Raw genomic sequence first — 69,470 nt, forward strand, 5'->3', positions numbered from 1 at the left:
AGAGGGACAGAGAATCCCCTTGTGGTCCAGTGGTTTAGGACTTTCACTATCGTGGCTCGGGTTCAATCTGTGGTCAGGGAGCTAAAATCCTGTAAATCCCACAGCCATGTGGCCAAAAAAAAAAACAAAAAACAAAAGAAGAGGGACAAATAAGGCAGGGTGAGGGGACAGATTCAGAAATTGAAGAAAGTAGGGAAAACCACTAGACCATTCAGGTATGACTGAAATCAAATCCCTTCGATTATACAGTGGATGAGAAATAGATTTAAGAGACTAAATCTGTTAGACAGAGCACCTGATGAACTATGGACGGAAGTTCATGACAATATACAGGAGACAGGGATGAAGACCATCCCCAAGAAAAAGAAATGCAAAAAAAGCAGAATGGCCGTCTGGGGAGGCCTTACAAACAGCTGTGAAAGGAAGAGAAGCAAAAAGCAAAGGAGAAAAGGAAAGATATAAGCATCTGAATGCAGAGTTCCAAAGAATAGCAAGAAGAGATAAGAAAGGCTTCCTCAGTGATTAGTGCAAAGAAATAAGAAAAACAACAGAATGGGAAAGACTAGAGATCTCTTCAAGAACATTAGAGATACCAAGGCAACATTTCATGCAGAGATGGTCTCAATAAAGGACAGAAATGGTCTGGACCTAACAGAGGCAGAAGATATTAAGAAGAGGTGGCAAGAATACACAGAAGAACTGTACAAAAATGATCTTCATGACCCAGATAATCACGATGGTGTGATCACTCACCTAGAGCCAGACATCCTGGAATGTGAAGTCAAGTGGGCCTTAGGAACCATCACTACGAACAAAGCTAGTGGAGGTGATGAAATTCCAGTTGAGCTATTTCAAATCCTGAAAGATGATGCTGTGAAAGGGCTGTACTCAATATGCCAGCAAATTTGTAAAACTCAGCTGTGGCCACTGCACTGGAAAAGCTCAGTTTTCATTCCAAACCCAAAGAAAGGCAATGCCAAAGAATGCTCAAACTACCGCACAATTGCACTCATCTCACATGCTAGTAAAGTAATGCTCAAAATTCTCCAACCCAGGCTTCAGCAATATGTGAACTTTCAGATGTTCAAGCTGATTTTAGAAAAGGCAGAGGAACCAAAGATCAAATTGCCAACATCCGCTGGATCATCGAAAAAGCAAGAGAGTTCCAGAAAAACATCTATTTCTGCTTTATTGACTATGCCAAAGCCTTTGACTGTGTGGATCACCATGAACTGTGGAAAATTCTGAAAGAGATGGGAATACCAGACCACCTGACCTGCCTCTTGAGAAACCTGTATGCAGGTCAGGAAGCAACAGTTAGAACTGGACATGGAACAACAGACTGGTTCCAAATAGGAAAAGGAATACGTCAAGGTTGTATATTGTCACCCTGCTTATTTAACTTATATGCAGAGTACATCATGAGAAACGCTGGGCTGGAAGAAGCACAAGCTGGAATCAAGATTGCCAGGAGAAATATCAATAACCTCAGATATGCAGATGACACCACCTTTATGGCAGAAAGTGAAGAAAAACTAAAGAGCCTCTTGATGAAAGTGAAAGAGGAGAGTGAAAAAGTTGGCTTAAAACTCAACATTCAGAAAACGAAGATCATGGCATCCGGTCCCATCATTTCATGGCAAATAGATGGGGAAACAGTGGAAACAGTGTCAGACTTTATTTTGGGGGGCTCCAAAATCACTGCAGATGGAGACTGCAGCCATGAAATTAAAAGACGGTTGCTCCTTGGAAGGAAAGTTATGACCAACCTAGACAGCGATGGCATCCCACTCCAGTACTCTTGCCTGGAAAATCCCATGGACGGAAAAGCCTGGTAGGCTACAGTCCATGGGGTCGCGAAGAGTCAGACACGACTGAGCCACCTCACTTTCACTTTTCACTTTCATGCACTGGAGAAGGAAATGGCAACCCACTCCAGTGTTCTTGTCTGGAGAATCCCAGGGACGGGGAGCCCGGTGGGCTGCCGTCTATGGGGTTGCACAGAGTCGGACACGACTGAAGCGACTTAGCAGCAGCTGCAGCAGCAGACAGCATATTAAAAAGCAGAGACATTACTTTGCCAACAAAGGTCCATCTAGTCAAGGCTACGGTTTTTCCAGTGGTCATGTACAGATGTGAGAGTTGGACTATAAATAAAGAAAGCTGAGCACCTAAGAATTGATGCTTTTGAACTGTAGAGTTGGAGAAGACTCTTGAGAGTCCTTTGGACTTCAAGGAGATCCAACCAGTCCATCCTAAAAGAGCTCAGCCCTGGGTGTTCTTTGGAAGGACTGATGTTGAAGCTCAAACTCCAATACTTTGGCCACCTGATGCAAAGAGCTGACTCATTTGAAAAGACCCTGATCCTGGGAAAGATTGAGGGCAGGAGGAGAAGGGGACGACAGAGGATGAGATGGCTGGATGGCATCACTGACTCGATGCACGTGAATCTGAGTGAACTCCAGGAGTTGGTGATGGACAGGGAGGCCTGGTGTGCTGCGGTTCATGGGGTCGCGAAGAGTCAGACATGACTGAGCGACTGAACTGAACTGAGAGTCTCTTCCTTCTCTTCTTTGGTTTCACTTCCTCATATCCTGAAAACCAGAAAGTGTCTCCGTGATCTGCCCCACCCCCCACCCTGCTCCCTGTGCTCAGCTTCTCATATCACCTGCTCCCACCTTGGGGCCCTGCTATTGCTCTTTTCTCAAACTGGACCCTGTAGGGCTCACTCCCTCTATCTCTGGAGACTTTCAGACACCAACTCTCCAGATCTTCCCCAGTCACCATGTGGTCACTCTGTCCCCTCAGTTCAGTTCAGTCAGTTCAGTCGTTCAGTCATGTCTGACTCTTTGCAACCCCGTGCACGCCAGGCCTCCCTGTCCATCACCAACTCCCGGAGTTTGCTCAGACTCATGTCCATTGAGTTGGTGATGCCATTCAACCATCTCATCCTCTGTCGTCCCCTTCTCTTCCTGCCCTCAATCTTTCCCAGCATGAGCGTCTTTTCAAATGAGTCACTTCTTTGCATCAGGTGGCCAAAGTATTGGAGTTTGAGCTTCAACATCAGTCCCTCCAATGAACACCCAGGACTGATCTCCTTTAGGATGGACTGGTTGGAGCTCCTTGCAGTCCAAGGGACTCTCAAGAGTCTTCTCCAACTCTACAGTTCAAAAGGATCAATTCTTAGGCACTCAGCTTTCCTTATAGTCCAACTCTCACATCCATACACGACCACTGGAAAAACCATAGCCTTGACTAGATGGACCTTTGTTGGCAAAGTAATGTCTCTGCTTTTTAACATGCTGTCTAGGTTGGTTATAACTTTCCTTCCAAGAAGCAACCATCTTTTAATTTCATGGCTGCAGTCTCCATCTGCAGTGATTTTGGAGCCCAAAAAAATAAAGTTTGCCACTGTTTCCCCAAATATTTGCCATGAAATGATGGGACCGGATGCCATGATCTTAGTTTTCTAAATGTTGAGTTATAAGCCAAATTTTTCACTCTCTTCTTTCACGTTCATCAAGAGGCTCTTTAGTTCTTCTTCACTTTCTGCCATAAGGGTGGTGTCATCTGCATATCTGAGGTTATTGATATTTCTCCTGGCAATCTTGATTCCAGCTTGTGCTTCTTCCAGCCCAGCGTTTCTCATGATGTACTCTGCATATAAGTTAAATAAGCAGGGTGACAATACACAGCCTTGACGTATTCCTTTTCCTATTTGGAACCAGTCTGTTGTTCCATGTCCAGTTCTAACTGTTGCTTCCTGACCTGCATACAGGTTTCTCAAGAGGCAGGTCAGGTGGTCTGGTATTCCCATCTCTTTCAGAATTTTCCACAGTTCATGGTGATCCACACAGTCAAAGGCTTTGGCATAGTCAATAAAGCAGAAATAGATGTTTTTCTGGAACTCTCTTGCTTTTTCGATGATCCAGCGGATGTTGGCAATTTGATCTTTGGTTCCTCTGCCTTTTCTAAAATCAGCTTGAACATCTGAAAGTTCACATATTGCTGAAGCCTGGGTTGGAGAATTTTGAGCATTACTTTACTAGCGTGTGAGATGAGTGCAATTGTGTGGTAGTTTGAGCATTCTTTGGCATTGCCTTTCTTTGGGTTTGGAATGAAAACTGACCTTTTCCAGTGCTGTGGCCACAGCTGAATTTTACAAATTTGCTGGCATATTGAGTACAGCCCTTTCACAGCATCATCTTTCAGGATTTGAAATAGCTCAACTGGAATCTCATCACCTCCACTAGCTTTGTTCGTAGTGATGGTTCCTAAGGCCCACTTGACTTCACATTCCAGGATGTCTGGCTCTAGGTGAGAAACCCTCACACCTGAGCAATGGGGAGGGGTGTGTGCGGAGGAAGGTGGAGGGTGGGAGAGAAAACAGGAGTAGAGTCAGCCGGGGGCCAGGCATGCTCTGTCTGGGTGAGGGCCTCTGGGCAGAGGCGAGAAGATGGGGCCTGGCCTATGCCCCCAGTTACAGCCTCAGGAGCCCACACAAGGAGCTGACGCTGGAGCTATCTACCCCTCATACTTGCAGTGTGCACGTGCCAACAAGCACACATGGAAAACCAGCACAGTGCATGTAAATAGAAATGAATGTGCATGAACACACACGTGCATGCAAACTCCTCATGCGAAGGTAGACGTTCATTAGAAATTCTAGAACGTCAAGGCTGAAGGACATCAGACAGTCTCATCTGACTCCCACATGAAAAAGAGAAACTGTATTTTCAATGGCCCAGGACAGACTTTCCTTCTGGGGAGATCCACAGGCTTACCCAAGTCCCTCCAGGAGCAGCTGAGCTCCCTACCAGTTATTCCCACAAGCTGTGTGGAGAGAGAGTGAGGTTGGGATCAAGACCCACCTGCCCTCTTGGCATGATGGCAAAGCCCTAGCACCACCGCCGCCCATGCTTCTGAGTGCCTGCTGTCTCCTTTCTCTCAAAGCTGATTTCCGGGCCCACCAGACCTTCTCTCTCCGTCTCCTTTGCTGTGTCTGCCTTTCTCTACCTTCACTCTAACCCTGGCTCTTAGTGATTCTGCATTGTTTTTTTTCTTTCTTTCTCCCCCATCTCTCTGTCTCTCTTTCCTTGGTCTCTCAGCTTCTCTCTGGTTCCCTCTCTGCTGGGCTCTATCCCTCTCACTCTATTTTCTCTCTCTCTCTCTCCAGGATCTCTCTTTGTCTTCCAGGAAAAGCTGACGTGGCTCTGGTCACTCAGTGGGAGTGAGGCCTCTTTGGGGTGGGGGCTTCAGGAGGGCTGAGCCGCTGCAGCTGGGGAGGGATTGGCAGCCCGTGGGAAGGAGAGGCTGGAGGGATGGGAGGAGAAAGGGCTGGGCTTCCGAGGAGGGCTGGAGAAGGGGGAGCCAGAAGAAAAACTCTGGGAAGAGTCGAGCACCACCTCCCCTGTTAGGGCAATCAGCTGTTCCAGCTGGCCCGGGACTGTCTGGATTTTAACACCGAAAGCCCCGCATCCCAGGACTGCCGGGCACTCTACCCTGAGGCCCACAGGAGCCAGGATGGGGCAGGCAGGAAGGGCTTCCAGACCTGACTCCTTCCCTCCCACTCCACACCTTCCAATTCTCCCTTCCATTGTTGAAGGGCTGCCGAGTATCCAGGGATGGTGCAGAGGTTTGGGGTCTGAGGGATGCTCTCTAGTCCTGGGCCTTTATGCCTGCATCTGTGATCTAGGGATAGTCAGGGTGTCCACACACTCACCAAGGACCCCCACCTCCAGGCCCCCAGGGAGCTCCTGGCCTGGGAAGAGAAAGGGGAGCTGACTCCCAGCTGTGTCCTTACCTGCTCGCATCATCTCCTGTGGGACAGGCTTTGCAGGAAGAACTTGATAAGTTGATGGCACCCGGAGAGCTGAGGGGCTGCCTAGGAGGTGATAAGCCCCAGCCTTGGAGGCGCGCCACCGCTTCTCAGGCTCTGTGGTGTGTGGCCCCACATGGCCCACTGTGAAGCGCCTTGGAGGACATGAGACGCTTCTTAGTAGAGGCCCGCTGCGTCCCGGTGGCCCTTGTCCTGTTGTCCTTCCTGGGAGAGGTGGCTCATGCTGCCCCCTTTTTACCCTCAGGAGGTGATGGGATCTGGGCAGATGGGGGAGGGTTGTCAGTGACTGATGGGTGCAGACTTGGTGGGCAGGTTACTCTTGCTTCTCCTGCCATAGCTCCCGTTCCCCCCACACCCCCAACCCCCAGCTGTTCTGCACGGGATTCTGAGGGTGGCCTAGCGCTGGGTTACCATCAAGGTCTTTGACAACGTGGAATGAGGTGCAAGGACCCTCAGGAAGGCCGGTAACATGCTCCCATGCCCGACAGAGTGCAGATCCTCCACGCACGCTCATGCTCATGTGAAGTCGCTCAGTCGTGTCCAACTCTGTGCGACCCTGTGGGCTGTAGCCTGCCAGGCTCCTCCATCCATGGGATTCTCCACGCAAGGGTACTGGAGTGGGCGGTCATTCCCTCCCAACCCGGGGATTGAACCCACATATCTTATGTCTCCTGCATTGGCAGGCAGCTTCTTTACCACTAGTGCCACCTGGGAAGTGGGTCCCCTACATTGTGTGAGATAGCCTTAAAACGTCCTGAGGAACCTGGTCTGGACCCAGAGTCCCTATTTGTAAAAGAGGGTGTGGAAAGGGAACCTCCAAAGTGCTTTCATTTCTGGCATCTGATGCTCACCCAACTCACCCACTCATTGAGTCAAGAGGTATTTATTGAGCATCTTCTCTTGTGCCAGGGATCAGCAACAACTGGGAGGACAAGTTGTCTGCCTTCAACAGGCTTCCTCCCTAGTCGAGGGGTCTCCCTTTAAACACGTGGGAATACGTTTATGTTGAGTGAATTAACTGAGAGAACCTCTAAAAAGAAAGACAGTTCTAAACAAGTAAACTAACAGGGGAAAATTAAAAGGCAACTTAAAGAAACAGAAAATGCAGATAGAAGGACACTTTTTTAAAAAGGCTATTATTAGCTTCAGGGAAATAAAAAATATATATACATAAAACAAGAACTGGATGTAAGTCTCCTCCCCGGAGGCAGTTAGAGTTGGGACGGTGAAGTTCAGAGAGTGATGCTGCTCTCCAGACAAGCAGCACCAACGGTGGGGTCTCAGGCCCTTTGGGAGACCCCAGAGAGAATATTACAGAAGGAGCAAGGTCCCCAACCTCACCTGGCTGCCAGGTGGACAGTGCTGGGTGATAGAGCCGTCTCTGTGCCTGAGTGCCTCAGAATCCCCATCAGAAAGCTGAAGCCTGGCTGATTCCTGTCCGGAGCTTCCTTTTACCCGACTGGAGTGCAGTCACACCCCTGCCTGCCTCCGCCCTCCTCTCCGGAGACCTCCTGGGACTTCAAGTGTTTAGGGCAGCCCAGCCTTGGAGCCGGCAGGCAGCCGTGACTTGGGGCGGAGGGCTGGTGAGGAGGATGTGTTTTCTTACAAAAACAGGTCTGAAGTTTTGGCTTCTCCCTGAGACTCTGCATCATGGTGGGTGTTTTATACGCTTTGGCCTCAGCTTTTCACTGGAACACACCCACCACCCACACAGACACAGGGTCACAGAGATGCACATTCATTTCTACACATAAACACACACACACACGCCCAAATATACGAATTAGACTCACGCACATCCACACAAACACACAAAGACTTAACCTCACAACCCGCACAAATACACACACTCAAACATTCCCAAACTCACAAATTCACACCTAACATGATCTCACACCCACATCCACACACACACACACACATACAAACTCATCCACACACAGAGATGTCACACCCACACTCAGACATGCAGACACAGTCCCTCTCATGGTCCCAACTTGGAGAATGCCCTCTCCTTTTTCTCCTGTTCAAAGTGAGGTTAAAAGTCCCCCACCTTCCATGGGATTCAATTTCTCACCCCTCCCTCCCATAAAATCCTTCTGGCCCCATCTTTTCTTGGGTCCTGTCCAGCTAGTGCTGTGGCTTTAAGGAAGTTGAAGCTGCTAAAAGTGAGTGTGAGAGAGAGAGAAGCAAAAAACAAAAAAAATTGGCATCTTTTCCCCCTCAAGTTTCTGGTGTCACTTATGAAACACGGGTCCTTGTTGCTGCAGAGAGGCAGTTGTTTTGCTGGAAGGAGGGAGTATACAGACTGCCTGGGTTCCCTTCCTGCAGCCTCCTGTCAACAGATGGTCTCAGGCACCCTGTCTGGATAAGGGCAGGCCCGGGGTGCAGACTGAAGGTGGGACAGGGACCAGGCTGTCCCTTCCTCCAGCATCGTCATCTTCTCTTGGCCCTGCAGACTGTCCAGGACTAACTCTTTCTTTGTTGCTTATTGGTTCCATTTTAGAAGAAGCTCTGCTTGACTAAGAAAGAGTAGTTTGAAGGTAAGTCAGCGGCAAAAGGGCTCTAAGGGCCAGTGGGAGGAGAAAGCAGTCTACTGGGCACGGGGACTGGACACTTTCCTCTTGGTTCGGGGTGCTCAAACAATCCCTTCCTTGGATCTGTTCAGGGGCCACGGATCCCTCCAACAACCACAGCTCTGGAAACCCCAGCAGTATTTGGGTTGAGCCACTGGCCTCATCCAAGCCAGCTGAGAGGTCCTGGCAGGGGTTTATTTAGGCAGCTGCCTGGTGTAGTTTGAACCGAAAAGGCCAAGAGTGTGAGTCCGCAGAAAGGGTCTGGTGTGTGCTGTGGTCACGGCTGGCAGGAGCGGGAGAGCAGTGGGTGGGGCAGATGGGGGTGGTGTGCACTGCACAAGGGGCCTTGTCTAGGCCAGGGGGCAGAGCATACCTTTGGGGGTTCCAGGGGGAGGGGCTGTGGCCAGGATGTGGGAGGGCAGGAGGGAGGCTCTGCCAAATGCTGGGGGAGGAGGCGGCTGGAGAACAGATTTCAAGTCACAAAGTCAGCTAGGAGCCGGCGGAGGCAGGGAGAGCTATCGGCTCAGACAAGGAGCTGGGGTCCTCTTCCATCTTGTCTTCGCCCCCTCCTGACTGCGTGACCTCGGGCAAGTCCTGGACCTTCTGTGGGCCTCAGTTTCCCCTTCTGTAGAATGGGGGTGGTGGGCTAGGTGGTGTGGGGGGTGTCTTATCTGGATTATGTGGGCAGGGCCTTCTGATGGGAAAGAGCTCTGTGTCGGGTGCTGAGAGGGACAAGTGCCTTCTGTGGGTCTTTGGGGGTCACCTTGGAGGCATGTCCTTCTCTGCAGGATGCAGGAGCTGCGTCTGCTGTGCCTGGTGGTCCTCGTGGGCCTGGCGCAGGCCTGTCCAGAGCCCTGTGAATGCGGGGAGAAGTACGGCTTCCACATTGCCGACTGTGCCTACCGTGACCTGAAGGCTGTGCCATCCGGCTTCCCGGCCAACGTGACCACGCTGAGCCTATCGGCCAACCAGCTGTCAAGCCTGCCGGGGGGCGCCTTTAGGGAAGTGCCCCGGCTGCAGTCGCTGTGGCTGGCCCACAATGAGATCCGCAGCGTGGCCGCGGGTGCCCTGGCATCTCTGAGCCAACTCAAGAGCCTGGATCTCAGCCACAATCTCATCTCCGACTTTGCCTGGAGTGACCTGCACAGCCTCAGCGCCCTTCAGTTGCTCAAGATGGATAGCAACGAGCTGACCTTCATCCCCCGCGACGCCTTCCGCAGCCTTCGCGCCCTGCGCTCGCTGCAGCTCAACCATAACCGCCTGCACACGCTGGCCGAGGGCACTTTTGCCCCGCTCACTGCACTGTCTCACCTGCAGATCAATGATAACCCCTTCGACTGTACCTGCGGCATCGTATGGTTCAAGACGTGGGCCCTGACCACCGCCGTGTCCATCCCAGAGCAGGACAACATCACCTGCACTTCACCTCACGTGCTCAAGGGCACGCGGCTGAACCGCCTGCTGCCGCTGCCCTGCTCCGCACCCTCAGTGCAGCTTACCTACCAGCCCAGCCAGGATGGGGCCGAGCTGCGTCCGGGCTTCGTGCTGGCACTGCACTGCGACGTGGATGGGCAGCCGGCCCCTCAGCTCCACTGGCACATCCAGACTCCCGGTGGCACCGTGGAGATCGCTAGCCCCAACGTGGGTGCCGATGGGCGTGCCCTGCCTGGTGTCCTGGCGGCCAGCAGCCGCCCACGCTTCCAAGCCTTTGCCAATGGCAGCCTGCTCATCCCTGACTTTGGCAAGCTGGAGGAGGGCACCTACAGCTGCCTGGCTACCAACGAGCTGGGCAGCGCAGAGAGCTCAGTGAATGTGGCCCTGGCCACACCAGGTGAGGGTGGCGAGGACGTGCTGGGCCGCAGGTTCCAGGGCAAAGCGGCGGAGGGGAAGGTCTGCTACACGGTTGACAACGAGGTGCAGCCGTCGGGTCCGGAGGACAACGTGGTCATCATCTACCTCAGCCGTGCCAGGGGCCCCGAGGCTGCAGCAACAGCAGAAGGTGTCTCTGGGAAGCAGCCCCCTGGCCTGCTTCTGCTGGGCCAGAGCCTCCTCCTCCTCTTCCTCGCTTCCTTCTAGCCCCACCCCTACCTGAGGGCTTGCTGACTCCTGCCCTGACTGCTGGCTGTCCCTCACAAGTGGTGCAGGGGCCTGGGGGTAGCAATTCTTGGAGCCTGCATCAGGGACTTCCCACCTTCCTACCTCCCCTTCTCATCCCTTCTGGGACACTCAGCAAACCCACTTCTAGACTTGCTCAGAGCTAGTGACTAGGATGAAATTGGATCCCCTAACTCACCGTCTACGGTGCTAATTGCTGCTAACCACGCTGTACATGCTCCTCTGTCTCGGGGGCAGCGTGCCGACCAGGCGATGCCCTAACCACCCAGGGGGAGCCTCACTGATGGACTTCCAGGCACTGGGACTGACAAGCTCTCTAAGGCTACGGTCAGGGCCTGGGGCTTGGGGCTGGGCGGGGAAGTAGCCTGAAGCAGATGGGCACGGGAGATGTAGAATTAGGACACAGAGCAAGTGGCTGGCGTAGCTTGGAGGCTCTCTGATCTGCTTGAGCTCCTGCTGACCTTCCATGTTCTCCAACGACTTGAGAGCTGGGGAGTCTCTGCCCTCAGACAGGACTAGAAGGCCCAGGATGGTGCTCATCTCCAACTCTTCCTCCCTTGGTGAGCCCCTCCATCCTGGATTCCTGCCCTGCCTTCCTCTCCAGGTACACATCTATCGCCTGCCTTTCCCTCTACCTCGGGAGAGGCTAGCCAGCCTGGGGGCGGCAGAGAAATAAAAAGCATTTCTGATGCTCCCCTTCGTCTGCCTTGAGTTTTGTCTGGATCTAGGAGCCCTGCTGCCTCCAACCCAGCCCCTTTCCAGATCAAAGGGTGCTATGCTTAGGGACAAGAGCCTGTGAGAGAAGCTCTGAAGCCTCTGACCAGAGCCCCCAGAACTGCTGAGACCAGCAAAGTGGAGACAAGGGAGGCCCAGGAACATAGGGTAGCAGCTGTGAGACTTGGAGTCTGGCCAGCCCCCCTTCCCCCTCCTCTACACATAGTATCTCCTCATCCCCCGTCAGCTTGCAGCTCCCACTAGGCTGCTATCACCAGAGCACAGGTCGAGGATGACTGCACCTCTAATGGAAAACAGCAGGATGGAGCCAAGTCCCCTGTGCTGTGTTACCTTGGGTGAGTCACTGCCCATCTCTGGACTTTGATTTCCTCAGAAAACAAAGGATGGGGTGGGACATGGTAATGTCAAGGGTTCCATCGTCTCTGAGTATCTAAGGCCTTATAATCCTAACCCAGCGTGGACCCCTTGACATCTCTGGCTCTGTTCACAGCTGAGCAGGCTTGGCTTCTTGCAGTAGGGTGTGGGCCTAAGAGCTGAGTTGGGGGCAGCTGGGGACACTTGCATCCTGCCTGAACTAGCTAAAGTCCCCTGTGGCCCCCGTGCCCTCAGGGTGAAGCCGGAGTCTGGTCTGACGTTCCTGGCCCTTCTGACTGGCTCTCTGAAGTTCCCCCTCCCCACCCCGATGGGAACAGCTAATTAATTGTTCCTTGAACGCTCGGAGATGTGTCATCCTCTGTATATTCACTTACGCTGTTCCATCTCTCTGGACATCCTCCTGCTTGTCACTTGACTAAGTCAGCTTTTGAGACTCGGCTTAGGTACCACTTCCTCCAGAAATCTTTCCTGGATGCTTTTCCCTCACCCCCTCAAACTGGACTAGGCCCCCTCCTCTGGCTCACATCGCCCTGAGTGTCCAGTGTCCCAGTCTGATCACACACTTTTATAACTCTGTTTCCATATTAAGGACAGACCCTGTCAATCACAGACACAGGGCTAGGAATACATTTTTCAGCGGGCTTCAGTGGGATCATCTCTGCCTCCCTTGCCCTCTTCCTGGGCACCCTTGAAGGCGAGTTGGAGCTCCCTGGCCCTGCCTGGCTTCCTGCCAGTTTGAGGCTGTAGTTTGGGATTGGGAATGTGGTGGGGTGGTCTTCACTAGCTGTACAGACGTCTCTTGAGGCCCCACTGATCTGGGTGTGTGGGGTGGCTGCATTTGCCCCACTCTTGGTAGCCCCAGCCCCACAGTAGTCCCCACCTCAGCCAACCCCCAGCAGGAGTGGGGGGCCCCCTCAGTGGCCCTTCCCTTTGCAGGCCAGCCTCCTCCCACCTCCGTGTGTGTGTGTGTGTGTGTGTGTGTGTGTGTGTGACTCAGTCTTGTCCAACTCTTTGCCACCCCGTGGACTGTAGCCCACCAGCCTCCTCTGTCCATGGAATTAAAGTGGGTTGCCATTTTCTTCTCCAGGGGATCTTCCTGACCCAGGGGTTGTACCCTGGTCTTCGGCATTGTAGGCAGATTCTTTACCCTCTGAGACACTAGGGAAGCCCCCCCACCCCAACCTCCATGCTCTTATTCATATTGCTTTCTCCTGAAATCTCTCCTCCTCCCCAAATCCTGCCCATTCTTGAAGACCCAGAATCAGTCCTACTTCCAAAGCCCACACTGACACAGCTCAGGGGTAGCACCCTGGGTCCCCAGTCTCTCCACCACCCAAAGGGATGTGGCCACAGGTTCCCCTCTGCCCTCTCCACCCAGCCCAGCATGTGACCAGAATACCCCAACCCCACCCAAGCCCCACAAACACACTGTTGATTCACTGAGAGTCTGGGTGGTTTTCCCCACATATCCCCTGCCCACCCACCCCCCACCTCAGGAGGACTGCTTCTCAAGCACAAGTTTATTACAGAGAGCACACTAACCTCTTTCATAATCTCTAAGGGCATACCAACTACAAAAATATCAGGCTCTCAAGTGTGGCCAGCTCGGTGTGGGGTCTGGTTGAGCCATGACTTTGCTGTGGGGTAGGAGCCTATGGCTTCCTCCTGGGCTGCCTTGCAAGCCATGAGGAGCCCCAGAGGGAGAGAGGGAAAGCTGTAAGAGACAGGAGGCACTGCGTCTCATCACGGCGGTGACGAGCAGCTGAGGGGGCCAAGCCGGAAGGTAGGCTGTCCTGGCCTGAATCGCCAACCCAGGTCAGGAGAAGGCTTCAGGGAAGCCTGGAGGCTGGTGGCAGGGCTGGGCGTCGGGAGGGGCCTGGACCTGCTTCCTGGGCCAAGAAGCAAAACCACCGCTTGCCTTCTCCAGAGCCCTTACTGGCTTCCCAAGGTCAAGAGGGGCAGACCAGAGCCTTCCCAAGGCTCAAGGCTCATAGTCCTGACGGACTTCCATCCAACCAGAGCGAGCCCCGGCTGGTCCCGCTAAATCCCCGGGACCTGCAGGCAGAGCTGGGGCCAAGCAGGTGGTTGCCATGGCCATGGTGATGATGCTGGGAGAGCCGAGGAGGGACGGGCTGGGAGGCAGGGACACGGCAGTGTGGCCTTCCCTGGCTCAGGGCTGGGCACCGTTGGCCCGAGCACCTGGCAGGGCTGTCTTCCGGAAGGCCTGCAGAGCTGGGTTGTGCAGCAGCGTGTACGCCAGACCCCAGCGAGCCCTGCCTTGGCGGGCCCTGGGCCCCGCTCCTCTGGCCACCAGGTCCTTGGTCTGTAGCAGCTGAATCCCTGAGAAGAGGCCGTCTGTGAGTCACTCAACGAACACCCAGCCAAACCCTGCCCTGCCCCCCGCCACCCCAGCACCAAGATGGGGGCAGAATCTGAAAACTGCACATGTAGAGTCGGGGAGGTTGACAAGACAGGGGCTCCGGGTGCTATTTCACAGGGTGGGAAGCTGGGAGAAGTGTGGGGCTGCAGAAGGGGTTTGTTCAAGCTCAGGTGGTCATCCTCTGGGTGGCCGGTAGGAGAGGGAGAGGAGGAGCTCTGTGGAGGCAAGGCTGGGACAAGAGACTGGAAACAGCTCAGTGTTCCCCTCCCTACTACACCCAGGCTGCAGGGCAAGGGAAGACAGACAGCTTAGAAGGAGAGTAGGGGTCGCCTGGGTGGGGCGGTGACAGAGCTCCTTAGCAAGACAGCGGTCTCATGCCCAAGTGAGGACTAAGTGTGTGTGTACACATGTGACAGACAGGGTGTATATGTTAGTATCAAGGAAAAAGTTACCCTGAGACGGACCAGGAAAATTCTCACTTCTTCTCTCCCACAGGCAGCCCAGAGAGGAAGTAAGCATTTTCCTGGCCCTCTCTCCCTTGCCTGTGTTGGAGAGGGGGGCGTGCCTTCCTCCTGGGAGAAGCCAGCTGGGTTCCACCTCCCCCCATCCCCAGTGGAAGGGCGCACCTTCCTCTTCCTCCCCCAATCTGAGGCCATCCCGGGGGGTCGCGCGGGGCTGGGGCCTCTGAGTCCACAGGAGCAGGGTGCAGAAGGCTGTCGCAGCTGGGTGTGACTGGCTGACCTCCATCTTCAAGAAGTTGCAATATGTGTGGTAGCCTGGGTGGGGGGTGCAGCACTAGCTGGGGAGGGCCCAGACGGCCCATAACACAGACCTGGGGAGTGTCCTGCACACACTGCATGCGAGCGCGCGGCCCCCTGCACATGCCCACAGCTCAGGGTTACCGACATCCTCCAAGGAGACTAGGTCAGGGCAGAGCCTCCCTCCCTGCTTGGCCAGCCTGAGCATCCCCCACCATCAGCTCCTGCCCAGTGACCTTACCGGGGTCAAGAGTGGCAGCTCTAAGCGGCAGCAGGCTGAGGTCCATCCGGCCAAGGTGGACGGCATTGTAGAGGGCGGAGAGGAGCACTCTCCAGGCGGCCACCATGGTGCCCACCAGCATGTTGATGGGGAAGAGAAGGAAGGTGGCTGCACAGAGTAATCTTCTGCGGGCCGGGAGAAGAGGGCTGAGGCAGTCCCCACACAGAGGCCCTTCCTCGGGTCAGTGTCAGACTGAGATGACCACAGCTGCCGTGTATTTACTGAGCACACCTCAGTGCACCCGCCTCGTGCCTTATGTCTGCCCTCTTAACCCAGCTCACCCATTCCCCCAATCTGGGAGGCCCAGACAGATGTGGTGACTTAGCTAAGGCTGCCTAGCTGGTCAGTGGCAGATTTGGGGTTTCACTCCAGGTCCACCTGGATCTTTCTATGATCCTGGTGTCTCCCACCTCCCTCCTCTGGGTCCTTTGTCCACGACTCTAAGCCTCTCCTGGGGCCAGGATCTCCCACAGCCTAGCAGAGAAATGACACGGCTATTAACCTCCTTCCTGCAAAGGGGAGAGCAGGGCTGATCCCCAAGACAGGGAAACTAAAGGGGGTATTTCTGGCCCTGTGACAGGTAAACAGAGGCATTTTGAACAAAGTTGGGCCACGGCCGCATCTCTCTGTGGATAAGGCGAGCTCTTTTTACCACCCGCTGGGGTTCCCTGTTAGAGAAAGGCGAAAGACAGCAGTGGAGGGAGAGGGGCACAGAAAGGAAGACAGGGAAGAGGTGGCCAAGGGCCTGAGGGAGCCACCTCACCTGTTGGTCAGCCCCGGGCGTCCATGGTGAGTGTCCAGAAAGAGCCAGTGGGCCGCCACCTTCTGCAGGGTCACAGCCAGGACCAAGGTCAGCCAGAAGGGCCTGTGAGAGGTGAGGGGATGGGGAGGGTGTCACTGTTAGTGGCCCTTGGGGTAAGGGCCTCAGAACCCTCAGCCTCTTCTTCACTCACCACGAGGACTTCAGGTAATGGAGGAGCAGGAGGTTCCTGCCGTGAAGCATGGGCATGAACACCAGGAAGGCCAGGGTCAAGGTCCCCAGGAAGAAGAGGATCTGCTGTACCAGGAGTCCTGCCAGCATCAGGAGGAGGGGCGCAGGCATCAGCCCACCCCCTCCATTCCCAGGCACTCAAAGCTTTGGAATCAGGTAGACCTGGTTTCAGATCCCTGCTCTGCTGCTGTTTAGCTGGGCCACATTGAGCAAGTTACTTAACCTCTCTGAGCCTTGGTTTCTTCCTCTGTAAAAAGGGGAAAGCAGCCCCTACCCAGGAGGGCCGCGCTGAGGAGGCAGTGAGACGAAATCTGTGGCCACTCTTGGAAAACCACAAAGTGCTTTGCAAATGTTATTTTCCCCCCAATTGCTCCTGCATCCTTGAGGACAAGACAGTATTTGAAATTAATGTTTACATTCCTACTGACCAGAGCCTGGCCCATGGTAGGCACCAGAAAGCTGTCTATTAAAATGATGGGCTAATTGTTTACCTAGGATGTGTACAAAAGGGCTTCAGAGGCTTAAAGTTTACCAATTCAAGGAATTATGACTCTTAGTGCTAATAGTCCCTCTACCCCTTTATCATCTTTTCCCACCTTACCCAGAGGGGTGAGAACTGAAAGAAGCAGCAGGAAGGGAAATCAGGTCCTTGCTGGCTTCAGCCCGCTCACATTTGAGAGGACTTTCCTCACTGCAGTGCCCAAGGGAAGAATCAGAAACTTGAAGCATGGAAGGGTCCTTAAAGTCCATCTAGTCTAATTCTCTCAGAGTAGGACCCCCTTTGCAGCCCCCAAAAATGGCCACATAACCATGCTAGTGGAGGATGGGGAAGCCTGGCATGATACAGTCCACGGGGTTGCAGAGAGTCGGATGTGACTTAGCGACTGGACAATATCAGCCATGCTTGAATACTCCCATTGACAAGGATCTCATTACCTACTGAGAGCCCATCATGATATAGCTCTCCCTTACAAAAGCAGGAATATGCCTCCTTCAACTTTCCAGCCCTGGGTCACCCTCTGTGCTAACACCTGGTAGCACCCAGGAGCCAACCTAGTGAGGGATGTTCTTTCACCAAGGGTTCCTGCACCTAACCCCTCCCTCTCATCCCACCTGTGCAGACTCCCTGAGGGCAGGGGAGGCAAGGTGGCTCTTTCCTTTTGCTTTTATCCCAGAGCCAGCTCCAGCACAGGCAGACCTGCAGGGGCAGCCAAGACCTGCAGTGCATTCCCTCCCCTACTCGGGCCAGCGTCTGGGGTTGGAAGGAGGTCAGTGCTGTCAGGTGGAGCAGGCGAGGGGGGCTCACCAAGGCAGGTAAAAGCAGTCTGGTAGGCAGTGAAGCTCATCCAACAGAATATGGCCTGGCGGGAGGGGTGGGGGCTCTGGGTCAGGGGGCCTATGTCCAGGGCATCCCCTCGGTGCAGAGCTCGCAGGTTGGTCCTAGGGTGGGAGTGAGGAAGGTGCACACATGCTTCCTTATTCCCAGCTCTGGGCCAGCCTCTGGCTGAACTAGTCTAACCCACAGCCACGGGCAGGGAAGCCCAGGGCTGTGGGAGCCCAGTGGAGCCTACTAATCCAGCCTGGGAGATCAGGGAGGGCTTCCCAGAGGAGGTGATGCTTGAGTTGAGTTTTAAAGGATGAATAAGAGTAAGTTGGTATGGGGTGGGGCAGGGATCAAAGGAGACAAATTAAAACAGAAGACTCAACCTGAGCCAAGTCAGGAAAGTGAGACACAATAGTAGGGATAGAAAATGACTTGCAGCTCAGCCACCAGGGCAGGAGGCCAGGTTCCAGGTAGGCAGAGGCTTGAGAGCCTTAGCCACCTGACAGGAAGAGCCGACTCATTGGAAAAGACTGATGCTGGGAAAGATTGAAGGCAGGAGAAGAAGGTGACAGAGGACGAGACGGTTGGAAGGCATCATTGACTCAATGGGCATGAGTTTGAGGAAACTCTGGGAGTTGATGAAGGACAGGAAAGCCTGTGTGCTGCAGTCCCTGGGGTTGCAAAGAGTTAGACATGACTTAGCAACTGAACAACAACAACAGGTAGCGCCAACCCAGTAAGAAAAGATCCTGGAGCAGGAACCCTGAGGCCTGATCAATGTAAAGCACGGGGACCAGCTCCCTGCTAAGTCCCTGGCCCTCCCCTTCCCACTCACCCTACTCCTAGCCAGAACCTTCTCTCCTTCTCTGCTCACACTTCTTCAGTGCTCCTTACCATTCACCATGAAAGGGCAAGGTAGGCGGCTTGGCATTCAATATCCCACAAGAATCTCTCCGGTGCCCCAGGCGCCAGCCGGCCCGCCCCCTCGCCCACACTCACACTTGCTCTTGCTCACGCAGCTCCTCCCGCCCATGGCACCCTGCCTCCCTCATCTCCCAGTAGGACGCCAGCTCTCCCAGGTAACCCCTCCTCAGAGGACAAACTCCACACTTCAGCCCTTCATCAGCCATGCCCTGCATTACTCACAGACGTTTCTCCAACCAGACAGGGACACCCCACCTTCTCCACCCACCGCAGGGCAGCTGGCCTCAGGGACAGCTCGGTCCTGCAGGCATTCTCCTTCCCTCTAGTCCCAAGATTTTCCCCTCCTGGGTCAGGAGTCCTGCAGGCCTGACCTCTCCCCGACATCTGTATCAGGGGGTGTCAGAGCCTGCTACTGACCTGTGTGTCACCAGTGAGTGGACCAGCATGAGGAAGGTGAGCAAGCAAGACAGGACCAAGGCCGAGATGTAGCAAACTGGAAAGCCGAAAAGGAGCAAAGTGGCAGGTCAGGGCCTGGGGCGGGTCTCCTGGGTAATCTCTGAACTGCTGTTGAGGGACGGCTGGGTGGGAGTTACCCCCACCCCACGGCCACACTGAGCGGAGGCCTCTCGTCACTTTCCCTGTTCTCAGATCAAGTGTAAGTCGACAACTTCAGTTGGCCCATACTGCCAGGTGACATCTGATAGCCAGGATGGGAGAGGCCAGCTCTGAGGCTGCAGACCTGGCCCTCACCCTGGTCTTGCTGCTTCCACTGCTGTGTGGCTCCCAGTGAGGGACTCCATGGGGGTCTGCCTGGTGTCTGCCTCCAGCTCCATGACCTCCTGGCTCTGAGGCATCAGGAGACCATTCCATTGCCCAGCCTCAGCTTGTCCATACCAGGCACACCACTGGGCTGCCCATCTCCCAGCATGTTGTGAACCCTAAAATCCCATCAAGGCCTGCATTAGTGGCCTTGGTTCAGAGCACAGAAGATACAAGCACCCATCAGTGTGACCTGAGTCCATCAGAATGAGGGACATAACCGCTGCTACCCATCTCCTCCTCAACTCCCCATCCACCCTGGCCAGGAGTTCCTTGTATCAGCAGCAACTGGGAGAAAACGCATGGTGTACTGTGAACAAGCCGGGTCTTTAAGCATAGCAGAGCTGCAACCCTTCCACCCTATATCCACAGCCAGTCTCACTCAGTACCCTCAGAACAATCCCACAGGAGAGGCCCTGGGAGACGTGGGACCCACAAAGAAGCTGAGACTCAGAGCTGGTGGGCTTGACCCACCAGCCACACCACTTGGAAGTTATGGAGCAGGTTGTGCAATCTTTCGATCTAGGATAAGCCTGGGAGGTGTGCACCCTGATCTCATTAGTCATCTGAGGGGAGTGTTCCTGGTTCCCATCAGAGACTCAGGAGGGGAGCAAACACACATGGGAGAGGAAAGCACTGGGTCCGTGCAGCCACAGATACCGGAGATGTGGGTCTTATCACTGACAGCATATTAGGATCACCTGGAGCTTTTCGGTTCCCATGGCCCAGGGTCTTCCAGTGGCCCAGAGGTTAAGAATCTGCCTTGCAATGCGGGAGACACGGGTTTGATTCCTGGTCGGGGAACTAGGATCCCACATGCTGCAGGGCAACTAAGCCCACGTGCCACAGCTACTGAGCCTGTACATCACAACTGGAAAGCCGGAGTGCCACAAGGAAAGGTCCTGACTACTGAAACTAAGACCCCACGCAGCTAAAAGAATAATTTCAAAAATTCCCATAGCCCAAGCTACACCCCAGAGCAATTTAGTCAGAATTTCTGGGCAGGGGACCCAGACCTTAGCTTTAGGAAAGCAATCCCAATAATTCCAACCTGCACTCAGGGTTGAGAACCACTGAACTGTTTGTTTGTTTTTTCGAAGTCAGAGCCTTAATGATTTCTTTGTGTCAACAGTTGATTGAAATCCATCAGGCCAACCATCATGTGTAAAGTGCCTGCTACAAGTGGTTCTAAACTCAGTCTTATATTTGAATCATGGAGAAGGCTTGTCCAATCACAGAGGCTGGGCCCTACCCTCCAGGTTTCTGAAGTCTGACTAGAGCCTTGGGATTTCTTAAAAGTTACCAGGTGATTCTCAGGCACAGACAGGAGCGAGGATGACCGCTACAGAAACCTGGGGCCACTGTGCCTGCTCCTGGTTCAGTCGTGCAAGGAGGCAGAGGGGACCCCTTTACTGAACATGAGGCTAGAAGAAAGCCCTGGGCATGCACAGCTCTGCTCCGCTCTGTCTAGAGCCCTGCCCCCCTAGAGCCAACATGGTGCCAGCAAAGATACACTCTGGACTGTCTCTGCCAGGAGGCAAGGAGTTTGCCTGCGGAGCCTGCCAAGGTGAGCGAATAGGTTAACTGAGGGGAAGAGTTATCTGACTCTGACCCCCAGCCTGGCCTTGGTCTCCAGGTGTCTACCTCTCACTCCTCTCTCCCTCAGTTGGTTCCCTTCTAATCCTGGTACTCATAAAATCTTCCTGCTCTTCACTTCCTCTGGAACTCTGCACCTTCCCCTTTCCGGGCCCGGGTTTTGTGGATCAGTCTGTCTCCCACACCTGATCAGGAGTCTCGAGGACAAAGATGCCTTTAGAGCTTCAACACCCATCTTACAGGTAGGGAGACTGAGATCCAAAGGAGTAAACGGCTTGTCCAGGACACACAGCTGGTAAGTGATGGAGCACAAATTCTAATCTAGCTGGCTTGACTCAGAGTGTGAGCTTTCTGTGAAAGATGCTGGGCTTATGGTCCAGGTGTTGGGTGGGTAGCCCTAAAACAGGCTCTCAAAGCTCAGAAGACATTAGCTTCTTAGGCTGAGAACAGACCAAAGGGCCTCAGATCTCATCTCAGTTCTACCCCTGGTTTGCCTTGTGCTTAGGGCATATCCCTAAACCTCTTGGGCCTCAGTTTGCCTTGTCTGTGAGCTAGAAAGGTAAACACTGATCTACTTAACCCCTGCTTCCAAGGAGATTCAGAGTGGGAGCATTTAGGCTTGGAAACTGCAGCATGTGATTCTAAGTATCAAGTGTGTTGTGTAGAAACCAAATCCCCTGTCCTAGACATGTCTGCCTCTTGATTTCCTGCTCTGTAAGACGAGATCAATGATGCTGACCCAACAGGGCTGCTGTGAGCAAGGTCTGAGCTTGGATACGGACTGATAAGGGTCATGTCTGCTCCTGCCTGTGGCTCAGATTGCAACCAACTTGGAAAATCTTGGAGATGTCATTTTCAGCCCATCCAGAGCTTGTACCTATGGGCTTCAGCCTCAGTTCCAGGACAGATTCTGGTAGGGGAGCAGATGCACTCAGGAAAGTGGTGGTTCAGGGAAGGAAGCAGTCACTGCACACACTTCTGCCCACCCCTATTCCCTCCCTGATGGTCTTGGTAAGGAAGAGCGGCAGAGCAGTCATACCTCCACCTGCAATAATGGCAGCCTAAGCTCCGACCATCACATGTTACTCCTCAGGAGCCAGGGTGCCTGTGCCAGCCAGGGACTCCCTAGCCAGAAGAGTGTAGGCCACATGACATCTGACCACCAGGCCCTGTCTTAAGGTGGTGGATAGTCCCAGCCTGGGTATTAGGAGACTTTATTCTTCTCTTGGCTCTATTTCTGCCTGGCTGTACAACCTCAGACCAGTTCTTCCCCCTGTGTCAAGTAAGGATGTGTCTCAGTCTCCAGCATAGGGCTGTGGAGATGAGGTACAGGGTAACAGGGCGAAGGGCGAGAGGAGGCATCAGACCACAGAATTGGCAGGGGGCAGCTGGTATAGTTTCGGAGCCCAGGAGCTCATTGTCAAGGGAAGGAAGGAGAAAGGAGGTGCCTTGAGGAGAGGATTGGGAAGAGAGCACATTCACCCTTCTTGACCCCACCCACCTGCCATAGGATTAGCTCAGAATCCTGGTCTGCCATCCTGACACACTGCCCCCTTGCCTGCTTCCCTCAGAGCCCACGGCTGTCCCCTCAGCTCACACACTCCATGCCCTCCTCCACTTCCACCCCTGCAGAGCAGGGCAAAGTTGCTGGGGGTAGGGGTGGGGGTGGAGGTGAGGGATCCCACACAAGCTGACAGGGGCCCAGTGAGATGACCCCTTCAGGGCTCAGAGATCCGGAACTGGAAGCTCCAGCCTCCCAATTTGTAGATGAGGCAGCCAAGACTCAGAGAGGGGATGCCCAAGGCACCCAACGTGTCCGTGGCTCCTGGGACAGAGCTCAGGCATCCCAGCTTGGGTCCCCACTGCAGCGCCTTGGGGGCTCCTGGGAGGCCTCACCTTCTAGAGCCCACAGGTGGTGCTTCACCAGCTCCACCACCTCCTGCTTGTCCTCTGAGAGCACGATCCCAAAGCCGGCCAGCAGGTAGGAGACGTCCGTGGTGATCCCCGCCCTCACCTTCTGGATGGTGGGTACCACACCCACTAGCAGCAGCAGGGCCACCTGGAAGAACCCCGAAATTAGGATGGCAGGGCCTGGCTGTGCTCACACCAGGCACTCCCATCCCAGGAGAAGTGTTTTCTGAGACTTCAGGAGATAAACTCCAGCAGCCCATGGGCTGCAGCCACATGCCCGTCACTCATCACAATGTTCTTATCTGTCTCTGAGAGCAGCATCCTCAAGCCTCTAATCAGCATGTTACAGATACGACTTTAACCTCATAGACCCCAGACATGCTTTCAAGCAACACAAGTGCACGTGTGCATCTCTGAATCGTCTATCTAAATTTAGTATATGAAATTTCCAGTTTTTCCATGTTGGAGAAAGCAAAGTGTCCCCTAAATGAGCACAGGCATTCAAGCTAGGCAGACCTGGATTCGAATTTTGGCTACTCTGAGATACTGGCTGTAGGAACAAGACCAAGTCAAATTCATCTCTCAGCCTCAATTTCCTCCATCTGTGAAAGGGAGAAGACTCATACCTACCTCCCAGGATTTTCCATTTTTTTTGTCTCTTTTATGGGGAGGGATGGTGGTGGTGGTGGGGATTTATCAAACATACATTATTTCACTAAATCTTCCCGACTGAAAGGAAATAATTCTATTTCCTCCATTTCACAGCCGAACTAGTGGGTTCAGGGATGTTGAGTAACTTGTCCAACATCACTTGAGGTAAATAAAGGAGTGAGGATTTAAATCTATGTTTATATGACTCCAGAACTCATGCTCTGACGCTGTGTGAGCCCAACAAGGGTTAGTATCCCCTCCCTTCTGGGTAGGCCAGCATTCCCAAGATGGCCAGAAGCAAGAGGATAGGATTGTGGGTGGGGCTCTTGGAGAGTTGAGCCTAAGTCATCTCAGGGTTGGGGGTTGGGAACAGGGGTCCAGAGGCAAATGGCATGACAGAGGCAGGACATACCTGGTAGATGGCCGTCCCTGTCAGGGTGACTGAAAGCACCAGCTTCAGGGGGAGTCGGAATCCTGCAGTCCCCAAAAGGAGGGGTATGGTGAACCCCAGCACCACCCAGGCCCCGGAGCCCCCTCCCGCCCAAAGGACCCAGGGATAGGACCAGGGCTCACAGAATCCTGGACCACCAAGGCCAGTCAGGGCCTTCCCCTTGTCTCCTGACGACAATGGTACTAAAGGTAGGAGCTGGCCTTCTACAGCAGCTGTTCTGTGCGGATGAGAGGTGAGGTCACCCGTCACTCTTGACCTCAGCTCCCCACCCCATACCTCGCTGTGGAATGTAGATGGAGTGTCTGAAGTAGATCCAGGCCTGGGACACGAAGCCATGCTTGCAGGTGTGGGAGCTGAGGAAAGACCCAGGCAGGGGGCAGCTCTCAGGAGAAGCTCCTGCCCCGAGCCTGGGCCCCAGGGTCTGGTTGATTCTTCAACTCTGCCCCACCATGGGGCCCAGTGCCAACCTCCCAAACAAACCTGCCTGCCCAGGCCTGTCCCCCAGCCCAAAGGATGTGCCTGGAACCTCACCTGCTTTTCAGCTTCTTCTGGCAAAGGAGGGTCCTCAGATATTCTTCAGAGTAGCTGATCTGCAGCCCCTGTGGGGACAAAGGACAAGAAGGTGGGACCTGTCTTGAGCCATCCCTGGGGCCCTGGCTCAGGGTACCTTGCTGGGCAGCCAGTAGGTGCTCCATACAAACCTCTTGGGTGTGGTAGAGTATAGATAAAGGGCACCTTGTGGGGATAAGGGCCCCCCAAAGCTGCCCTCCCCTCCTCCTTAAATAAAAGACTAATCCGTCTCCTAGCTAAGAACTCTCAATGCTGGCAAGTCTTTCCTAAGGGCTGTTTCTAACCCTCCCCTGCTTTGCTCAGTCTCTTCACATCACTGCCTTCCTCCTGGCCCTCTGGCCTTTGCTAGCTGAGACGGGGGCTAAAGGGATACTATGTCCCACGAGTTTATCCCTGACCAGGACATAGGCTGGGCCGTTTTGGGTCAGATGCCCCAGGCCTCTCCTACTCCAGGGAGATCACAAGGGTGACCTGATTTGTCTAAGCCACATTCCAGGCCTTAAGCTGCCTGCCAAGTGGCAGAGGCCCACAGTAAGATGCGGTGAGCCCCTGGCCCCTGATCATTTGGAAAATATAGGCCAAGTCACCCATTGCCATGGGAACCCTGGGATCCAGGGCAGGTGTGGATCAGCTCAAAGAATGACTGTGTCCTTTGAGGATTAAAACTCTTTGACCAAGGGCCAAAGAGGATTTTATTTCTCCTAAGACTTCCCAAGAGGAAAGGCGTGCAATGGAAGGAGAGGCTGAGAAGATCCCCAGGAGAGGAGGGAAGGGCCTGAGCAAGGCAGAGACGTGCCGGTGTATCCTGGGGAGCTGCTCCCCTCCTCTGAGCATCTGGAGAGCAGTAGTGACAAGTACTGAGGACCCTACTGCTACCCTGTGAACGTGAAACCTGCAGTCAAGTGGGCCAGCCGGGGATCCAGGGCCACCCTGGAGACACTGAGCCCACCCGCCTCTTCTCCCCCATGGGGACCTCACTCCTTCTCTGGTTTCAATCCCAGCCCCTCTGTTGAGCTCCAGGCCCAGGGTCCAGCTGCCTGCCAGACCCCTCGGCACCACACACGCACAGCTGTACATCGTCCCCCGCACACCTGCTCTCATCCAGGGCATCTCGCCAGGAACTGGCGCCACCACCCACCCACTGTCTGTCCTGGATGCCACCCTTCAAGCCTTTCCTTCAACCTCCCCATCTGCAGAGCAACCAGCCTTTTGCATCTCTGTGGGGTAGTTTCCCTCCTCCCCCTCTCTCACCAAGAAAAACCTTGACCCCTCCTCCACCCATGCTCTGGGATTGCAATTCTCACACCACACTGTAAGTATATTTCTGTATCCATTGCCCCCAGCACGCTGGGAGCCCCGGAAGTCCAACACAGGTCACCCAGCTGAGTCTATAGCCCCAGCCCAGGACCTGGCATAGGATAGATGCTTGGAGAATGGAGAATATGATTGCTGTATCTTGTAAGAATTTTCCCTTGCCATGACATATTCATCCACACACACACCTACCCAAAACTTCAGAAATATTTGCTGTGTCTACCATGTCTACCATCTCTACCATGATGCTGGGAAAGTTTGAAGGCAGGAGGAGAAGGAGGTGATAGAGGATGGGACGGTTGGATGGCATCACTGTGTCAATGGACATGAGTTTGAGCAAACTCTGGGAAATGATGAAGGACAGGGAAACCTGGCGAGCTGCAGCCCATGCAGTCAGTCAGACACACTGAACGACTGAACAGTAACTCATGTGCTAAGACCTGCCCGATGCTGCAAATCATGCAAGAATGAAACATGCAGCCCATCTCTGCAACTCACACTCTTTGCTATGCCTGCAATGCCTTTCTTTTTCTCTCCCTATGCCAGATCTTCCCTGTCCTTCACCCCCTGCCGTCTACTTCCTCCAGGAAGCCCTCCAAGCACGACTTAGTTCTTCCAGCCCTCCCCTTTATCCAAAGTTATCCAACCTAGGGTTGATGTAATTCAGGTGCTCCCTGAATCATGTCAGCATCTGCAGAGCTTCTATTAGGCCCAAGGCCCTGGCCTGTCTCATTTCTCCAGTTAGATCCTCTGTGTTCCAGAAATACAGCTATGAGTTCCCTGTCTTCCAGCCCACTTCTCCTTTGTTGAGTCCCCACTCTGCAAACAGCTCGGTGCCCCAGGCATCCTGGGTGCCAGCCGAGGGCCTGGCTTGGCCTTTGCTTGGGGAAGGACAACTCACCAGTTCCTCAGTGACTCAGCAAATGTTTTCTGAGTACCTGCTATGTTCTAGGCCCTACACCAAGCATGACCACATGTAGGAGACCAAAAGACCTGGGTGAGTCCAAGGTGTCTTGAGTGTTGAGTACAAGCCCACCCCAGCCCTGCGCCTTTACCTTGGAACCCGTGGCTGCCCCATGACTGAAGCTTCTCACCAGCTGCACCGGGTACCAAAGGCTCAGGAATCCGAGACCCAGAAGGAGAGGCAGCGAGGCTAACAGGGAGTAGTACTTGTAGATCTGGAGGGACGGACAAACACCAAGACACATCTACCTTCTGCCTCCTTTCCCCAATCAAAGCCTGAGATTCATTTCCCTTCCCAGCTCACAGGGGCCCCTGAAGGTGATCGAGGGTGCGTGGGAAGGCTGCTGGTTCTATCACTATCCTACAACCTAGGCCACTCGGTACCGACTCCTACTTCTTCTCAGGACCCCCAGAGGTGCTGGCCCCTCCTCCAGGCCCCTAGACTCCCCAGGCCCTTTCAGGAGCCAAAGGGAGGATGTTTTGTGAGTCCCTCCTACCCTCCCCAGGGAACTGCCGTGGGACCTGAAACAGGAGACAGCCAACTTCTATGTCCCTCTGTTCCTGGTGCTTTGACACTGGCCTGTTTTTGTTTTTTTTTTCCTATTACAGTTTGCAACCTGAGCAACTGCGAAGAATATGCCCTGCCTCCCGGGGCTGAGGCCCTCCTAGGGTTGAACATGGATGCATTTATTTGTTAATGCCATATGTTTTTACTGAGAGCTTAGTATGTGCCAGGTCCTGGCTGGTGAAAAAGACCAACCAAGTCCTTACTCTCATAGGAACCACCTAAGCTTCAACTCTACCCTGAGGGATTCGTGTTATCAGCTCCATTGTGGGAGTGGGGTGGAGTGGGTGGGGGAACCTGAGCCTCAGAAAGGTGATAAGGTGTTCTCAAAGAACCTGGCACCACTTGGCATCATTGCATATATTTGCTTGTTTGACTGTGTGTCCCCTTCCGGAAAAGGCAGCTCTTGCGATGCCAGGGACTTCATCAGTCTTATTCACAGCTCTACTCAGGGCCTAGAAATGCCCCTGGGACAGAGAATATACTCAAATATGTTTGTGGAATGAACTAAGGAAGGAAGGGATAAAGCTAGATTCAAACCCTGGTTGTCTGACTATGTAGGCTACACTCACACCCTTTGGGCTCTGGACCAGGCAGCTTCACACCCTAACCAAGCCCAGTGAACCAGGGTCTGAGGTTGTGGAATTCTCTTTTTAGCCCTCTGAGACCATCCCCCAACTCAGTGCCTGCATTCTGCAGCTCTCTTCCCTCCTTCTCCAGCCCGGCCAAGGGAAGTCTGGGCAATTAATAATGGGGAGATTTCAGGGTTCCTCTCCCTCCTTCTCTGCCCATTCCCTCCCTTCCCCCTCCCAGACAGGAAGCTCCTTGAGGGCAGGCCTGGCTGCCTCTCCCACAGAAGGGCCGAGCTTGGAATGAGTACATGGCTAAAGGCATGAATCCCGTGCCCAGTAGAAGGCAGCAGGGAAGCATGTAGACAGAGACGAAAGGAGCCTCGCCAGCTGAAGCAGCTCCCCCAAGCAGCACTGTCCCGGGTTGTCCCGAGTCCGTGGTTACCTTGGGTGACTCGGGACACTCTGCCCTTTGCCAGACCTGGACCCCCAGATGAGCCCAGGACAGCAGGCTACCGAGCAAGTGGGCAGCTCCATGTCTGACGGTGGCACAGGCAGCCAGCGGATAGTAGAGGGCAGGGTAATAGAGCAGAGCCAGTATCTTCCACGGCCCTGGAAGGCAAGACAGGCAGAGAGACACACGATGGAGGAGCAGAGGTAGGGCCTGGGTCCTGCCCATCCCCTCTTCTCTCCCGTCTCTATCTCCCCAGGCCCTCAGCTGATTCAATAGGCAACAGCCCTGCATTCAAGCCAGGCTCTTGACTAGGATCACCTCCGTGATCTTGGGCAAGTTACCTCTTGAAGTCTCAGCTTCCCCATCTGTAAAATGGAAATAAGAGAGCATATTAGCCAAGATCAAAGGAGAAGGTATGTGTAGAGTGCATAGCACCGTGCCTGAGTTAGTACTAAATAAATTCAGCTACTATTTATTAGTGTTCCCATCTCTGACCCTTGGCCTCCACCACTGTAGAATGGAGCTAATATCTGCACTTTGTGGAGTCGTTGTGAGGATCAGATGACCTAAAGAGGCCAGTTTGGAGGGCGGTGGCTCCTCTGGATGGTGGCTGTGCTTTCTACCACCACTTCCTTAAGCCCAGATCAACTCTCCAGGCCCCCTCCCTATTGCCCTCCCCACGCTCCTTCATGTTTACATGGGACTAGGCTGTCTGGGGTCTGAGGGACTCAGCCTTTGCCCCCTCACCCAGGGGAGCAGAGTTTGTACAGGAGCCAAGAGAGCAGCATTGACCCAAGGATGGAGTGACAAGATTCCAGGCACTGTGGTGGGGCAGTTGGCGAGGGTGATGGGACAGTGTCTTCTGGCCAACGGCTCATGACTAGGATCAGGAGCCCCAGTGCTCGGGAGTCCTACCCGCCCGCTGCCGTCCATCCAGCCCGGAGCGTGAGCCATGCTGGATACCTCGGCTGGGTGGTGAGGCGATGCTCAGGAAAGGCAGCGGGTCCTCGGTGGGGAGCAGCAGGCACAGGGAGCTGAAGAGGACCATGAAGACGGCGGCAGGCACGGTCCGGGGCCTGTCTCCAGCCAGGAAATCCACAGGGCTGGTACAGAGCAGGGGCACAACAAGAGGGAGTCACTCAGGCCCTGCTCGCCCGTTACCACCCCGTGTTCCAAACACGGGGGAGGTGGAATCCTTCCCCTTTCCAGATGGGGAAACTGAGGCCCGTTCATGTATTCATTCCACAAATATCTGTGGAGTGCCTCCTACAGATCCAGACCTGGGCCCTATGGCAAGTGACTCAGGAACACGCCCCCCTCCCCCCAACACACCAACGCAGAAGGGACAAGTCTCAGCGCAGCGCCCCCCCCCCACCCCGCCCACTCTGGAAGCTTCAGGAAACGGCCGCCTCCACACTAATCGGTCTGTCTGGGCTGGCAGACCTTCAGAGAGCTGGAGAGTCACAACATCCTTATGCAACGGCCGCCGCCCTGGCCTGGGAGTGGCCCCGGGGCAGAGGGCAGACAGCGGGCACGGTTATCCCAGGCATTGCCCCTCTGAGCTCAGAGCAAGCCTCTGAGACCCTCTGCTTCGGTGCTCCAGCTTGCCATCATGCCCAGAGGGCTCTATCCTGCTTTATTCTCCCCCGGGCCCACCCCTAGGCAGGGCAAGCTCTTTTTCCAACCAGCCGGTGCAGCAGAAACCCCCGGCTCATTCCCATCAAAACCAGTATGGCAGGCCCCACCTCGGTGTGCAGTTCTGAGTGCAAGGCTGTCTACACTGGGGCTCCACCTACCACCTCCCCCGATTCTTCAGTCTCTCTCACACATGCCTGCCCAGTCCCAACTCCTCAGAGTCATCCCCACCCCAGGCTCTGGGGTTGCAAGGCTGAAGGAGGCAGGGGAAGAAATTTCAGCCAGAGGGGCTGGAGGTCAGTCCCTCATAAACCTGTGTCAGTAGGAAACACCCTCAGGGAAGAGGGCGAAGATGGCGCGGAGTGATCATGGCCCGTCCAGACCATGGGTTGCCTGAGGGGGTGTGTCCTGGAGCTGGGCCCTCTTGGGCTCCGTCTCCCTGGGGTCTGGAACAGGAGTGGGTGCCCCTGAGCGGGTCCCTCCCCTTCTCTCTGGGGGTCCCAAGCAAACCTGGAGATCTCGGTGGGGGGGCAGATGGGAGAGCCTCCAGACTGAGAGGGTTCTGGGTGTCACTGAGGCCCAGGTACCTAACAACTCACCACCCTTCCAGAGTGGCCCTATCAGCTGGGCCCCCCAGAGAGGGGAGCCCGGGCCAAGGCACCAACCTGGGCAGCCCGGGCCTGCCATGCCCGCAGCGGGGCCAGAGCTGGCGGCGCCTCACCAGCATGGCCAGCAGAAGCAACACAAGGATCTGAAAGAAGAGCACAGAGGCGGGGCTAGGGTGCCCAGGCCTTCCCCAGGGGCTGAGTCAGAGCCCTCGGCCCTGGGAACCCCCTAACCCCCATGCACACTCGGGCAGCATGCTGGGGACTGGCATGGAGGTGACAGAAGTTTGAGAGGTTAGACTCCGTCTGCATCCTGGTTTGGGTCCCTACCCTGGGAGAACTCCCAGTACCACCGCCCCCCACCCCCATGTTTAGGCTCCCAGCGTCTCCCTTCTCCACCCCAGCCTACATCCCCCTGTTCAGGCTAGCAGCAGGTCAGTTTGGACTCACCGACAGCACAGCCAGGCAGGTGTGGTAGAGGCCAGGTGGCACGTTGGGCTGGCAGGAGGGGACCAGCCTGCAGAGCAAGTGAAGGTTGGTCAGGCCAAGGTAGGGAAACCCCAGGTGTGCGGCCAGGTCTGGGGTTCCAGGCACCCCTATGCTGGAGCTCTACTCATCACCTCCCTTGACCCCTCTGATCGCTCACACACAGTTCCACCTTCTCAGAGCTGTTCTGAGCCCCATAACCCTACGGGGTGCCGGTCCCATACCAAGGCTTCAGGTTATAGAGCTGAAGGAGACAGAGGGCTCCCAGGAGAAGACATGGGAGAAACAGAATGGGTCGACTCAGCCTTTCTCTCCATCAAGGCTCGTTTCATTCCTCCCTCCTCCAGGAAGCCCCCCGGACTGCTCCAGGTGTCAAAGCCCTCTTCTCCAAACCGTGGCTGAGCATACCACCTGGATCCAGCAATCAAGCCCTTGGTTCTGTGATCTGCCTTTCAGTCACTGGTATCTGAGTTTGGTCTGTCTGGGACTGGAATGATCTACCTTGGTCTTCCAGGATTTATGTCTCTATTTGTTTTACTTTTGCTAAGGGCTGAGTCCTGTGTCAGTGAAAGGTATCAGGTGGAAGCCCTGAGCTCAGGATTGGACCTGAACCTAGAAGAGCAGATAGGATTGGGTTCCTGCGGGAGGGCTAGACCTCTGGGTTTGCCCAGCCAGAGCCTGGGAGAACCAGCAAGAGGCCACCAACGTGGACGGGGCCACCAAGTTCTGGCAGATAAGGCATTGGAGGAAGCCCCTGCTGCAGCTGGGCCTGCCCTGCCCAGGGGTGGGAGTAGAGGGCTCACCCACCCTGCTGGGCTCCTTCCCCTGTGTGGACAAGACGAATCTCAAGGGTGAGCCTGAGGATTCTGCACTAGAACAGCCCAGGCTTCCTGAGCTTGGAAATATCAGAGAGTGAGCAGCAGGAAAGAACCCAGTCCTGTGGGCTTGTCCTTCGGGTACAGGGTATAGAATAAGCCTTTTTTGTGCAACTTCTTGGCCCAGGCAGCTCCAGCCTCTTTCCAAAGCAGAGTAGTGCTCGTGGTAGAGTAGAGTAGGTGCCACAGGGGACCAGGTTCCTTCTGTCTGCGCTCAGGCCTCACACAGCCCACTTACAACTCTGAGGCACCTTACTGGAGTATGTGGGGTGGGGTTTGGGTGAGGCAGACTCCCTGACCAGCCCTAAGAGTCCAGAGCCACCACTCCTGGCCATCCCTGCTGGCATCGCATCACTTGACAAAGTCCGACTCAATCCTGCCCCCACCCCCAGGCCCAGCCAGAGCAGGGGCCTCAGCAAACTGTCCCTGGGCAGCCTGACCCTTTCCCACTCATCCTAGACCAGAAAGCACCCTGGACCCCTCCACGGCCCTGTCTGGGGGAATCACTGGCCTTTCTGTACCACCTGGCACCCGCCTCCATCTACCCTTTATTTAGCTCCATTTGGCTGAGACTCATGGACCCTCAAGTGTTTGAGGTCTGGGCAACAGAAATTTGGCTGAGCAAACGCTTGCCTGATGGCCCGTGGACCCGTGTTTCATGCTGTGGGGCAGACAATATGGCACAGACAAAGAACGCTATGGTGGGGATAGGGGGAGTGTGCTCCTTGAGGGAGCACAAGCAGATAAGGGTGAAGAGGGGGAGACGTTTGGGGCAAGGCCTCGGGGCGGGTGGTATTTGAGTTTGGAAGATGGTTAGCATCTCTTCAGGCAAACGAGGGCCAAGGGAGCTCCATGTGGAGGAAAGAACAGGAGAAAGTGCAGTGGCGGGCAGCAGCGAGTGGAGCTGGGGCCACCCAAGGCTTTCAGCTTGACTGGAGCCCAGAGGGCAGGCTGAGGGCCGGTTATAGCAGGCATGGGAGGCATTGAGAGTGTTTAAGCAGGACAGTGTTCCAGATTCTAGGAGATTTCTGTGGCTAGATTTGAAGGACTTCCCTGGTGGTTCAGTGGTTGGGAATCCACCTCCCAACACAGGGGACGTGGGTTCAAGCCCTGGTCAGAGAACTAAGATTCCACATGCTGTGGGGCAACCAAGCCCACACATGGCAACAACTGAGCCCGAGTGCTCTGGGGCCTGTGTGCAGCAACTAAGACCCAATGCAGCCAAATAAATAAACATTAAAGACAAAAAGAACAGCCTAGTACTTACTAAGCATTGAATAAGTGCCATGTACTGCTTGTTCCACATGCTAACTCAGTTGTTACCTAAGAGGTGGATGCTATTAGGATCCTCCTTGTGTAAACGAGGAAAACAAGGCTCAGAGAGGCTAGGTGTCTTGCCTAAATCACACAGCTAGTAAAGCACCAGAGACAGGATTCGAACTGAGGTAGTCTGACTCCAGTAGCCGCAAGTGAACAGGACGTGAAAGATAAGGAATATGTGGAAGCTATTAAGCTGAACCATATGAAACTGCCATTTCTTTACATCAAAGACAGTTGAGTATCAGCATTTTCAAATGGCTCAGCACAAACAGTCTCAGAGGTATTTAGGAGGAAGAATTGACATGACTTAATGTGGAGGAGCGGAGGGAAGGGGCGTTTCTGGGATGGCTGTAGGGTCCTGGGCCTTATCCCAAGATGAAGAGTGAGGACCAGAGTCCACCGGAATCCAAGGAAGCAGAGGCCTGGTACTGGGCAATTCAGAAGGGGTGATGGGCACTCGGGGACAGAGGCCAGACTGCCAAGTGGTGAGGACAGTGGGACAAAAGAGAAGCCAGAACACTGTTTCTAGAGTTTGACTCTGAGCGAGAAGCTGCAGAGGGCCCCACCCAGAGCAGAGGGTAGAGAACAGCTCTGGAGGTGAGACAGAGAGGCTGGCTGCCTGGGGCGGGGGTGTGCAGGCCTGGGGTCCAGGGAGGCCTGAAGCCCTGCTCCCTGGCCCTGTCCCCCTCCCACAGTAGAGTGACCTGCACATCACCCTGGCGTTGGCCTCGCTTGGTAGGAGGGCAGGCCATGGAGGAAGCCTCCCAGTTCCGCCTTCCAGGCAGCTCTTTGAAGTGGTGGGGAGGTGACTGACATCCTGGACAGCTGCCACAGATGTATTTGTGTCCCCAGGCTCTGGCTGGGGAGCTCAGTATTGATGATGGGTGGATGACACATGAGCACATGGCGAGTAGCGCCCATAACCTGGCCGGAGGAGCCTCTGCGGGGAGGAAGGAGCCAGCCTGGCTTCTATAGATCGACCCTATGTCCAGAGAAGACCCCTGCCAGTGCATCCCATCCCCATTAGAGGCACCCCCACCCCCAACCTCTGCAGCCAGGCCCTGGTGCCAAGGAGGCACGTGGGTAAGTGTGACCAGGAGGTTGAGTCCATCCCGGACACTGTCACCAGTTCCCACGACCCCGACTCCAGCCCAGGGAGGCACGGGGGGAACCCCTGTCCAGAACTCCTCCAAGTTTGGGGGCACCACCTCACCGGGGTGTCTGACTCACACGGGAAGAAGTGAGTCCAAATTCGCCTCCTTGGGATTCCCCTGGGCTCCCAGCTTCCCACGCCCACCTCCAGCAAGAAGCTCGACTTGGTTGGGCCAAGTAAATAGCGTCAAACAAAGTTCTTCATTCTCACCTGCAGTGGGAGAAGGGAGCTACAAATACGAGATGTCACCTACCTCAGAGGTAGTGCTGCTCGTCACCCAGTCCCTGCCACGCTTCCAATTTTATTCTAAGGCCATGTCTAAATACCGGAGCCACGGAGCTGGCTGCAGGCACCCGGCCCCAGCCAATGCCTGGGTCCTGAGGTGGCTATGGACACAGCTTCCAACTAAGGCCTTAACTTGGGTGGAAGTCTGTGTCCTCCTGGGGCTCCTGGGACCCTCTCCATTCTTCTGCTTCTCTCAGCTCACACACACACACACACACACACACATACACACACACACACACACAGCAGGAACCTGGGGAGCCCTGGGCTTTCAGGCAAGGGAGGTGGGTACATTGTGCTGACCACAGGACTGCATCCCAGGTGGTCAGAAGCCCAAGTTCTCCAAACAACACTCCTTCCCCCAGGCTGGGGTGCGGCCTCCCTCCCTGCCGGGTGACCCAGGCCTGGCCAGGCTGCAGCCCAGCCCCTGGGAAGGCACCAGAGCATTTTCCCTTCTCCAGTTTTGGTTGCTGATGGAGAACAGATGTGCACACATCTGGCTCGACACCGCCCACCCCCCACCCCTGGCCTACCTCACCTTTCCAGCTCCCCAAACCCTCAACAGAGCAGGGAGGTGGGGGAGGGGGCCGAGGACAGGAACAACAACGGGAGAACTGGGCTCTGGGGCCCACGCAGGCTGGGTGTCCTTGGCAGCATGGGGGCACAGGGAGGTCCAGCTCCTCTGCCAGCTTGCCCAGATTAAACAAAGATAGAGGGATCTGGGCAGAGGCAGCCGTGGGCCGAGTCCTCAGGCCACACAGGCCTGGGCAGAGGCCACCTCCCTCCCCTGACCTGGCCCGGGCACTCCTGCTGAAGAGAACTGGATCTCCTATCTTCACAGAGTCTCAGACCAGCCTGCGCCAACAGGGCAGCCTGTTCCCCCAGGCCTCCCTCTGACCCGGGCCTGCTCAGAGAAACTGACGCTCATTAACAGCGCACCCAAGATGGTCACCTCAGAGACCAGTAACCCCTTGAAGGCAGGCCCAACTTCCCTCAGCCACTCACCCAGCACTCTCCGTCTTGGCTACAAGCCAGAGTCACCCAGCCCAGTTGGATCTGAGTTTGCAAGAGGGGCCCCAGGAGTCTATTTTTGAAACACACCACAGGGAGTTCCCTGGTGGTGCAGTGGTTAGGACTCAGCACTTTCATTGCCAGAGCCCGGATTCAATCCCTAGCCAGGGAACTAATATCCCACCGGCCATGAAGCATGGCACCACCATCCCCTCCAAAATAACAGTCAAAAAATAAACACACCACACAGGTGATAGTTAGGTGCCTAGCCTGGCCAAGGTCCCCCACCTCAAGTATCTTAACACCAGCGCAAGGGCTGTTCTCACAGAACAGGGGAGGAGTTGAAACCCAGAGTCTGTGACTTACCAAGGGTCCACAGAGCAAATGAGCAACAGAGTCCCTCTTAGCAACCCTTGCTCAGGGTCTTCCCCACCCACCCCCCAATATCAGTAGCCTCTGCCACACCCCACATGCTGGCCAAGAAGAGCCAGAGAGAGTCCAACTCACCCCTCGGGCTGGAACTCCTGGCCACCCTGGGGCTCATCGATGTACCAGCTGTCATAGGAATCCTCGTCGTCAGTGGCCCCGGAGGAGGTCTGGTTCCCTGCTGCCTGGGTGGACATCCTCGAACCCTTCTCCTCTGACCCCGAACCAGAGGGAAAAAACCACTACAGATGTGAAAAGAGGCTTGGGGGGAAAAAAAGAAGAAAGAAAGAAAACCCAAACAAAGAAAGGTTTCTCTTTAATCCTAAAGGTTACTTTCTTGCTTTTAGCTCTCTGGGAAAAGCCTGTCTGGGAGTGAGGGCTGGAAGAGGAGGGAAGGGCTTCTGTCCCCTCCTGTCCCTTCCCGTCCAGTCTCGTGTGGTCTTGCAGGAGGCTATTATCCCTCAGGGTCAGTGCCCCCTCGGGGTCCCTAGGCTCTTGCTAGAGCACCTGTCTGTCTCTTTGTGACTGGCCACCGGTAGGCTTTGCCTCAAAGCACCATTTTCAAGGAAGTTTTATCCAATCCAGGCTGCCCACAGAGACCTCCCCCCTTCCTTCCCCTCCTCCCACCCACCCAGATGGACCCACAGAAACACACTCAAGGAAGGACCAGGGAGGAAGAAGCTGCGGAGATGAAAGGGTGGGCGGGCAGCGGGCGGGCTCAGCACACCCGGCTGGACTCTCCCAGCTGGGCTCCTGTCCCCTCCCACTCTCAGGGGTCCAGCCCAGTCCCCTCCCGCTTTCAGGGGTCCAGCCCAATCCCCTCCTCTTTGTTCAAGTTCCCTGGAGACCATCCCCCAGCCTCAGCCTGCCCCTCACTAGCTCCTGTGGGCGCCACTGATGCGAACATACCCAGGGTCCTCGCAAGCCCCCCTCCCAGAGGTGGGGGCCCGGCTCCACCAGCGGTCTGAGCCTGGGAATAGCGTGGCCTGGAGGGCCAGCACCTGACTGCACCCGCATACCTGCCTTCCGCGCCTGCCCCAAATCGCTCACACCTTTGCCCAGCACATCTACTGGGCCCCTACTTACAAGACAGGCATTCTGGTAACCCAGGGAGACTGCTGGGGCTGGGCCAGGGGTGGAGGCAGGGGAGGGAGCCCGTCCGTTCCTTCTCCTGGAGGAACATGTGTCCCTGGCGGGTAAAACCTTTTTGTTTCTCCAACTTGATTTCACAAGGAGATAACTCACCCCCACAAGGCATTTAAATTAGTCCTTTAAACTCAAACCAGACCCACGAGTAGGCAAGAGCCCTGCCTACCTCTTGTTCCCCCCAGAGTGTGGGGTGTGGATGAGGAAGGCAGGAGTAGGGGTTCCTCTCCCCTTCCTGGTCCCCAACTGTGGGTGAGAGTACAGCAAGATACAGACGAGGCAGAGAGCAGTTCTCAGGACCCTACTCCTGGGTGGGAGTCAGACCCCCTTCCTGAACTTTTGAGGGTCCCTGAACTTTTGAGGGTCCCTGTCCTTTCAATACCCCACAAGTGCCTGAGCCCCTGCCTTACCCAGCTAAGGCATTCATTCAACAAGCTTCAGAAAAAGATATTTATCTATTTATTGTTTTAACACAAATTCACTGAACACCTACTAAGTGCCAGCACTGTTTGGGGCCCTGCGACAGGAGAGTCTACAGTTTAGGAGGAGGCGGTAAATAAGCTCGAATCTGAAGGTTACAAAGGGGACGCAGATTGCCCTGATGCACACCACAAGAAACTGAATTTGGTCTGAAAGGACGGGTTGGGTGGGCTGGAGGGAAGCATGTTCCTGAAAGAGGGAACAGCCTGAGTGATGCTCAGAAGGGTCAGAGCTTGAGATCCTAAAAGCTGTCCTTCCAGATTCTGTAGCCGGGCCCACCAAGCCTTCCAGAATTAGGACATGATTTTGCCCTGTTGGCCTTGGCTCCTCCCTCTCCTTCCCAATGGCCCCTCTTCCGGGAAGAGGGCTCCGGCCACCCTTCCCCTCCCCCACCGAGACGTCAGTATCTTGCTGACTCAGAGCCGAACCTGAACTTTGATGCAACACATGAGCCCACACTGCCCATCTGATTTCAGGCATTTGGGGGTGAATCCTGCCTCCCAGGCCCCGCTACAATCTCCTAAGGACAGAGCTGGCTCTCTGCTCCTCTGCTCTCCTTCCCCCCAATGCACGGTAGACTGGGGCCACACAGGCTATCTAAGCTGGGTTTGGCTCGCTGCCTGCTCCGGTGACCATGACTCCTCCATGGGCCTGTCTCGTGCACGCCGCTGTTTCTCCAGGCAGATTTCCAGAGCCCTCTGCTCCAGCACCCGAGCCCACCTTCCCTTCACTGCTCAGGAGTCTTAGACCCGTAGCTTTCATGCATGCCCGCTAGGTTGCTTCAGCAGTGTCCGACTCTGCGAACCTATGGACTGTACCCCACTGTCTATGGGATTCTCCAGGTAAGAATACTGGACTGGGTTGCCATGCCCTCCTCCAGGGGATCTTTTAGGGAACAGCTAACTCTCTGATGTTAAATCCCCCTCCTGATTCCTCCAACAACTGGAATCCAGTCTGTGCTGGGGAGCTCACTTGCTCTACCAGGTAGAGAAGTTCGGAGCTGGATAAATGCCCATCAGAAACTGCTTCCTACCCTGCAGGCAGCCTAAATCTGCCTTCCCAGTCTGGTTTGTTCATCCCCTCCTTCATTCAACAGCTCTAACTGCAGGCCGATTATGTGCCAGGCAAGGTTCTCCACGCTGAGAATAGAGCAGTGAGCAAGACAGAGAAAGTTCTGCACCACAGGGATCTTCATGTGTAGTGGGGGCGGGGAGAAAGAACACGCATCATGTGTGCTGAAAGGGAAAATGAAGTGAGAGGAGGGAGGAGAGACAGATAGACAGAAGCAGGCTGTTTTCGGCAGGATGCTGAGGACAGGCCAGGTGAGAAGGTGATGTTTCAGAAGACACCTGAACGCAGGTGGGCACCCAGATGGGTGCTGAGGAAAGGCACTCACGCTGCCTGGAGGGGCCTCCATCAGCCTCAGGGGCTGCAGCCAGACCAGCAGGGAAGGGCCCAAGCTACAAGGTCCAGGCTTAGCCCCTTCCCCATAGCACCCTTTCCTGACCCAAAGCCTGCTCTGCTTTCAAAGAGACCTCAAGGGAAGATCGTGCCTCCTCCCAGGACTAGCCCTGAGCCTGTGCAGAGAATGCGGAGACCACTTTCAGGAAGGCCCTAAGCAGAGGTGAGGAAATGATGAGCTTCGCCTCTCTCCCCAGGTCCAGGCACAGTGGAGAGAGGGCAGCCTTCTGCCTAGTTCCCCTAGTCAGGGCCAGGCTGAAAATGGTAGGAAGCAGGTCCAGAAGAAAAGAGCTGGGTTTCCATATGGCAGGGGCAAGTGCCCTGGTTGGGCAGGCGACCTACCTGGATTTGAGCCCTGGGACAGGCTGTGTGACCGTGAGTGATTCCCTTGGCTTCTCTGAGTCTCAGCCCTGCCTCTCTTGCAGGATGGGGTAGGTTATCCAGCCAGGAGATTCTTTGTGGGCTCTCTCCTCTCTCCGAGGCCCCCACTCCCTGCCCTCAATGACTTCAGGGCCCAGGAATGTGAAGCCAGCACGCCAGGCGCCGGTTGTAGTAAGAAGGTCAAAGCCACAGAGAGCGGCTGCGATTGCCCAGGGTCCCCCATTGTCTTTCACCCACCCACCCTCTTGGCCCCCCAGTGGAGTGGCCTCCACTCTCGGGGCGGGGGGAGGGAAGCAGGCTGGGTTGAAGATCCATGGCTACCGGGTGGTTGCGGAGCTCAGGCTAGGAAGGGGACCCCACTTCTTGAGCCCAAAGCACCACCCCAGCTTGAAGGTAGGAGAGCTCACATCTGTGAAATGGAAGGTTATCACTGAGGCGTTAGGAAGGATGCAGCCCAGTCAGATGAGCTGGTGAGGAAAAGTCTTGAGAAAAGAAGATGGCAATGACATGCTCCTGAATTCCTCCAAAGGCCTGGAGGCAGAGGACAGGGCAGGCCCTCTGGGGTTGGCTGTATAGGGGGACTCTCTCCAGAAGAGTCAGAGACCGGCACCTGCCCTCAGGAGACGAGGGGAGGTCGAGTGGAGGTACTTGGAAGACAGTGAAATCTTGGGGAAGGGAGAAGAGGGGAGGAGGAATAGAGATGATTTAAGCAGTCTTGGAGGCTTCCTGGAGAAGGGGGCCTGGAGCGAGGCCCAGAGGCTCAGACTGTAAAGAATCAGCCTGCAGAGCAGGAGACCTGGGTTTGACCCCTGGGTTGGGAAGATCCCCTGGAGGGGGAAATGGCAACCCGCTCCAGTATTCTTGGCCTGGAGAATCCCATGGACAAAGAAGCCTAGCAGATTGCAGTCCACGGGGTCGCAAAGAGTTGGACACGACTGAGCGACTAACACTTGAGCAGTCTTGGAGACTTCCTGGAGGAGGGGGCCTGGAGTGAGCCCTTGAGGTCAGACAGGATCAGCAATGGCAGCAAAGATGAGGTATGTCATAGGAGAGTTGAGAAGGGGAATTTGAGAGACAAGGAGAGTGCAGAGCAGGGGTCAGAGATGCCTGGCACACTCACATGAGGCCAATGCCAACACCCAAGGAACAGCCCAGGCCAACAGGGCTCTCAGCTGAATACAGATCTGGGGGTGTTCATGCTGAGAGGGGGTCACTAAAAGCTTCTGGGCTTGAGCAGACAAAAGTCATCTGCCATCTGGGCTTGGCACTGAGCTGCCCGGCCCTGCCCCTCGGGCTGGAGTTGGCCCATGCAGACCTCAGGACAGGGCTTCCTTCCTCTCCGTGTTTTTGTTCGAGTTGATTAAATCTGAGGAATTTTTGCGTCCAGGAACAGAGGCCCACGTGTGTGCCTTCAGCAGCCCATGGTTATCAAAATCCTTAAAGGGCAAAGTGCTAAGCTTAAAAGGAGCTGACAGTGGGCCGGAAGGCAGGAGGAAGAACCTCAGACACACCCCCAAGGACCCCCAGTTCCTCCAGAGGCCCCCACTTAGCATCTTAGCAATATCTCTAGAACTTTAGTAACACCACAAGAACTCCCAGAACCCAGTGTCAACCCTTTATGAGCCCCCAGAACTTCAGTAACACGCCAGAACATCTAAAACACCTGCGAACTCCAGCTACTTTCTGAGGACCCTCAACTCTGGCAAATCAGGCATGGGTGGGGCAAGATGGTCAAAATCATAGTGGATAGGTTCAAAAGGCCCAGAGACCCCTCACTGCTCACCACATTCCTACCCCAGCTTTTGCCTTAGAAGTCCAACTGCACCCCAAAAATTTCTACAGCACCCAAACCTCAGTAACATCCCAGAGCCTCAGCAACACCCCAGTCTCTGGCAGGGAGCCTTGAATCTCCCACAGCAGACAATGGCCAAGGAGTGCTTCAGTCCAGGAGTAGGGGGACGGCCCATGCCCCTGCCTGTGCAGTCCAGCCCCCCACGAACCTGTGGATAAGCAGCCAAGACAGGTTCAGCACCATGCGGACCTATGAGCTCTGGCTCTGTCCCCATCTACACAGTGCACTCACACACACACACACACACACACATATATTGAACTGCCCCCGGCACACACAGGCTCCAGACCCAGCCTGACCCCATTCAGTGGTTGGAAGGCAGCGTTACTGGCTGCTCAGCTTAGGAGGGGAAAGTGTGGGCTAGCTCTCTACTCCTACCTCCGTTGCCACGTGAGAACATCAGTAGCATCATCTGATATGCCCTTCTTGGAATTTCCCTGCCCCCTCACCAATAGCATCACCACAGCAAGAGAGCTTGAAGCCAGAGCGCTCTGGCATGAGTGTAGGCACTGGTGGGAAGGAGGGCAGCCAGCTCTTTCAGGGGAGCAGTTGTTCTTCCTCTCCCAGAGTGCTAGACTAGAACTGGTTCAGAGGAGGGAAGGCAGGGAGGCAGATTTCAGCTCAAGACAAAGGTAGGTTTCTTAATCTCACAGAGTAGTGAGCCCGCCACAAGAGGAGGCAATCAAGAGTCGGCTAGTAACATCAAGATGCTACAGAGGGTTTCCTGCCTTCAGAGGAGGGCTGGTCAAAAGGCCGTGAGGACTCCCCCAGCTTTAGAGGCCTGGATTCTCCCTTCCTAACACCTCCTCCCTAGGATGGTACCACCGTGGTCTGGTCTTGAGATGTGGGCTTTGTGCTACCCTCTTTCCTCACTAAGGACACCAACTACTGGGCAGATCCCAAGTTCTCCTTCCTTGTTGCCTGCTGACTACAGGACAGGGCTCTCCATCAGTCTCTTGCCCACTTGCAAATCCTATGTGCTCAGTCGCTTTAGTCGTGTCCGACTCTTTGTGGTCCTACGGACTATAGCTCACCAGGCTTCTCTGTCCACGAGATTCTCCAGGCATGAATACTAGAGTAGGTTGCCGTGCCCTCCTCCAGGGATCCCAACCCAAGGATCGAACCTGCGTCTCTGGTGTCTCCTGCATTACAGGCAGATTCCACTGAGCTACCTGGGAAGCCAACGCGGACTTTATGCAGACACAACTGTTCTGGTGTGCCCTGCCTTTTGGAGCTTGCACTAGCTCCCAGGGTGCCCCAAGTCCAGCCATCTCCAGGCCTCCAACCTCATCCCCCAGAATTGCTCAACCCTACCATTCCTGCCTCCTTCCTGCCCCACGTCTTCATTTGTGCTCTGCCCCCCACCATAACTTTTCCTTGCTCCCCAACCTGTTGCAAACCTACCTGGCCTGCAGGCTTGGCTCCAGCCCCACTGCCGCAGCGTTCTCTTGACCTCTCCCTTCTGTATCTCTTCCTTCTCTTTAGTGATCACCCTCAGGAGTCCTGTGCCTCCGGGCAGACAGAGTGCTCCCCACCACCTGGGACCTCCTCCTCTGAGCACCAGCCCCAGCTCTGGCTGGGATCCCGGAGGGATGACTGGCTGTACCGCCGTCTCAGCACTTGGCCCTGAGCAGAGTCCCCAGCACCTGCTTTAAAAGGTGTTTGATCTCCTCCCTCCCTCCAGGAAAGGCAGCTCCCTCCTTCCCACCAGTCCTGGCCCTGCCCCTCCTCCCGCCCCCCAGGCCTCCCCCCGCTCCCCAGGCCTTCCCCACCCCCCAAGCCTCCTGCCTGTGATTCCGGGGATCAGAGAAGCCCACCCCACCCCCATCTCTCCAGCTCAGGCCCACAGCCCGGCTGGGGCCTCACACAACACACAGGGCGGCTTGTTTTTGGCAGAAACTCTCCAACCCCCAAACCATTTGCCCGAAACTTGATCTCCTTGGCCCTTAGTCACCTCGGTGGAGAAGCCTGCACGGGGCTTTCTTTGATGGCTGAGTTTCCCCAGCTGTGGCCCTGGGTGGGTTCAGGAACCCCCTACCTACCTCCGTTTGTCACCATCCATCACTCCCGGGGGGCCATTGCCTGATGAATTGCACCAAGCCAGAGGGGAACCACCAGCTAATCTTTTAATAACCCGATCAGCGTCCTGCTGCTGCCCAGCTGGGCTGAGGGCCCTGACCCTGGGAAGAGGGGAATCTGTCACACTTTCATGGGGCCTTGGGGCTCCAAATTCAGGTAGGATCCATTCCAGGGGGGATCCTAAAGCATCTCTAGAAGAGCTTTCTCTCTATTCTAGAAGGCTGGGTTTCTGGGGGCTGCTATTTGCCCCAAGCACAACCCCCAAGGCTGCAGGGACAGTCGCCCCATCCCTGTCCCTGAGTTGAGAAGGGGAGAGGTTTGGGTTGGATTTTCCCATCCTCCCCCCTCCCCCTAGGAGGGGTGACCTGGAAGAGTGTGAACCAGATAGGGAAGGAGAACAGGGCTCAGAAGATGCCAACATATGGTGCTATGGTAGTCAGGGAGGGAAGGAGTGAAGGTGGAGACCAGAAGCAGGGCCCTCAATTCCCAAGAGAAGGACACCAGGGGAGGTGTCTTCTGCCTCCTCAACCTGGGAAGGGGACCAAGTCAATGAAAGGGTGGGGCGGCCTAGGCACCAATTAGAATGTGAAATTGGCTTCTGGTGATGGCACAGACCCCAGAACAGGACTTCTGTGGTGGTCCAGTGGTTAAGAATCCACCTGCCAATGCAGGGAATGAGTTTGATCCCGGGTGAGGGAAGATCTCATGTGCCGAGCCTATGCTCTGCAACAAGAGCGTGGCCCCCACTCACTGCAACTAGAGAAAGGCCGCGCACAGCAATGGAGACCCAGCACGGCCAAATAAATAAATTTAAAAAAGACCCCAGAACAGCGGGCACAGAGAGGAGGATGTTACCAGAGCTGTGCCTGCCAAACAGGAGGGAGGGAAGGAAGGCAGGAGGGAGAGGGAGCCATCCAAGCCAGGACGGAAGGGGTCTCTGACCTGACTGTTATCTTCCCCATGGAGAAGGATTTTCACAGAAAGGGTTAAATCCCCAACACTAGGAGAGAATTCAACTTTGGCCCATTTTTAGAAATCTGTCCTCAAGAACCACTTGTATATATATATGCAGGGAAGATGCCCAAGACTGTCAGTAATGTAAAAATTTGTCAACAAGCCCAATATTCATCAATAAACTTTGGTAAGTCTGTATGGTAAGGTACTGTTCAACTGTCACAAAGAATGAAGTACCTCCTCGTGAACCAACAAGGAAGAGCTCCAAGGCAGAATGCCATGTAATAACCAAAAAGGCAAGTTGCAGAACACTATATACATATGTTTCTTTAAACTAGGTACACATTTTTGTGTGTGTATGTTGTATGTGTGTCTGTAAACACACAAAATGAAATGGACAGACACACATCAAACTGTCCAGTGATCACACTCAGGGGAAGGATGAGTTTGGGGAAATGAAGGGCGATTTTCACTAATAAAAACTATTATCTGTCTTTAGTAAACAAAGGAAAACATTGTAAGGCCGTGTTGAAGCTGCTGTGAGGAGCTGTGACACCATCACTGAACTGTGTGAAACGGATTCTGTGCCCAACCTAGTACTGCACATTTCACAGTATTCCTTGAAGTTAAATGCAACCCTGTGTTCTAAGTATTAGCCAATAAGATGGGAAAAGAAATGCTGAGCGTGACTTCCAAAGAGGTGTTCTTTTAAAGAGGCGTGGTTTCTTTAGCCCTTCCTTCTTCCAACTGGTTGAAATGTGTTTGGGATGGCTGGCCCACAAGCAGCCATCTTGGACTATAAGGTGGAGGTCATGAGTTAAGTAGGAAAGAGCAATAAGTTAGTGGCAAAAACAGAGTCTGAGTTAAGACCACATCCTAGGGCTGGAGGAGACCTGAGACCCCTGCCTGAACCCACATCCAGAGGAAACAGAACCAGAGAGGGCACGTGATGTGTCAGGGGCAGTGACTGAGCCAGCAGAAACTTTGCCAGAGATCCCCCACCCCCATCCCACCCACACATATACACAGAGCTCATGGTTCTTTCCCCAGAAACCTCCCTCCCCAGAGCTTTAATGCTGCTCCGTTCTGTAACTAAGGGACTCCCTCTGGGGCCCAGTCTTAGGGTTGCATGAAGGCCCCCACAGTTGCTTAAGTGACCAGCCTGGGACATACCTCTCAGGACTCTGAATCTGGTGAGGACATACCAGAACCTCTGCCCACTGGTGGGTCTGTCAGTTTCTCCTACTTGCTTGTTCTCTCTCTCTCTCTCTGTCCTGTCTTCTTGTCTGTCCCCATCCATCAGCGCCTCTTTTCATCCCCGTTATTGTCTGTCTAGCCCACCTGCTCTCTGAGCACCCCAGTCTGCTGTCTGCTCTCTGCCCTGTCTGTCTCTGCCTTGTTCTCTCTTGTCTATCTCTGTCTCTCTCTGGTCTTCCTGGCTTTCCTTTTCTGTTTCGTTCCTGCTCCTGTACCGTCTCTCTTTCCATCTCCCTCTCTCTGAGCCTGACTGTGAAGCATACCTCTCTCCTCAACACTTCGGGCAGTACCTTTCGTTCGGTCACGCTGTGTGCTGACTCGGTGCCACCCCGCCAGCTCCTGCCTCCCGTCTCCGCCTCTACCTGCTGTCTGCCTGTGGCCCCCAGGCAGGCTGGATGCCCTCTCAGGGGTTTGAGTCCTTGAAGCCAGTGGGGCAGCTGAGCAACTGGGCACACAGAAAGCAAAGCTCAGTGCTGCGGATGCTGGTGGAGAGGCTAGCAACTGCTCCCTCCTGCGACCCCAGAACTTTATCCCTTCTTACCAAGGCTGGCAGAGGGGGCTATTGGGGTGAGCCCAAGGACCATGGGTATGACTCTAGCTCACGCTTGGCTGAAGGCCAGAGCCAGAGGGCTTCAGGAATGACCTAAGACCCTCCAGTGTTCCATGCTGGCTCCTGGAGCAAAAACCACCAGGGGAAGAGTATGTAAACTGATGGGTTCGGAGGCTTCGGGACTGGATCAGCCACCACTCAGAGAGGAGAGTTTCAAGGTAGCCATGCCCCAATCCTGACCATGACAATCAAAGGAGGGAAGAAGCCAGGCTTCTAATTTTGCCTTTATCACTCACTAGCTGAGTGACCACAAATAAGGTCCTTTCCAGTCCTGGGCCTCAGTTTTCCCTTCTGTGCAATGGACGGAAACAGGCTGCTGTGTTTCACTTTGTTGGTCTGAGTCTGTGATTCTATCACCCCATGAATCTCTAGCACTGTGGATCTGAAGGGAGTAGGGTATGGGGCTCAGATGGTCTCACTGTTGGGGAAGGGAGGCTAACTGGAGAGGGGCTAGGGGCTGAAATCCCAGTGTGAAGCAGTGATGATCACATGACCCCACTGGCCTGGGAATGAGGCAGTCTGAGGTCCAGATCTGTCCCTTCACTCATCCACCTGGTCTTTCTGTGTCTCCGTTTTCCTTCTGTAGAAGGGGATAGTAGTCCCAGCTCCCAGGCCTCGGGAGGACCCAGTGAACTCCTCCTGGTCCCTGCCAGGAAGACTCAGCTCAGAGTGCAGAGGTGAGGGGTGAGGAAGGGGGGAGTTGGCGGTGGGCCTTGGGAGGTGGGGGTCTTTGGGCCCACAGGAGCCATGGGGGCTGTCAGCAGGGGAGCAATTGTGGGAAGCAGGAAGAGGGCTCTCTGGAGTGGGCTAATTACAGGCCGCAGCTCTACCAGACAAAGCCAGCAGCCTCTGAATGGCCACTCTTCTGGAGAAGAAAGAACACTTGGCCCCATTAAGGCCTTGCACGCTGGAACTGTGGAAAGCAGCCTGGAAGTCAGCCCCGCTGCCTCCTCTCCTCACCCCACACCCCCTGCCCCTTCTTGGCTCCTTCTGTGGGAGTCAGGCTTCTTCTTAGGGTTTAAACCTTTTGAAAAACCACAGGAGGCTGAATCAGGGAGGCGGCTGGGAATAGAGAAAATACTAGGAAGGGAGTTAAGATCTGGTCCTGCTCTATTATCCTGGGCTCAGTTTTTCCATCAGTAAAATGGGGGTACTATCCTGTCCTGACCTGATAAAATTCATGAGGTGTCCAGACTTTCTTGGTGGAACAGAGGCTAGGCTCAGAGAAGCCTGAGAATTAGGAACAGGCCTGCTGCCCTGCCACTTGCCCCCCTTGCTCCTGGCACCAGCCTGTCCCCTGAGATACCAGGATGCATCTCTGAGTCCAAGTGGGGGTCAAAAGCCCAAAATGGTCTTCATTATCACAGATGGGTTCCAGATGAAATGACCAAAAGAACCATTTCCTATTTTTTCATGCACTCATGGGCTTCCCAGGTGGCTCAGTGGTAAAGAATCCCCTTGCCAATGTAGGAGACAATGTAGGATTCGATCCCTGGGTTGGGAAGATCCCCTGGAACAGGAAACATCAACCCAATCCAGTATTCTTGCCTGGCAAATTCCGTGGACAGACGAGCCTGGCAGGCTACAGTACATGGGGTCGTAAAGAGTCGCATGCAACTGAGCGTGCATACACTCTTACGTGCACAAGCCAAAGCTGGGTTGGGTCTGTCCTTCGATTCTTCCTTCTTTCCCTCCCTCCCTCCCTTTCGCCCTCCCACTCTCCCTTCCTACCTTCCTTCCTTTCTTTCTACAAGGCTTTAAGTTCTCCCAGTCACCTATCCTTTGCCCAGCCCTGTCCTGGGCACACAGACATGATTCCTGAAAAGCCTTCAGTGGAGCATGGGCAAGACGTCATTTGAGACAGGAGAGGAATACGCAGTGTGTGGCAACCGGGAGGGGTCGACAACCTGATTCCAGAGGAGGAGGCTATTAGCCAGACTGGAGGGTGAGTAGGGTGACATCAGGGGAGCCTGGGCAGTCTGGGCAGAGAAAACAGCCCCAGCAAAGACAGGAAGGGGAGACAGGGCAGGCCTGGCCTGGGGCAAGAGTGAGCCCTCCCCAGGACACTATGTGGAATGAAATGTCAGCCACCAAAGGACAAGTACCATGTGATTCCACTTACCTGAGGCACCTAGAGTAATCTCATTCATAGAGATAGAAAGTAGCCTGGTGCTTGCCAGAGGCTAGGGGAAGGGAAGTGGAAAGATGTTGTGTAATGGTGTAGAGTTTCAATTTTACAAGATGAAGAATGCTCTGGAGCTTGGTTGCACAACAAAGTAAATATCCTTAACACTACTGAACTTGCACACTTAAAAATGGTCAAGATGGTCAGTTTTATCTTATGTATGTGTGCGTGTGTGCGTGCTAAGTCACTTCAGTCATGTCTGACTCTTTGCAAACCTATGGACTGTAGCCAACCAGGCTCCTCTGTCCATGGGATTCCCCAGGCAAGAATACTGCAGTGGGTTGCCATGCCCTCCTGCAGGGAATATTCCCAACCCAGGGATCAACCCAGGTCTCCTGCATTGCAGGCAGATTCTTTACTGTCTGAGCCACCAGGGAAGCCCTGATATTACATATATTTTATCACAAGTTAAAAACGAAAACAAAAAACAGTCACACATACACACCAAACATGAGTTTCACCCAGAGACTAAGGAGGGGAGGGGAGGCTAGAAACGGGAGGGGGTGGGGTGTCAGAGGCAGAGGGCCCTCAATCTACACTATTGCTGACATAGTCATCTCAGATCCTCTGTGGAAAGTTGGAGTGACGCAAAGAAGAGAGGAAGGGGAAAGAGAGAAGCGCTGAGGAAGGGACTCAGGACAGTCCAAAGTACAGTGGTGTGCCCGGGCCGGCCTGCAGGAGCAAGGGTCTGGGTGCAGTGCACAGGGGTTTGTCCAAGGGCAGAAGAGACTGGTTCCCATCGTGTAACAGCTCTGAGGGTCACTTCAAACATGCAAGAGAAGAGGCTCACTGAACCTCCAAAACTTCAGACCTAGAAGAAGCATACCATAGCTTTTGGACTCAGGCTGGTTGGTCTGGCCCAGTTGTGGAGCCAAAGGTTTCTAGGTAACCTCTGCCAGCCAAAATGGCCAGACTGTGGCCTTTCCCAATATGACTTCCAGAGTTTTAGACCACCAGAATTCATCTGGGAAGACTTATCCATCTGACTCCTACCCATTATACAGATGGGTCCACTGATACCCAGTGAGGGAAAGGAATCTGCCCAAGATGACCTGCAAGTTAGGTGACTACATCTCTGGCCTTATGAACCATCTCTGTCTCAGTTTCTCCTTGGAGGAGCTGAAGAAACTGAATTTTAATCATTGCAGAAGAAAACTACCACATACACCAGGGCCCTTAGCTGGACTGGCCAAACCATCTTTAGACTGTAGGTGTTAGTCATGTCTGACTCTTTGTGACCCATCATGGACTGTGGTCCATCAGGCTTCTCTGTCTATGGAATTCTTCAGGCAAAAATACTGGAGTGGGTTGCCATTCCCTTCTCCAGGGGATCTTCCCAATCAGGGATCAAACCCAGGTCTCCTGCATTGCAGGCAGATTCCTTACCATCTGAGCCACCAGGAAAGCCCACCTGTAGACTGGTTCTCTTATTTTTTTGAGAATGATGCCTTCCAGTCAAGATGACTTCAAATGAATGCTTTTGGATGAAATCTATGCTGTCCATAAATCCACTTGTTAGTCTCAGAACTTTATTTCTAGAGTTTTAAGGTACAGAAGTCCTGAATAGTATGATTGAAATCCATAAGCCAGTCCCAGGACATGTTTAGTAGGGGGAAATGTAGATAGATTTAAAATCTCTAGGTTCAGATCTCAACTCTGCTTCTTACTAGGCACATTATCTGAGATTCTCTCAGCCTCAGATTCTTCATCTGTAAGATGAGGATAATTATATCTATCTCACAGAGCCATATAATGTCTGGTACCTGTAGCTGCTCAATGAAAAACCATATAGTGTCTGGTACCCAGTAGCTGCTCAATGAAGAGGAAATGATGGTGATGATACTGGCTAAGGATGAGAATGATAATAGTGGTGCTGATGATGGTTATATTGGTGGTGATGGTAGAGATGGCTCTTACTGAGGAGTGTTCAGAATCCCCCCTCTACCATTGGTATCAGCAAGACCCAGGGTGAGGAAGGATGGGTTCCAGCTTGACAATTCTTGGCAAGCTCTGGGCTCTCTGTAAAGAGAAACTGTGCCCTATATTCTATGTTTTGAAGGTTAACAAACTGGTTCTAGAAGCAGGTGTTAAGGGTATGTTCCCAGGGAACAGACACTTCCCTAACTCAAGATCTCCAAGGAATGAATAGGCATGTGGAAACAGGCTTTCCTGGAAATGGGAAGTCCTGATTACCCCATACGCACATGCTCCCCACACAGGGATAAGTACTCCTTAACCCTGACCCTGGTCGAATTTTTCCATAGAACTCATCATCATCTAGCAGACATCACCGTTTACTTATTTTCTATATTTAGTGTTTACTTGTATCTGCCCCACATCCCTCCCCGACAAGAAGATAAGCTTCAGGAGGGCAAGAATCTGGCTCACTGCTACACTTTTGATGCTGAAAATAGTGTCTGGCACATAAGACACGCTCAATAAATATTTGTTGAATGAACAAAAGCTAAATGGGAGGAATCTACTGTTGCCTTTGTTCCCTGGGATAGGCCCAGCTTCCTAACTTGTTACCTGGCTTCTCTACAAACAAACAGAAAGGTGGAGTGTGGCCCTGAGTGCCCAGCATGTAGGTTTTTAGACTGGGCCCAGGTAGGGACTGTGGGTGGAAGGGGGCTGTGTTGAGCCCAGGGGTCAGTCTCCAACACAGGCAAGGCCTTCCAGGGGCCTGAACCCCAGGTCCCTACATCCCTGCTGAGTCAGAGGCTGAAGACTGAGGCAAAGACACTGGACCTGGAGTTTGAAGTCTTGAATGTGGGGTTTAATGAGGAGGGCAGATATGCCCTCTGGCTGTCAACTGAGGACCCCCTGCAGGCCTGCTCTGGGGCTGGGGTGCAGCTGCAGGTGATTGATGGGGACCCCCTCCCCACCTACTCTGCTGTCACTGATGTTGTTGAGCTGAAAGACCCTGGGCAGAGCCTCACCCTCACCAGGAACAAATTAGCCTTTACTTTTCCTAAAGGTATGAAGTTAAGGTGGTGGCTGGGGAGGAACAGAGACCCTCAAATCCTGCCCAGCCCCTGTCAGGGACTCCAGGGAGCCTCAAGGGAAACACGAGGGGCAGGGGCAGAGCTCTAGACTGAGCCCACAGCTCTGCTGGTGTGACTGATGGCAAAGCTGACCCTCTGTGAGCCCCCGCCTCCTTCAGGGTGACCTGGGGACGCTGATGCTGGTCAGGGTCAGATGAGGAGGGAATGAAAGGACAGGTGAGGAATGGCTTTGTGAAACTGTAAGAGCTGAGCACACAGCAGGTCTGGGCCAGTCCTGCTGGACATCACGCTGAGTAGCCACTGGACTGTGGGCACGCAGGGTAGACAGAGAGATGGAGACCTGGGCCCCACTTTCTGGAAGATTTCAGCAATCAGGTAGAAAGGCAGAAATTCCAAATAAAGAATAGTTAGGTGATCTGGAAAGAGGAGAAAATCCATGCCTAGCTTGTGAGGCCATCCAAAGAGGCTTCCTGGAGGAGGAGGCAGTGAGAGAATGGGGAAACTAAGTCCCAGGCTTTCTCATGGTCAGAGATCAGGGTCAGGTTGAACTCCTCCCTGGGTGGCAGGACCCAGGATCATCTCACAGGCTAGGAGCCCTCAGCTCCCCACATGAGTAAAGGGAAGAGGCCATGGGTGTGGCCTGACAAAGGGTCATCCTCAAGAAACTCCTAGCCAAGCCTGGCTTCAATTCGAAGGCCAAGCTGCTTGGGTTTCCCAGGGGCCCTGCCTGTCATCCTCATCCCCTGGGGGAGGCAGAGAGAGAGATTCCAGAGTCCACCTCTGGGACCCACGTTCCCTACCCAGGTTTCTTCAAGAATGATGGACAGCACGACGCATAACTGTATGTTGAGGTGCTGGGCCTGGGCAGGGCCTCGGGAAGGGTGGCCCAGTGGGTGTACGTGGCCATCTTCCCCATCTACCCACACCCAGACCAGCCCCGTATGAATCGCTCTGCATGGGACAGGAATACGAGGACTTGTACTGCTACTGCGGCAACCTGGCTCTGCTCCAAGCCAGTGCAGACCCCACAGCCCGCCACTGAGGGGACCCGGCTTACAGGGTGGCCTTCCACGTGCACCTCGCCCCTCAGCCTCCTGCCACAAACTGCCATCCTGGTGCCAGCCAGCTGGAACCGATGTCACCGCACGCAGAGCCCCAGCTGCCCAGGCTGCAGGTAGGTGTTCCCTGGGTGCCCATCAGGTTCTAGCATCACTGCTCCCCTAGTTAGGAAACCCTGTGTCTCTGATGAGCCTGGCTGCCCCATAGTCCTTCACTGAGCAGAATGGCAGAACTTGCCTAGGTTGCCTCATTAGGTTCTGAAGAACAAGCAGTCTGAGGGTGGAACAGGGAGTTCCAGTTTAAAGTGGGAGACAGAATGGAGCAAACAAAGGCCACACAGATCAAGGACATCACTGGGCGGGGTTTCTTTGCCCAGTGGTGAGTGTCCCCAGAGACGCTTCAGTCCTCAAACTCATTCTCACATGTTCTCACCGGGTTTCAAGGGAGGCCTGGAGTGACCAGGAGACAGAAATCTTTCTTTTCCCTCCCTCAACCCCATCTAGCTTCCACCACAACCAGGCAGGACTCAGCCCTGAACTGGGACCCTGGCAGCCTCAGGCCCAGGTGAGAGGATCTAGCTCTCGTCCAAGCTAAGGAGGATTCATTCCCCAATGCGGTAGTGTTCTGCAACCAGACAGTGTATCTGGTGGGCCTCGCAGCCAGTATAGGTAGAAGCTAGTAGAGCAAGCAGCCCATTTCACAGGTGGAGGAACTGAGGCTCATCCCCCAAGGATGCTTGATTCCATCTAATGCCAGCCACATTTCCTGGGGACCTTAGTGCACAGTAGTGCATGGGATCTAAAGCTGGGTCAAACCCTGGGTTCAAGGTGCCACCTGGCTTGAGGACAGCCTGGCATAATGTGGGGATCCTATGGGCCCAGAAGTTATGTGCCAGGAGGAGAGCTCTGATGAGGGAGTGTGCAGGTCTGAATTTGAAGCCTAAGAAAGGCTTTTCAAAAGAGATGTTATTCGAGGTGAATCCTTCATTCATTCAGGCTTCCCTGATAGCTCAGTTGGTAAAGAATCCACCTGCAATGCAGGAGACCCTTGTTCAATTCCTGGGTCGGAAATATCCGCTGGAGAAGGAGGCTACCCACTCCAGTATTCTTGGGCTTCCCTTGTGGCTCAGTTGGTAAAGTATCCGCCTGCAATGCCGGAGACCTGGGTTCGATCCCTGGGTTGGGAAGATCCCCTGGAGAAGGGAAAGGCTACCCACTCCAGTATTCTGGCCTGGAGAATTCCATGGACTGTATAGTCCATGGGGGTCGCAAAGAGTTGGACACAACTGAGCCACTTTGACTTTCACCTTCATTCATTCATTCATTCCCTCATTGATCCATTCATTCATCCATCAAACATTTGTTAAGTACTGACTCTCTCAGATTCCATGCTAGGTGAGTAAGATTTAGTAATGGTAATTGTGGGCTTTGAGGAGTATATTCCAAGGAGGAGTGACCAGAATAAGCTGACTGAGAAGGAAAGGGTTTGGCTGGCAGAAGAAATGAGCTGAGGTTGAAACCAAAAGTTTGCAACCAAAGGTGCCTGGCTCTCCTGCAGGGCCTCCATCCCATGATGCATTGGTCTGAAGTGGAGCCCAGGGTGGTGGGCTCAGTTGGGCTGGGAGATGGCCGATGGGTGGGAGAAAGTGGAAGGAAGAGTGACAGAAGAGCTAGACGGATATTCAGGTCAGGAGGCAATGGGGAGCCCCCAGAGGGGTTTGTGCAGAAGAAAGACAATTTGATCTGTGGTCTAGCCAGAGTAATCTGGCAGAATGTGCCAGGAAACCGGAAGAATGGACCAAGGACCAACTTCTCTTGCCCGGGTCTCAGTTTGTTACCTGGACTACTTTAGCCTCTGTTTATTAATTCGTTAGTCAGTCAATCAGCAAGTACTGTTGATCACCTACTGTATGCCCAGCTCTTGAGCTGGGTGCTGAGGGTACTGTGGTGAGCTTGTGAATAAAATAGATAAGGCTTGGATTCCTACATGTTCTAGAGTTTGTCACAGGACAAGATAACGCAAGAAGCTCAGAGCTCAGAGAGAAGCGGTCCGTGCTGTCTAGGTCCCTGACCACCTGATCCAGGGGCCACGTGGACAGTTTTTGTGCAGGCTGCTCCTCTGAATGCCTCTGAGGGCGGGTGGGACTCCCGCAGGGAAGGGGGGCTGGGAGATGGCTGAGCCAGCCGCCGCAGCTCTAATTTCTGTTATTTAATGCCATCATCTCCCTGCCGTTCTCCCTCTTAAAGTGTCAGATGTCTGCTTCTACCAAGACAAGAAAATAGCTTTCAAGGGAGAGGAAAATCACTTCCCTCCTAGGGGAGGGGTCAGCCATCACAACCCTGACAACAGGGCCAGGAAGCCAGTGGGGGGAACAGACAAGAGAGGCGTCCTCCAGAGGAGAGAAGGGCTGTCTCACCTCAGGCAAACTCACCCAGCAGTTCAGCATGAGGAAGGGGGGTACCTTTCTGGCATCTTTGGAGGCTCAGAGACACAACTGGTGGGACAGAGCATGACTAGGCACTCAGGGAGGGGTGGGCTTACAGGCGGTCTGGACCTGTGGGCAGCTCCTTGGGGAAGTGGATCAGGCCTAGAACCACAGGGAGGGAAACCATTCTCTCTCCCCTCCTTGCAGATAGGGAAAATGAAGCCCAGGAGGGAAGGACTTAACCCAGCTCTCTTTGATTCTCAGATGAAGAGGAAGATAAAGCAATCTAGAGGGGTTGAGGGTGGCCAGAAGAAAAGACAGTGAGCAGGGGGGAAGGAGAGGAGAGGAGGGAATTGCATTCTCGAATTCAGCCCAATGTCAGCAATACTCAGTTCAAGGCCAGGAATGGATTTCTAGGCTCCAGATGCTCATGGATAGACTCAAGGCCATTTCCTTCAGGAAGACTTCCGTGCACTAATTTTGTTCCTTCCAAACTAGCCTCCATCCTGTCTGCATCAGTTATTTCAGTCATTCAGTCTATTCAATTGAGAACGTTATTGTAAACTCACAAGTTGTTTTCCAACTTGTGTGTTAGGTTTTTTTTTTTTAAGCCAGAACTGATGATGGTCATAGATTGAGAGATGGGGTAAGGGTGGAGCAAGGGGCAGAGGGCAGGGGATTAGGAATGCCATGATCAAGAAAGAGTAAGGGGCGGGAGGCAAGGCTCACTGTGAAGCTGCAGTGACTGACTTTGAATCACTTTGCTTCTCAGCCACGGTCCACAGGTTACATAGCCCTAAATGGCCATGCCGGGGCTAGTCACAGGTTTCCCCGAAATCCTGGAGACTCTGCTGGGACAATCCATTCCCCTAAAATAACATCTTTTCTTTAGTCCTCAAGTTACCTCCTCTGTGTGTGGGGAGCTGGGAAAGGGGTGGGGGTAGGAGGTGTGGGGGTTGGTGGTAGGGAGGGCTTACCTCCCTGAGTATTTCCAGTGTGTACGGCCAGGCCACAGACCCCAGAGCAGACCCCAGACCCTCGGGGCCTGACCCACAAATTGAGGGACCAGGACGTGCAGGCAGTGGCTGCAGAGGAAAGATTACCGCACACAGGAGGGAACCAGCTCCAGGCTTCCTGCCAGATGCAAGAGGTGCTCCGGCGGTTTCCTTTCCAGGCAGAGCTCCGCCAGACTCATCCTGTCTCCAACGCTGCCTCCTTCACCTCTTGGCTGGTTTGAGACCGTGAGGCTGTACCACCCCAGCACTCCCAAGGCCCTTTCTCCCCAGGGCAAGAGAGAGTTGATCTGAGCAGAATGAGGGTGGCCTGTCCAGTGCAGGGCAGAGTAAGGTACCCAAGGATGAGGGAAGCAGCAAGTGTTAAATCGCTCAGTCGGTGTCTGACTCTTTACAACTCCATGGCCTGTAGTCCGCCAGGCTCCTCTGTCCATAGAATTCTCCAGGCAAGAATACTGGAGTGGGCACCCATTCCCTTCTCCAGGGAATCTTCCCAACCCAGGGATTGAACCTGGATCTCCTCATTCCAGGCAGATTCTTTACTGTCTGAGCCACCAGGGAAGGACAGAAGGAGGAGCACAGTGCAGGCCAAATCTGGCTGCTGAGCCCTTGTGGGGTGCTCCTGCTCAACTCCTTTAAGGGCATATGAGGCCTCTTGGGAAATAAGGGTTAGGGGGAAGGGGGTGGAGGGGACGGGGTTGGGGTGGGGAGGAGGCCACTGCAGCTTTGGGCCGGGAGCTGCAGGGCCCTCAGGGGCCGAAGGCCCTCCTCGCACCTCACTCACCTCTCTAAGAGATCCTGAAGGTGTAAGGACAATCTCCTGCGAGCCAGGCGGAGCTATTTAAGAGGGAAACTGTGGCCTGGAAATTCCCAGTGATGAAATTTCTGGAAACATGAACTTGAAAATTCCTTGCTGCGGCTCTGTGAGCCATCCTGGGGGCTCCTGCACGCTAGGCCCTGGAGCTTCCTCCCACGCAGGGGTGGGAGGGAGAATGGGAGCTGAAGCCTGGGGAGGTGGGCTCCCTCCCCTCACATTTACCTCTTGCAAACAATCGCAGTTTTGTTTCAAGGAAATGATTCTGTTCCCGAGGAGCCTTTTAAATGATGCTTTCAAGGGTCTTTTTTTTTTTTTAATTCGTTCCATTTAAAACATTTTTTTTTTTTTTGCCCTGGAGGGGAAAAAAAAAAGAGAGGAGAAAAAGCTAATAAAGCAATCACCAAATGCTGAGCACCTGGCTCTAAGCCTGCGGATTCTGGTTGTAGCCTTGGCACCAACAGGCTGGGGGGCTTTCATTAAAAAGAAGCGGAGGGGAACGAGCAGTCAGTGGCTCGACCCGCAAGCCTGCCGCCGGCGGTCCGTCTGGGCGTCAGTCTCCCTTTGTTCCCGCCTTCCTCCCCTCCCCCGCCCCGTCTCGGATTCTCTGCATCCTCTTCGGCTCGCAGTTCCTGCTGGCTCTCCAGCCCCGAACACTTCCAGCCCCAGGCATCTTTCTGCCTTCGGGCCAGCGCACTCCAGGCCTTCACTCTCTTCCCCTTTCTGCTCCGCTTTTCAATTTATTCTGCCTTTTATTGCTCGCTATTGCAGAGACTATTGCCCTGGAGACAGGAACGGTTCTAGTAGGGAAAAGCACACTTGGTGGATTTCATTAACATTCCTGCCCGGTCCGTCTGGGGTGGGGGCGGGGAGCTGGCCCAGCAGGGCAGCTGGGTGCCTCTTTGCTCCCACCTCTACACCTCAGTGCCAGGCCTTTAGGGTCAGGGGCGGCTGCCCAACTGTACCAGGCTTGTGGTGGAAGGGGAGGGCCCATAGCCCATTTCACAGGTAGGGAAACCGAGGCTGAGACTGCTACTAACATGGAAAGGGTGAGAACAGGTTAGATCAGGACTGCCAGCCCCCTCCCCAGCTAACGCCCCAGTTCCTCGGTATCGGGGGCCCCATGTCACCCTCCCCTCTCCCTTCCTGTGCTCCATCACGTGACAGAGGCTGTGAGCAGGTCAGCTCCTCCTTGCAAATGAGGCGGTTTTATGGGCTTTAAAAAAACACTCCAATTGTTCCCTCAATTACCCTGAGAGATTGAATATATTAATCTCTCTCTTAACTGGAGTGAGACTCGGCTGCTGCCCCTCCCCCAGACACCAGCATCCCTTCAGCTCGCGTGCCAGGGAGTGACTCCCAATCCTGCTCCCCTGGCCTGGGCACCTGAGCAGGTCAGCCTGGGGCCAGGCAGCATACTTCTGATGTGCCTAATACACACACGTGTGCACATGTGCACACTCACACATGCCCACACTCATAGACGTACACACACACGCACACACACTCAGACACAGACACACGGCTGCTTTACATTTCTCTCTCAATTTGTATTGATTTTCTCCTTTGCCGCAATTTGGAAGAATCTTTTCCTTGTGTAAAGTTGATCAAGGGGCCAAGGGGAGCGGGAGAGGAATGTGGGCAGCTCCCCCTTCTGCTCCTGTGACAACTGCCTCCAGCTTAAACACACTCTGCCCCAGGCAGCCGAGCTCCGTTAAAAGCTACCTGAGGTTTCCCTTTGTAGCTCGATTTTCTTTTATTTCTGGGGAACAAAGACTCTGTCAAGGCATTCCCAGAGAGCGCTGTCACCCATGCAGGGAAGGGTGTAGACCCGTCACCAATCACCCAGTTGGAGAGGCCAGGCTGGTAGGAAAGGCGGGGCTGGCCCAGGCCGGCCTCAGGGAGGGCGAGGGTGAGGGGCATGGCCAGTCCCCCCTCAGGAAGAGAAAGGCTCTTGGCTATTTGTACCACAATGACCCTGCCAGCTGCCTTCTGTCCCCTCGTGCTCATGGGTGGCACTGAAAGGTTTTCTGCCCATGGGGGTCTCTGAAGGGCCTCAAAAGTCCCTGAGTAAGACCTAAAAATGTTATTTGGGGGGGTCTCATATTTAGGTCCTTGCCCAAGCTGGTCTCTTCTCTCCCCTGGCCGATTTCCATGTCTCTGTATATGCCTCTGGAGTCGGTGCCTGAAGCTCAGAGGAATGGAGTATAGGAGAGGTTTGGGGTCCAGCCACCTTGCAGTGAGAGGCAGGCATAGTGGGGTCAGGTGGATCTGGGTTCAGGTCAGTCTCTGGCATTTATGTAATAGCTGAGTGACCCTGTGTAGGTTGTATAACTTCCCCCAGCCTCCATTTTCACATCTGTAAAATGGGGTAGGGCCATTCCTATGCCCTCTATTGCTGGGGAAATTAAATGACCTAGTGTACAGTTAGCTTTGCCCTGCAGGCAGGGTTTAATAAATGCTGTCCTAGTCACGAGTTGGGATGTCTGGGCAAAGCAGATAGGTCTGAAATGGCCTCAGTTTCTGCATCTAGGAAAGAAGGTAGCTCCTTTATGTCTAGCTGGTCTCCCTAGGGGAGGGCATTGGGATCTTGTGAACCCCACTGTCTCTGGGACCCAGGTACCAGGTTTCTGGGCGGAGGAGGCTGGATCAGCCCAGGGTGCTGGTCTGCGAAGAAACTCCATTAGCAGATTGCTGTATCCGAGCACACCAGATGGCCCTGCTGCCCAGCCCCCATCGCTGCCTTCCTTCACCCCAGCCAGGGGCTGTCGCTGACTCACACCTCCTAGAAGCTGTGTGTGTGTGTGTGTGTGTGTGTGTGTGTGAGTGTGTGATATATGTGGGGTGAGGGGGAGATGGAGAGGAAGGGGGTACCTGGCTCTGATGTCCTCCCAGCCAGCCCAGGCCCAGCTGCTGATGGGTTCCAGGGCGGGAGTGAGGGGGGCTGTAATTGCCTTCTCATCTCCAGAATTTACCTTCATGGGAAAGGAGGAAGGAAGGGCAGGAGGGCACAGTTGTCTTGACCTTTTAAGGTCCTCTTCCTCTTCTCTCCTTCACTCACACCCTTGGAAAGTGGAGGCTCCCCCAACAGACGTTCTGGAACACAGCCACTCTCACAGACATGCAGACGCACAAGGACATACACATGCTGAGTATACACGGACCCACCACATTCTGGACATGCAGAGACCCCCCACACACACCCCGACATCACGATAATAGACTCACACCAGCTCACTGGTGGACGTACTTGGGGCACACCGCCTCCCACACAAACACAGGCCCACACCTCCTTGGGGAACTTCTGGCTTTATCTCGGTAGGAATTCTCCAAGTGCAGCCTCTACCAGATGAGAAAAAGGCTTTGGGGACACAACATGTGTGATGTAAGAGGTGAAATTAAAACCCTGTGTGAAACAATCTTTAATAAGTGGTCTTTGAAGAAACAGCGGGTTGAGGAGGGCAGGAGAGAAAGAAAGCTGACAGTGCCCAGTTGGCCTGCCCTTGGCCCGTCAGGAGTCAGCCAAGACACCCCAACCTGGATTCCGAGCTGGTACTGCAGAGTCCCTGGGCTAGGAGCAGCTGAGGCCAGCAGGATGGATGGAGGATGAGTTGAGGACATCCTTTCTCCCATGCTTTCTCCCATCCTTGTCCTTGGATCCAATGGTCCAACCTCCTTTAGCCCACAGTGGTCCTCTGTCCATCCAGCCCTCCATCCATCCATCCACTCCCCCTTGCAGTAAGCAAGGTAGCTGATCTCTCAGCCCTTAGGGAGCTGCCAGGCTACGTGGGGAGAAGAGATAGGAGAAGTTGGAAGATCATGACCTAAGAAGCACACTCTGAGGGCTGCTGGAGCTCAGGGAAGAGGGATGCGCTTGAGTTGGGTGGTCATCACGGACTCAGTCTCTCATAGGAAAGCCAGTTCTGACTGGGAATCAAAAGACCTTGGTTTAGGATTCCATTTTGAGGTTGCTTAAGAGCTGTATTGTTGTTCTGTTGCTAAGTCGTGTGTGACTCTCTGCAACCCCAGGGACTGTAGGCATGCCAGGCTTCCCTGTCCTTCACCATCTCCCAGAGCTTGCTCAGACTCATGTCCATTGAGTCAGTGATGCCATCCAACCATTTAATCCTCTGTTGCCCCTTCTTTTCCTGCCCTCAATCTTTCCCAGCATCAGGGTCTTTTCCAATGAGTCGACTTTTCACATCAGATGGCCAAAGTATTGGAGCTTCAGCTTCAGCATCACTCCTTCCAATGAATATTCATGGTTGACTTCCTTTAGGATTGAATGGTTTGATCTCCTTGTTGTCCAAGGGACTCTCAAGAGTCTTCTCCAGCACCACAGTTTGAAAGCATCAATTCCTTCATCGCTCAGCCTTCTTTATGGTCCAACTCTCATATCTCTACATGACTACTAGAAAAACCATATCTGTAAGTGCTGTATGACTTCAAGAAAATCACTTACTTCCCTGGGCCTCAAGTTCTTCATCTTGAGGGCAGAGCAGTGCCCACTGACAGGGAGGTTGTGAGGCTTAGATGAGGAAGAGGGTGGGAAATTTCTTGGTTCATTATAATCTACCTCACAAATGTCAAGGGGTGGGGCATCTAATCCCTGCCTCAAAGAATGGGTGTGATTCCAGTAGGGATTGAGGAAAGTGGTTTTCAAGTGGAGAGGACAGGATGAGCAAAGGCATGGGAGCCAGAACATGGAGGTGTGTGAAGGAACAGCAAGCAGGGAGAAAGGATGGAGTGGAGTGACCACACTTGTGGGAATGGGGAGTGGCAGGGAATACCGAGGCAAGGGAGGGTCGGTGCCAACTCCACGCCTCTGAGCCCTCTGCTGTCACATTTGCCCAGGCTGCTTGGAGCCAGGCTGGCAAGTGCAAAGGGCTCAAAGTCCATTAGAGCATTGCATGGATCTTGGGAGGTGGGCAGGGTAGCCTTGATAATGTTCATTTCCTGGAACAAGAAACTGAGTCATTAGGAAGTAAACCACTTACCCAAGGCTTCCTACTGACTCAGTAGTAAAGTCAGGCTGGAATCCCAGTCTCCACGATATAGTTTGTTTTTTTTTCTGATACAGTAATCAGTGCAGAGGTGGGAGTGAGTTGCTGTGTTCTTTCCCAGGGAGACTCATTCTTCAGTGGGCTTTCTAGACAACGTGACGGGATCATGGGCAAGCACTTGGAGGAAGAGATTTCTTCCCTGTTGCCCCATATCCTACCACAGCCAGCCAAGACAGATTACTCAGGGTTATGCTGACCCTAACAGCAAGTCCTCATTGTGCCGGATGATTTGGGAGCCAGACTGGGGAGGAGGTTGGGGCGGTCAGTGACTCAGAGTCCCCAGGCAAACTCCCTAGACCGCTGAGGACACTTAGAAAAAAGTGTTGTATAAATAGCCCCAGCGCAGAATTAAGCCCTTACCCACCCTATCTGAGGAGTGAGAGTGAGTTACAGCCAAGAAGATGCTGTGGATAAACATCAACTTTGGATTCCTGTATGAATTCAGATCCCTGCTCTGCCTTGTATTACGTGTTTCTGATGAAGTCACTTCACTTCTCTGACTCTCTGTTTTCTCCTCTGCTTTATGGGGATGACAATGTCTACTTTGCAGTGTGACTATGAAGATTAAATAATATGTTAGCCTGACTGCAGTCCAGGAGTCCTCCCTGGAGGAGAGGGGATTCCAAATAGATTCCAGTTCCAATACAGATAAACTGGAATACACCACTGGAAGGATACAGCCTCGGAGGCAGGACTGGGCCGCACATCAACACCCCTACTGTCCCTGTAGGGAGGTGCATCAACTCTCATGCAAGAATTATATGTTAAACCCTGATTCTGCTCTAGGCCTGGCCTCTCAGAGCTCTCAGGGAGGTGAGACCCCCACAGAGACCACAGCAGTCATGGGGATGGGAGGGGGAGCTGCTGGGCCTACCCTGGGTGTGGGGGGAATGTTCTTTAATCCCTGCACTGCCACTTTCCAGCTATGGGAAGCTGCCCCCTCTTTCTACATCTATAAAATGGGAATAATGATGATAGTTCCTGGACAGAATCATTGAATTGAATAAGTAGTAAATTTAATTGGGAGACTAGGTTTAACATAAATACACTACCATGTGTAAACTAGTTAGTGGGAAGCTGCTGTATAGCACAGGGAGCTCAGCTCAGTGCTCTGTGATGACCTAGATGACTCTATGGGAGGTCCAAGAGTGAGGGGATATGTGTATACGTCTGTGTATATGTACAGCTGATTCACTTCATTGTACAGCAGAAACTAACACAACATTGTAAAGCAATTATACTCCAATGTTTAAAATTATGGGCAAAAAAATAAATATACTAAATGCTTAGAAAACTTAGGGGATGATTATTATGCTGAGTGAATGGCAACTTGCCAGATAAGCAGGGGTTGGAGGGCTACATTCTAGGCAGAGGGAACAGCCTCTGCAAAAGCCCAGAGGCTTGAGAGGGTGTGGGTTCTTTTAGGATCTCAGGGAGGTAAGTAGTAGTGGATGGGGACAGGTAAGGGACCAGGCCTTGGGAGCTCACGTAGGAGGGAGCGAATTGAGTCAGCCCCACCCCGCAACCCAGCAGCAAGCCTGCCCTTGTCACTGTTGGGAGGTGGTGGAGGCTGGGTAGAGCTGAGACCGTCAGGTGGGGCTAGGGGGTGGATATTATTTTAAACTTCCTCTTAAAGCATAATTGCTTTTTGTCAGCGGGTGTTCTGGGAGGCACCTCCCCACGAGATTGCTTTCCAGGCTCCTCTCCTCCAGGAGACAGGCAGGGCTGGGCCAGCTCTGCGCTACTTTAATACTCTGCAAATGCGATTTCATGGCCGCAAATGAGATTAGGGCCAGAGTCTCTGCTCTCTGGTAGAGACGGTGGGCAGGCGGTGTGGGCCAGGGGCTGGTGCTGAGCACGGAATGAGGTGGAGGGATGCAAGCAGTTGAGGTCCGAATAAGCAGTTTCTCGTAACTGGAGCTCCCTGGACTTGCTGGCTCATTCCAGCGGTAGAGCAGCCCCTGAGGCCCTGTCCTGGGAGTCGGGGTGTCCCCCCCAAACTCTTCATAAGCGCTGCATTAAGGTAGAGGGCTGTGGTGACAAATGCTGGCTCTATAGCCATATGGCTTGGGTCTAAGCTTGGCTCTTCAGCACCTGCTACTGCCTCTGTTTTTTCATCTGTAAAAGGGGTTTACAGTTGTACTGACCTCACACGCAGCTGTGAGCACTAAGTAAACATATATAAAATGCATAGACAAGTGCCTTGCACACACACCTTGTGAGGTGTGTGCTAAGTCTCTCCAGTTGTGTTTGACTCTTTGCGACCCCATGGGCTATAGCCCACCAGGCTCCCCGGTCCATGGAATTCTCCAGGCAAGAATGCTGGAGTGGGTTATCATTTCCTCCTCCAGGGATCTTCCCAACCCAGGGATTGATCTTATGTCTCCTGGAGGTGGGTTCTTTACCACTAGTGCCACCTGGGAAGCCTGCTTATGAGGTTCACACTCCCAATATTCATGCTCTAGTAGGGGAAAAAGGCCCCTGAGGGCTTGCTCTCTGGAAGAGGGAGGGCTATTTGGGAAGCAGGCATCACTATCTCAGCTGAAGTGGGGGAATCTTGAGAACTGGCAGGGAGGAAGAAGACATCTATTCTTAACATCTTCCCTCACTCATTCGATGAGCACCGACCTGGCACTCATCCTTTACCAGGCAACAGCCCGGGCCTTGGGGACAGGGCATCAGCAGGCACAGGCACCTCTACTCTCAGAGACAGAAAAGTCAACAGTGGGTCATGAGCCAGGCCAGGGGGAGGCCCAGGGACTGTGGGTCTGATGTCCCTGGGTGGAGATGTGAGCTATGGGGGGAAGTGTCGGGGAAGATTTGCTGGAGGTTATTGCATTTGTGTCTTGAAGAAATATGATGAGTTATTCTAGCTGGTAGACGGAGGACAATCCAGCCAGAGCTTAGGTGAAAGGCAGAAGGCTGGAGAGACCAATACCCATTCAGGGGACCTCAGGCATGTAACGTGGCTGGAGCGTGGGTGTGAGGCAGGGATTGGCTGTGATGAAGCTGGAGGGGCTAGGGTGAGCAGACCGGGAGACTCCTGAGTCAGCACCTCTCCTGAGAGTAACGGGAAGTGTTTATCAAAGCAGAGGAGGGACATGGTCAGATTTCTGGGTGGGAAGAGTAGGGTTGAGGGAACTGGTTGAGCCTACTGCCACCTCTGCCCACTGCTCGATCCTGAGTGGACCCTTTGGCAGGGTCCCTCTTCCACCCCCTTCTGACAGAAGAGAATGGCAGGAGGCCTTTCCTGTTTACCCCTTTATTCAGTCCTTTGTGAACAAGTTATTGATTTTTCCCAAGAAAAATGCCCCAAAGCCACATTGCATCTTTAACAAAGTGATTCACAGCATTATGATGGAAACGGGGCTGCCCCAAACAAGAGCTCTGGTTACCAAATGCTGAGAGGACTTCTTCGATGCAGCGATCAATAAACGTGCCCGCTGAGCTCAGGGACGCGGAGTCGGTGTCAGTCAACAAGGAGAACAGCACACCCATATCAATCATTGCGAGTCTCCCATTGCAGAGCTGCAGCTGCAGGGGCTCCAGATTGGCACAGATTGGCATAAACACGAGGGAAGCTTGTTTCTGGGCTGTCTGCCATGCACCAGGTGTCCATTCTCTCACCTGATCCTCACCGCACCCCTACAAGGTAGATTATCCTTGCTGTTTCACAGATGAGGAAGGGAGGCCCAAGGGAGTCAGAAGTGAAGTGAAGTGTCAGTCATTCAGTTGTGTCCAATTCTATGCAACCCCATGAACTGCACCCCTCTAGGCTCCTCCACCCATAGGATTTCCCACGCCAGAATACTGGATTAGGTAGCCATTCCCTTCTCCAAGGGGTCTTCCTGATCCCGGGATCGAAGCCAGGTCTCCTGCATTGCAGGCAGATTCTTTACCATCTGAGCCACCAGGGAAGCCTGATAAGGCAGTCAGAGGACTTGCCCAAGTGCTTGCCATGGGGCCTGGAGGAGGCAGGGTTAAAGCCTCACCTGGCAGATTTCAAGCCCATTGGTAGCGTTCTTCGCTGCCCAGTGTGGTAGTGCTGGGCCAGTCTGGTCAGGCCTGAAGGATGGAAACGGGATGCAGGACAGGATTGAGACTGTAAAGTACTCCGTGACAAAATGTGGAGGCACATGCGTTATGCCCAGCTGCCATTGACTGAGCAGATCCAGTCACCTCCACACAGTTGAGCACCAGAGGAAGGTCAGAAGGGGAGGCCCCCAGTGCCTCCAGGATCCGCCACCCAGTCAGCAGGTGAGCTACATTGAAGGGGCATAGCTGGAGCTGGGAGCAAGCTTCCATCAGTGATCCCAGGCATAGCCTCTGGACACTGGGACCCTGACAGGCAGCCCTGCCACCCATTTGTGCTAGACAGAATGGGCTCCTCTGGGCACCCCAGCTACTGCCCTGGCTTATAGGGGCCTGGCCCACCTTGCCCAGCTAAGCCTCCAGGGTGCTCCACCTCTCTCTCCTTTGACTCTGGTGTCTGCAGATGGCACACTGTCACAGAGCATCTCTCTGGACCCATTCAAAAAGTCGGGTGTTTCCATCTCTGAACTTGTTTCTTTTTCTGATTTATTTTTTATTGAAGTATAATTGAATTACAATGTTGTGTTAATTACTTCTATACAACAAAGTGAATCCGTTATCATATATATATATATACGCACACATATATACCCACACATTCTTTTCCATATTCTTTTTTTGTCATGGTTTATCACAGGATATTGAATATAATTCCTTGTACTGTACTATATTCTTGCCTGGGAAATCCAGAGGCGCCTAGCAGGCTACAGTCCATGGGGTCACAAAAGAGTTGGACACAACAGCAACTCAACAACAACTATACAGTAGGACGTTGTTGTCTATCCAATTTATATACGCCAATTTGCATCTGCAGTCCCACACTCCAGGTCCAACTCTCTCCCACCCCTCTCCCACTTGGCAGCTACCAGTCTGTTCTCTATGTCTCTGATTCTGCTTCAGAGATATTACAGGCTCATTTGTGTTGTATATTAGATTCCGCATGTAAATGATATCATATGGAATTTGTCTTCCTCGTTCTGATTTACTTAGTATGCTCATCTCTAGTTGCATCCATGTTGCTGCAAATGGCATTATTTCATTCTTTTTATGGCTGAGCAATATTCCATTGTATACATGGACCACATCTTCTTTATCCATTCTCCTGTTGATGGACATTTAGGCTGTTTCCTTGTGAATTTGACCTTCTTCATGTTGTCCCAGTTTTAGGAGTGAGGGATGGAGTAAAGAAAAAGCAATATGCTTTGGTGATTATGACCACAGGCTTTGGAGCCAGCAGGTCTGCATCCGAATCCCAACTCTGCTGCTCTGAAGTTTGGACAAGTCCCTTAATTTCGCAGAGCATCTGTTTCCTTGTCTGAAAGTGGAGTAGCAGCAATAACCCCTGGGGACTGTGAGTCTGAGGATGGAATGAGTCAGTGACTAAGTGCTGGTCCCTGCACCTGGCTCGTAGTAAGAGCTCCCTCATTGGCAGGGAGTGAAGGGTGTGAAGGTAGCTGGGTGTGAAGATGCGGAGGTGACGAGGATGGCAGGGATACCAGGGTATCAGATGGGTGCTCGGGCCCACAGAGAGGGGCTCACACAGCAGCTGCCTCAGTCAGGGGCCTTGTGGGAAAAAGAAGGCATTCAGATTCAGTCATTTGAGGGGAATTGATCAGAGGGGTTGTTTGCAAAGTTGAGGGTGATATTTAGGAAAAATAAAAGGGACGGTGTAGTCCGCTGGGAGCTAGTAAGTCAGAGGACCCCTTACTGCCCCTTAGCCTTAACAGGCAAGAGAGGGAATGATGACCTGGAAGGCAGCTGTAGGAGGGTGCTGCCTGCCAGGCCGCATGGCCCTGGGGAGGGGACCAGCCACCTAGAGAACCAGCCAGGAGGATCTTCCAAGCTCCCTGATGACCCTCCCATATACCCAGCCAAGCCAAAACCCGGTGAAATAGTGACGTACATAGCCTTCTGGGCACAGGGCAGGGTGGAGACGCGGGAGAATGGGAGACAGCCAGCACTGTAGGTGACAGGAGAGGAGACTCAGCTGCATCCTCCAGCCACGCTCACCAGCTCTCCCGTGGGGACTCTCTCAGAAGAAGCCGGCGGCCCAGTCGTTGGGCTGCTTCTTTGGTGTGGGAGGGGCTGAGGGCAGGAATGGGGACAGGCTGGAGGGAACCACAGACCGAGGGGTTCCAGGTGCCCCCAGCAGATCTCTGGCTGCAGTGACTGAAGCTCAAACTCTGCCCAACACCTTAAGGGGTAGGATGTGAACCAGCCCCCAGGCGCCCCAGTGGGAGATGTAATTGAAGCACAAGGCAGAGCCAGTCTCCCCTGCTCACCCCCAAATCTCTCTAGAAACTTCCAAGTTGAGCCTCAGCTGATGTGAGTTCAGAACAGCTGTGGATTCACCACTGTAATTAGAGGAGGGGGTCCCTCCTGGAGTCTGCCAGCCTTCAGCCAACAAGTACACTGTTGTACACCCCACTGGGGCTCAGGGGAAGTGGCATTTGGAGCGCAGAGACCCTCTTAGGGAACTGCCTTGGCTGACAATTGTCAGTAACTCAGGAAGGGGCAGGGACTTGACCTCAGGTTTATTTCCTGTCAGGAGTGAACTCAGCAGCGCAGGTGCAGGCAGGTGTCACTGTGAACAGAGGACTGTACAGAGCAGGAGAGAGGGGGTCAGGAAGGGCTCCTGGATAACATGTATGGAGCTGGACCCTGAGGATTTAGGTAGGAGGGGAGGAGAGCTTTCTGGCGAGGGGGTTGCCTTGAGAATGGTGGCTGTGGGAATGGGCTTGGAAGCCGGGAACAGAGTGAGTCAGGGAAGAGTGTAGGTGGGGGGCTGGAATATCTGGGGTGGGCTGAAGGCTCCGGTGCTGGGTAAAGATGTACAGACTGTGCCCTGCAGACATCTTTTTGCTTTTCTGGCTCATTTCTTCTGGGGTAGAACCTGCCAAGGCAAAGTTGTTTAGCAAGGAAAAGAGCAAGCATTTTGGGAACACTTAATAGGATCAGCACTAAGGGCTTTGCCTGCACTGTCTCATTCAGTCCTCATAGCTGCCTGATTTCCCCACTGTACAAATAAGAGAGCCGAAGCTCCGAGAGGGTTAGTATTTGAACCAGGGTCACACAGTTATCAGCTGCTGTTTGCTATGAAACCCACTAAATTTCCCACTTCATCTATCCCCTCCCTGTCCCAGCAGCCCAGTTCCGCTGCCCAGAAGAAATGGAGATAAAATGTTGGGATGGGGGATGGGGAGTAGTGGTGGGGAAAGAATGGGAGAGATGGAGGGGTAGACGCTTCCTGCTGCCCAGCGAGCCCAGCGCCAAGCTAAGGGAGGAAGCAGGACCCCTCCTTCCCCAAGAGCTGGCCTCAGATCCAGAGCAGTGGCTGTGGGCTCCTTAATGGCCGTGTTTAACCCCTGGCCCCATTGAAAGAGGCTGCTCCAAGTGTTCTCTGCTAGGGGGAGGGGGTGGGTAGAGTTACCTATTAGCTGTGAGATCAATCATTACCTGCTTCCCCTCACAATGGAATCTCCCTGAGTCATCAAAGCTTGGGGCTGGTCCTCCGGGGCAGGGGAGCAGAAGGTCTTCTGGGCACTTGGGAAGGAGGTTCATGTCCCTTGGCAGGGGGAGGCCAAGTTCCCTTTACTGGGAAAGGGGGATGAGGCAGGTAGAACAGCTGGGGGTAGGGA

The 69,470-nt window shown here is 53.9% G+C and overlaps 2 protein-coding genes across 7 annotated transcripts; one reads left to right on the forward strand and one right to left on the reverse strand.

Moving 5' to 3' along the window:
• The first annotated feature begins 8,055 nt into the window (after positions 1-8,055).
• ISLR (immunoglobulin superfamily containing leucine rich repeat) lies at positions 8,056-11,224 on the forward strand. 2 transcript variants are annotated; one of them, XM_040257221.1, is made up of 2 exons: positions 8,056-8,382; positions 9,204-11,224. In XM_040257221.1, exon 2 carries the CDS (start codon positions 9,205-9,207, stop codon positions 10,489-10,491), a length of 1,287 nt encoding a protein of 428 aa, XP_040113155.1. In that variant the 5' UTR covers positions 8,056-8,382; position 9,204; the 3' UTR covers positions 10,492-11,224. The 2 variants fall into 2 exon arrangements, with proteins under 2 accessions (XP_040113155.1, XP_040113156.1); XM_040257222.1 differs by lacking the exon at positions 8,056-8,382 and adding an exon at positions 8,886-9,002.
• Positions 11,225-13,145: 1,921 nt separating this feature from the next.
• On the reverse strand, positions 13,146-42,860 carry STRA6 (signaling receptor and transporter of retinol STRA6). Of its 5 annotated transcripts, none has more exons than XM_040257226.1 (19): positions 42,681-42,860; positions 36,038-36,170; positions 30,851-30,917; positions 30,461-30,546; positions 29,124-29,263; positions 28,502-28,525; positions 28,152-28,318; positions 26,665-26,787; positions 24,257-24,324; positions 24,002-24,078; positions 23,687-23,748; positions 22,609-22,771; positions 18,715-18,790; positions 17,356-17,489; positions 16,012-16,129; positions 15,822-15,923; positions 15,020-15,183; positions 14,647-14,767; positions 13,146-13,980 (listed from the first exon to the last, which is right to left on the reverse strand). In XM_040257226.1, the coding sequence occupies exons 2-19, from the start codon at positions 36,151-36,153 to the stop codon at positions 13,629-13,631; spliced, it is 2,160 nt and encodes a 719-aa protein (XP_040113160.1). In that variant the 5' UTR covers positions 36,154-36,170; positions 42,681-42,860; the 3' UTR covers positions 13,146-13,628. The 5 variants fall into 5 exon arrangements, with proteins under 5 accessions (XP_040113160.1, XP_040113157.1, XP_040113159.1 ...); XM_040257223.1 differs by lacking the exon at positions 42,681-42,860 and adding an exon at positions 36,976-37,079; XM_040257225.1 differs by lacking the exon at positions 42,681-42,860 and adding an exon at positions 36,976-37,079 and having other exon boundaries at positions 14,647-14,796.
• Positions 42,861-69,470: the final 26,610 nt, after the last annotated feature.

This window comes from Oryx dammah, unplaced genomic scaffold, assembly GCF_014754425.2.
Source record: "Oryx dammah isolate SB20612 unplaced genomic scaffold, SCBI_Odam_1.1 HiC_scaffold_16, whole genome shotgun sequence".
Lineage (NCBI taxonomy): Eukaryota > Metazoa > Chordata > Mammalia > Artiodactyla > Bovidae > Oryx > Oryx dammah.

Coding starts and splice junctions, on each gene's coding strand:
- ISLR (XM_040257221.1), top strand. CDS start 9,205: ATGCAGGAGCTGCGTCTGCTGTGCCTGGTGGTCCTCGTGGGCCTGGCG.
- STRA6 (XM_040257226.1), bottom strand. CDS start 36,153: ATGTCCACCCAGGCAGCAGGGAACCAGACCTCCTCCGGGGCCACTGAC. Junction 17,490..18,714: donor CACTCACTGGTGACACACAG/GTCAGTAGCAGG, acceptor CTCCCACCCTAG/GACCAACCTGCGAGCTCTGC. Junction 15,184..15,821: donor CGCCCGGGGCTGACCAACAG/GTGAGGTGGCTC, acceptor CCCGGCCCGCAG/AAGATTACTCTGTGCAGCCA.